This window comes from Chelon labrosus, assembly GCF_963514085.1.
Source record: "Chelon labrosus genome assembly, chromosome: 20".
Classification (NCBI taxonomy): Eukaryota; Metazoa; Chordata; class Actinopteri; order Mugiliformes; family Mugilidae; genus Chelon; species Chelon labrosus.
In genome coordinates, this window is record NC_140353.1 from 7,982,990 (window position 1) to 8,045,044 (window position 62,055).

The 62,055-nt window shown below is 44.4% G+C and overlaps 3 protein-coding genes across 3 annotated transcripts in view; 2 read left to right on the plus strand and 1 right to left on the minus strand.

The window, feature by feature from the left end:
• Positions 1-6,403, minus strand: part of LOC311505926 (SLIT and NTRK-like protein 3) — a 12,587-nt gene extending 6,184 nt beyond the window's left edge. The window contains exons 1-5 of the mRNA XM_084569753.1: positions 6,170-6,403; positions 5,723-5,974; positions 5,341-5,456; positions 4,120-5,049; positions 2,551-2,770 (exon numbers count right to left, since the gene is read on the minus strand). Of these exons, the coding sequence (XP_084425879.1) occupies positions 2,551-2,770; positions 4,120-5,049; positions 5,341-5,456; positions 5,723-5,974; positions 6,170-6,385 (1,734 nt within the window). The 5' untranslated portion in view covers positions 6,386-6,403. The remainder of the gene's footprint in view (positions 1-2,550; positions 2,771-4,119; positions 5,050-5,340; positions 5,457-5,722; positions 5,975-6,169) is intronic.
• An 8,576-nt stretch (positions 6,404-14,979) lies between these two features.
• Positions 14,980-40,853, plus strand: nrd1a (nardilysin a (N-arginine dibasic convertase)). The gene is made up of 31 exons (XM_084568395.1): positions 14,980-15,743; positions 16,155-16,392; positions 17,701-17,782; positions 18,776-18,929; positions 20,306-20,379; positions 20,550-20,645; positions 20,840-20,962; positions 22,322-22,379; positions 24,673-24,746; positions 24,992-25,061; positions 25,352-25,429; positions 26,556-26,676; positions 29,951-30,009; positions 30,242-30,296; positions 30,408-30,512; positions 30,926-31,049; positions 31,352-31,438; positions 33,768-33,887; positions 34,016-34,067; positions 34,391-34,541; positions 34,620-34,747; positions 34,900-35,062; positions 35,222-35,253; positions 35,477-35,615; positions 35,722-35,769; positions 35,844-35,896; positions 36,654-36,737; positions 36,963-37,053; positions 37,214-37,330; positions 39,269-39,358; positions 39,495-40,853. The coding sequence occupies exons 1-31, from the start codon at positions 15,535-15,537 to the stop codon at positions 39,720-39,722; spliced, it is 3,303 nt and encodes a 1,100-aa protein (XP_084424521.1). The 5' UTR covers positions 14,980-15,534; the 3' UTR covers positions 39,723-40,853.
• Positions 40,854-56,628: 15,775 nt separating this feature from the next.
• On the plus strand, positions 56,629-59,587 carry LOC311505915 (protein FAM163A-like). The gene is made up of 2 exons (XM_084569741.1): positions 56,629-57,417; positions 59,147-59,587. The coding sequence occupies exons 1-2, from the start codon at positions 57,325-57,327 to the stop codon at positions 59,522-59,524; spliced, it is 471 nt and encodes a 156-aa protein (XP_084425867.1). The 5' UTR covers positions 56,629-57,324; the 3' UTR covers positions 59,525-59,587.
• The last annotated feature ends 2,468 nt before the right edge of the window (positions 59,588-62,055 follow it).

A 62,055-nucleotide genomic window follows, 5' to 3' on the forward strand; every position in this document is an offset into this window, starting at 1 on the left:
ACAAGAAAGTGTCGCTCAAATACATGGGATTTACTGAAAGACGTATGTTTTCCTGAACTGTACGGCTTTCTGGCATTCACACTGATCTGAGCTGATTCACACAACTTGATTTAATTACTATTTTTTTTTCATCGGTTTAAGACGCTGTTGCTCTTCTGCTTCAATAAATGTGTCTAGTTAAGAAACCACGCACAAAATATTCGTCTCTTTAATGTCAAACTAGTGTTTTTTTCCAAGGTATTTTTTCACATCAGTGTATGCAAGTGGGTGTAACAGCATAATCCTGTTCTTGATAGTGACAATGACTCTAAGCTTTACATGCTGCTGCTTTTCTGATTATCAAAAATGGACTGCTTTTTTTTTTTTTTTCCTCTCCCCAGCATCTGTGAGCAAAAGCCTACTGCCATTTGCATTACCCTTTGATTTTACTGTGCAAACCCTGGCTCAAAAAACACACACCAGCGCCCAGAAATCCCACTTCCCGAGCTTCAAACAGGCCAGCAATAAGTCAACAGGTGATATCATTGTCACATTATTTCCTGCAGACCATGGGCGCCGCTAATGTGGCTTTGTCAGAGTAATAACAACCCCTGGTAAATGAATGAATTCAATTACAGTGGCACAGATTTTGAGTGCTACAATAGTGATACCGCTGGGCTTTATGAATATGGCCCACTGTGTACTTCAATTTGGTGAATGCTTTAATGCTCTCGGACATCAGAGGTGTATAACAGCACAAAGAGCTAATACACTTCCACACGCTTCCTCCAGCTCCGTAAACCACTGTCGCGCTTCCACTGAGCAAACATTTTCGAAACAGGCTCTGAACCGCCAGCCTCACCCACACTACTAAGGATCAGGAATTGTGCATGGAGCAAAGTAAAATGGAAATTCACAATGACATTCGGGCTAATCTACACCCACCTCACCTCATTCTACTCCGGCTGTCTAAGAAAAGCCCTTTTACACTAAATTTGCCGAAGTGAGAGGAGGCAGGATGAAAAAATATATATAAATTAATTGTAATACCTCAGGCTCTGTACTTATCGCTGCATTGTGTAGCCTACAGCAACCAGGCGCATAAAGGTGCAGTCAAATGTGCGAGGGCAAGTTTCAAAAAAAAAAAAAAAGAAAAAAAAAAAGAAAATGAACAATAGTTTATACAGTCTGTTTACTGAAAGGTGCATTAATTACAACCGTGCTTAAAAACTTGAGCGGTTCAGCTTTCACTAGTTCGCCTCCTGATTTATTAAGACCACTTATGCAAATCAAGTCAATTGCAATTTTCCAATTAGAATACCTGAGGCGCAACAATGGTCCCACATGCCACAGCACAGAGCTCTCAGAACAACAGACGATGCAGATGACTGAGGAAACTGCAGCTGTGCCAGAGGCCAGGAAATCGGGGGGGAAAGAGAGAGAGAGGGGGCTGCTGCCAGAAGTTTTAAATGCGGGTATGGCTCAAACCAAGATTTTCAACTGGTTCTGTTTATTCCATCAAGCTGTGATAATGTAATGTGTCTTGGCAATCTTATTAGTTCTTTTAATCTCCTCATCTGACATTTGAAATAAATGTACTCTGTATAATTATGCACATTTTTTGTTTAGTAAATTGGCAGGGGGGGGATTCAACTCAATAATTTTCTCCACCCTGCCACTGTCACTCTACAGAATGCATTCTATCTGGCATAAATCTGCCAAAGGGGCTCATGCCAGGTATCGGACTCATTTACACAGGTCAAGGATCCACCTGCATCAAAACCACAGCGATCGGCTAAGTAATTAACTTTGTGCAAATTAAAAGGGGTACATATTTTATAAAACTCACATTTTCCGTGTCACAGATGAGATCCACTAAATACAAGAGTGTTGAAGAGAGTGTGTATGAAGAGGCCATGGCGAACACCGCTTGGTTAAACGTGCACGGTTGTTTTTGCTACTGGTTCTGTTTCATTTCTGCAAACTGGAAAGGCAGAAAGGGGCGGGGCAGCAGCAACCCATTAGCATTTAAAGCTACGGACGCGGAAACAGCCTGTCGAGAGCAGGGCTGAAGAATATTTGTATATCGTCGCGGTGGATTGAGCGATCCGTGAGGTATTTTGAGCTGAAACTTGAAAGACGTGCTCTGGGGACGTGTAAGACTTAAATTAACTTGTTAAAAAGGGGTGTGACATGGGACCTTTAATAATCTGTTAAATCGTGAGATGTAGAGGCATTACTTAGTGGATGTGTCCCCTGTTTCCGTGTAAAATTAAGCTAACCGGCTGTCGATGCTAACTTCACATTTAGCGAACAGATATTGGATCTTATTACATGGCTCGAGGGAACGAAGTGTACTTCTCTTTAAAGATGGTGTTGTTTTTATTTAGTATATCAACAGGGAGATAATTCCTTCACCACTGCAACAGATTTTTTTTAGTCTGAATTTTGTAAAAACGGCTCATTTACACAGGTTAGCAGATCTGAATTTTTTTTTTTTCAAGCATCCACCTGCATCAAAACCTCTACAATCATTCAGTTAGTCGCGCAGTAATACAGATTCACACCAACCTGCACCAGGCCGGTGAGGTGTTCCAGTACGCCCTCCATGGGAAGCTGCAGAAGGTGATTATTCCTTAGATTGAGGCGAGCCAGATTAACTCCGGAGAACACGCCGAGGGGGAGACTCCTCAGCAGGTTGGCGTTGAGGAACAACAACTGGAGGGATGGCATGGAGTCAAAAGTGCCCGGATCTACTTCATGGATCTCGTTGTACTCAAAATATAGGTACCTAAAAAAACAGGACAGGAGGGGAGAGGTCACGGAGTTTCTATGCAGAGACTGAAACATGGACAATGGGAAATGGAAAAGCAAATGAGCCATTGTTAAAGTTAAATCTCTCGCTGCATCTCAGCCCATGGTGATATAACAACCATAAAAATACATCAAATATAATAACCTCACAAAGGCCACTAAGGACACCTCTTTGTCTCTTATTTAGAGCACAGTGTGCATTTTCACACATTTATAATGAAAAAGGTATTTATTTTGCAGTATTCTGCAGGTAAAATACCTCCACTGCAACCCAGCATGACAATTACGTCAATGAATATTCATGTTGCACGGTCACCAGCAGAAACCTGATTGAATCTTATCATTCCCTGAACATAAATTCTGAACTGATCAGTATCAAATTAGGTTGCATAATGTTACACTGAAGACTTCTGGCCTTGCCATGCCTGATTATCACGTTACATTTTTTTTCTTTTTTAATAATAGAAAGTATAACTGGAGGCTTTTCCTGCATGCTAGTCACCCAATCTACTTACACTGATAGAAGAAGCAATAGATCTGGTTTAAATTACTTACACCGCTCAAACATTAAGTCGCTAACAAAGGCTAACGAGAGGTTAAGAGGTAGACATTTTGCATGTCCAGAGAGGATCTTTAGTATTGATTAATAGTCATATTAATAGGTCTGCAGACTGTCTGAATCCCATCTTGAAATACCGAGCTGAAAACTAAAGCTAAATGGCATTTTGAAAATGAAGGTATTATGACACAGACCCTTCTGTAGATAGTGCAGCGTGAACGCCGACGTGTTGTCTTTCTCAATGTTTAATTTGCTGAATAAATACAATTACAGACTGTAGATATGTCTTATTTGACGATGAATTATCCTTGCAAGCTTAATCTGACAATGATGCACGTATGCATCACTCGCGTTCTGATTGTGAGCCCGCTTCCAAAAACATTCCTGGCATCACCCAGACGTCTCACCGTCTTATCAACACCTCTGTATGCAAATACGAAAAAAAAACATTAATTTTCACGTTGTCACTCATACCAGGCTCACACCTCGACTGGAGCATGCCATCAGCCAGCGTGACTAACAAATGACACTCCTGGAAGAGAATGGGCACCTTTCATTTCAATCAAACTCCAGCATAATGGTAATCATAATGTTCTGCGCCGTTCAATGCCGGTGTTACAGTGAGATTAATTTCCATATACTTATAAATGATTCTATAAATACATGAGCCGACACGTGGCTTTGGGTTATGAATTTTAGTCTGAAGTGCAGCGAAGGGGACGTGCTGTTGAAACGCTGCGAGGGATCCAACATGAAAAGCGTCCTACCTCAGATTCTGCAGCCCCAGAAACATGTGAGGGCTAAGCCTCTCCAGGTTGTTTCCATTCAGATACAGGCTCCTCAGGCTAGTCAGGCTGGAAAAGGCGCCCTCCTGGAGGTACGAGATGCGGTTGTTCCCCAGGTGAAGCAAGTCAAGGCTGGAGAAATTCCAGAAGTCCGTGCGGTAGATCCTCTGGATTAGGTTTCCGCTCAGGTAGAGCTTGCGGCCGTTGAGAGGCCGAGGCGTGAGCTGAGACACGTTGAGGAAGCCGTTCTCTTTGCAGTTGACGGTGAGGCCCAGGTCCGTGATGTGCAGGTTGCAAGTGCAGCCCAGGGGACAGATGATGGGGATGGGGGGTCGTGTTTGGTAACCAGCCACGGGGGGATTCTGGTTGGGCATCAGACTGCGAGGCGTTGGGGATATCCTGGAGGGGCGTGGCCTTTTGGTTGGCCTTGGGTGCCGGTCCCTGTCTTTGCGCTCGGCTGAGGAAGAGGACGACGAAGTGGAGGAAGTATGAGTGTTCTGGCGGGAGCCGTGCACCATAGAGGAGGGTTTAGTCGGCCTGACTCGCCCAGGATGCGAGTTGGGTTTAGAGTTAGGAGGCAAATGCTGCGGCTGGGATCCTGCTGATGGACCGCCCCCCTCTCCTTGTAGATCTTTATCCGGAAGGTCAGCACACAGCTCTTTGCGAGGGATTTCCCTCAGGTCCTTGCCGTGAAGGTGGAAGGGATATTCACAGGTAACATCCCCGACTACAGCCGTGTAGGGAATCTGACCCAGCCACTGCTGAAGCTGCACTGCCTCGCAGCCACAGTTCCAGGGATTCTCCTCCAGCTGTAGCTCCATCAGGGAGCGGCCGACGTACTCCAGGGTCCCAGCATATGCCAGGCTCTTCAGACGGTTTCCCCGCAGGTCCAGATGAGTCAGAGACACAGATCTGGTGGAGGAGGTGGAGGAAGAGAAGGGGGGGGGGGGGGGGGGGGGGGAAGTTAGCTAGGTTAGATGAAAGGGGAATCTGATAGCGAGAGAAAATAAAGCTACAAACATTCCACTGCAAAGATTTGCTTTTCGCTTTGTATCTGATGATCAGATTATTTATTTTTTTTTGCTATGTGAAATAGCACGCCACCAACTCAAAAGTGCAGTGATACGCGTGTCTGTATTTCTACAGATCGAGCTTGGCATAATTCAAAAGCTTAGCAAAAAAAAAAGATAATCAGATTCTAACCTGAACAGATGAGCAGGCAAGACGGGGATCAGGTTGTCATTCAGGATGAGAACCCGGAGCTTGTAGAGGAACCTCAGAGCACCGCTGTCAATTCGTTTGATCACGTTGTAGTCAGCCTGCAGGTAGGAGAGAGAAAATGTGATGAACGTGTAATTGCTGAAATTGGAAAATAGACAGATCTGAAAGCTCAGGCAGTCTCCCAGTGAAAGAAGAAAATGCACCGAGGGTTCAGGAGACTCTTTCAGCCAGACCACCTGCTAGCTATCAGCTATTTCTGTCACCGCTTCCTATTGTAATCTCCAAATTCTAAGCCAAATTCGTCAATAATTGCGTCAATCATGGATAATCAACAGGGATTATTCTCTCTCCCCCCCTGGACTACCTGGAGGTATTCCAGAGCCTCTAAGCCGGCGAAGGTGTCGTTTCTGAAGACCTCCAGCTTGTTCTCGTGGAGGTACAGACGTCTCAGTTTGGCCAGCCCGTTGAAGGCTCCCACTCGGATGTCCTGGAGTGCATTGTTGCCAAGGTTTACAGACACTGCGTTGCCAAGGTGCTGAAACCCGTTGCTATAGAGACGCCTCAGAGAGTTCCTCTGGAGGTTGAGTTTGAAAGGGCGGACCCATGACTGTGACACCTGAATGATTAATTAGAGGTCTGATTAGTTATCTTATTAATTACATGAATTTAACAGTTAGAAACACCCGTAAGCTACATAACAGACAAGGTATTAGAGCACGGCATTATAATAAGATAAAAAAAAGGCGCCGCAGTAAAGTGCAGCGTGCAATTCCACGTGCACAGCCAGACGCACGAAGAAGAAGAGTGATACCTGGCTGACATTGGTGAAGCCCCGCCCGTCGCAGTGCACGTGCAGCACGCCTTCTTTGACCTCGCACGTGCACGGCTCGAAGCACGGCTCGTCCACTTCCTCCTCGGAGTTGTCCACCAGAGGGGTGTGCGTGGAGGTGGGGGTGGGGGTGGGGGTGTGCGACGCCTGGGACAGACGCACGCACCCCAGGGCCACTGCCAGGGTGACCCACTGCATCCTCCTGCTTCTCCCTCTCAGCTCAACAGCCTGGGGCTACGGCCCGGCATCGGCCCTTCAACCGCACTGCACGACAGGGCGCAAACATGCACACAGTCAGACGGGAACGCGCACACGCACACACACATAAAAGAGGGCAAACAGCCAGGGAGGCAGCGGTAAAAGTCAGTCCGGGGATGAATCAGATTGATGAGACATCGCAGGCATGCTAAAGCAGTCGGAAAACAAACATTAAATCGCACAGACTGTGGGGTCGCGAGGAAAGAACTACATTACATTAGAATAATGATGTATAGGCCAACTGGAGGATACAGTGTGGTACGATATGAGCTGAACCGTGGTGGTAAACATGTGTAAGCTGTAATGTAGTCGACCCGGGAAAAACAAGGCTTTATATAGAGAGGGTTTACACAGGGACAGACTGCTTTGAAAAACAACAAGCTCGACAATCTCTCAGCTGCTGCAATGCCCGAATTAAAAATTTAAATAGTGACATTGAAAATGCAAAACAAAGGCGCGCACGTGGGCTAGGTTCACCTGTGAATTTCATTTTATCATTTTCAGAGTGGCTTTTTGGACACGTGGGGAGGAGGGAGGGGGTTTGAGGGGTTGAGAAAAAGAAAATGAATATATTCATCTGTGTTCTCGAACGGCCCGGCGAAGCCGAAATGCCACGCGCGTGTTGTCGTAATGTATGCGATATGAATATGGGCAATATGCAAATCAGATTCATAATGCTTCTGTCTAATGAACTGCTCCATTTAATAAGATGAATGGCAATCAGGGGAACAGAAGGATGAGGCGCGCGCAAAACACCCCGTATTATCAATCAGCAAAATACGCTAGGTTATCAGCAGCCGTCGAGCCCTGTCACAGTCGTCATTGTGTTTAATGACAGCGGAGTGAAACGCGCCGCTGCAAATCAGAACTCTTCAGCGTGCTCGAAGGGGAGCTGACGGGAAGGCAGAGCGAACATGAGACGATGGGGATGGGTGATAGCGGCGGCGGCAGTGGTGGTGGTGGTGGTGGTGATGATGATGAGAGTGGCACTGTAATAACAAACCAAATGGGCGCACAATAAAAAAAAAAAAAAAAAAGGAAAAAAGACCATAAAGAAAAAGAAAAAACAGCCGAGATTGTGAGTCTTGCATGGGGATATTTCCTCTCGAGTTTTAATGAGATCTAAATTGGATAAGGCATCTCGATCTGCTCGCGCAGTGTTGAGCACTGCCACGCGAAATGCAATAATGATCATGATGGTATGGTAGCTGTAATCACACAGCAATAATCCAGCATCAGCGAGTTAGACAAGGAGGCAGCGGTGAAAACATCACGGCCCGGGAGAGGAAGAGCAATCACAGAGATGATTATGACAGGGAGGGTGGAGGGGGGGGGGGGGAGAGGTGGAAACGAGAAGAGGAGGAGGAGGAGGAGGAGGAGGAAAAATGGGAACAAGGTGAAGGAACGGGGTAAAGTAAAGACAGACCATTAAAGGAAGAGTAATGGGCAGGGAGTAGGCACAAAGGACGAGGAAATGGGCGAGGAGTGGGGTTGCATAAGCAGTAAGAAGTCAGTCAAGGCTGCCACTCAGGATGAGAGCTCACAGTGAAACAGCTGAAATCTGATATTGATTACATCAAAGGCCTCCTCTCGCCCTGCACACAATGTACGCCCGCCTCCCAGAGAAGAAGAAGCAGCAGCAGCAGCAGCGGCGCCGGAGCCAAGTTTCATTTCATGCCTGTGTGTGTGTGTGTGTGTTGAGAAAAAAAAACCAAAAAACAATGTGGGGAAAGGTCACAACGCATCCAAAAAGTACGCTTTTAAAGCCTGCCAAGTACGGAAACAGGTAGCTGGGCGCGTGGAGGTGAGCGCGAGGTTTCATAACAAACCCGTCGTAATGCTGCAATACTTGTTGGACGATGTGAGAGCACGCGATCACGTCTCTAGGACGGACGAGAGGGAGGGGGCGGGAAAAAAGAAAAGATGTGTGAAAGTGTTCGGAGCGGCCGCGGATCACGGGGCGATCTGGGCCGACACGGTGTCTGGAAAATGGCTAAACAATACCAAATGAGATCCATTCAGAGTCCCGGTGGGTTTTCAGCCAAGAAACGCATTGTTTATCGCTGGGCCCGAAGCCCCTCTCTCTCTCTCTCTCAAGGAGATCAATACTAAGTCCAGATAGACCACTGGGAGCCCTCCTGTTTGATTCTGCTTTGGTGGATGGCCATCTAATGAGAAGAAACACAGTCAACACTCAAGCCTCTTTCCCCAATCAGCCGAGTGGACTAGTCAGCAGTCGGCATAGCTCTGCATCATTACGGTGACAGGAAGCGAAAGGGCTTAATGACCGATGACAGCACAGCAGAAAACTCTCACTGTCCATCTGTCTCGGTCTTCACGTCCGGGCCCGACACAGGTGTGGCTTCCCTCCCTGTCTTTCTTGAGTCTCTCTGACTTTTCTCTTTTTTTTTTTTCCTCTCTCTCCCTCTCTCTCCCCCTCTCCCCCCCACACCTCCCCTCTTTTCTCCCTCCTCTCTCCTCTCTCCTCTAGACCTGCACACTGACGCAAGCGAACCAGAGATGACGGTCACCGCTTATTCCTCGCCGTATTATTCATGTCACATAATTCCAGTGTCTCCGTCCTCCCCGTCCGTCAGAGACAAACACTCTCTCTCTCTGCCGAGCTTTCGGGGGGCTTTTTTTTTTTTTTGCACGGGCCCCTGATCCCGGCACAGACCCGCACTGTCAGGCGAGGAGGAGCAGCAGCAGCGGCAGCAGCAGAGGCAGCAGAAGCAGAAGCAGAAGCAGCATCACTGATCAAATGTATGGGGGGGCTATCAGCCTGGATAGCTCGCAGCCCTCCAAGAAAATCAATTACCCCCCCTCTTCCTCAACATCACAGCACACCACTGTAATAGTTAGCAGAATTAAAGCATGAGCAATTAAACAGCCTAGTCATTAACAGGACCTATTAAGACATTTACCAGGCTATGTATGAAAATCCTTGGCAGAGTAACGAAATCCAATTGCATTCCTCATTGTCTGTGTCTCCCCACCAGCCTCTCTGATCCACACAGCGACGTTTAGCAGAGCAGGGATGCGGGTAATACTCACTCAGTCCGCCGCCAAAGAATTAGGGAACGACCGAGAAAACACTTTAGAGGCTGACTGTCGACATGTCGTTCACATTCAGCCGCACTCTTCTCCCCTCTCTCTCTCTCTCTCTCTCTCCTGTAGCGGCTGAGGCGGATGGGGAGGGAGGGGGGGACCAGAGCAAAGGGGGGGACGTGATAAGACTGCAATGAGGTGGAGGATAAAAACCGAGAGAGAGAGAGAGAGAGAGAGAGAGGGAGGGAAAAAAAAAAAAAAAACGATTGGCTTTAGGATGCAGGTCCGCTTCTCCACTGTGCAGCCCGTGGGAGCTGCGGCACCGGACCGCTGAGCAGGCGGGCAACGCGCGGAGTTGGCTCCTGCGTGATCGTGGAGAATCCCATCCGCACCTCAAACACAACTGCACAGGAGGAGGAGGAGGAGGAGGAGGAGGAGGAGGAGGAGAAAGAGGAGGAGAAAGAGGAGCGGGGACGCGGGCGCCGGAATTAACCGCGCATTAAAAAAAAAAGAAAAAAGAAAAAAAAGAAAAAGAAAAAGGTGGCGCGCAACTGCTAGTTTGTAGGCTATACGTGAAGAAGCGCGCAGGGTGGGTTCCTCCTCGCCGGTGGAGCCGGTTCACTTTCCCCATCATTAAGAGATTACCGAAGCCACAGCGGAGTCGCAGACAAAACGGGGGCCCCCATAAACTTTCTCCTCACGTTGCCCGCGTGTGCAGCCTGAAAGAATAAATAAATAAATAAAAAAAACTAAAATACCCCGACTGTTCAGCTATACCGACAATAATTTATAATCTCATTAGTTTATTCATCTCTCCTTTTGCCCTCAAGCGGCGACGGATTTCGTGAAACCGGTGTGTGTTACCATGGAGACTCGTGCCAGCTGGCTTTCGTTGCGCACACACACGCACGCACGCACGCACCGCGGCCGAGCACGCACGCACGCACGCACGCAAGCAGCGCCAGTAGGGAAAACTGTGGCGACTTTTATTAGGCGGGGTAGGTGGGGGGGGCGGCGAAGATTACAGGGAGACCTGGGAGTCTGCGCCGCCCGCATCCAAACACCTGTCCTGCCAAACGGAGGGAGTTGGCGCAACAGATGCCGCCGAGATTGAGAGCAACGAAGCCCACCCCCCCCCCCACCACCACCACCACCACCTCTTAACTTTGAATTTAGCTTCCTGCACGGGCCTGTTAGTGAGGTGGCTCCTGTTGATTGCGCCCCTAAACGGGAGCTGTGGAGCTCCTTGTGCGGCCCGCGGGTTCCCCAGTTGACCGATGGCCGTGTCTCCATCAAGGACAACACGCCGTGCCATGGTGTTGAAAACATTCAGAGGCGTTCAAATATCAGTCGGACGGTTCCATGGCTATAGGAAAAGATTTAATAACAACATGTCTCCAGCATTACTGAGCTGAAAGTTCAATTTTCAGTTCAATTTCACATTGATTTCAGCGTGCATTAAGGTGAATCACCTTGAGGAAATGGAGAGAGGTGCATCTCGCCCTCATGCACACATGCTCTCTCTCTCTCTCTCTCTCTCTCTCTCTCTCTCTCTCTCTACATACCTCTCCCTACAGCAGAGGAGGGGGGGGAGAAAGCTCTCCCAGGAGATTCCTATCTGAAACAGTAACAGAGACGGTTCCAGTAATATCAGGGAGATGTAGATGATGGTTATAGATTTCAGGGCTCTCAGGTGCATTAGTCTGTATTACAGCCTCCCCACAAGGCTACTTAACGCTTGCAATGGAAACAGGCTGGCAGATGTGGGGCACGTATGCACGGCCAGGCCACATGAGCACATGTGCATTTGTGGAGACTGCTTACAGCCGTGCGCTTCCTATTCCCCTTGCAGGGTGCAGGGGGGATGTAAGCGAGCGGCGGTGCAAAGAATTTATGCCGTCCATTTCTCTGACTGGTGATCTGTGCCAGGGGTGACGTGATCCCAGAGGTTACGCCGCCTGCCTCGGGGCGCGAGAATGACCGGCCGCGGAGGAGAATCTGGGAGAAAAACGCTCGCTTTTCTCTCTCTGCGCGGCGTTGTCGCTGAAGCGCGGAGGCTCCCTAAATTAAGAAAACAAACGGAGGGGAACTGAGAGGAGATGGTTATCAGGCGCCATCAGATACCTGCATGTCTGTTCTCTGGGGGCGACGGCCGCTCTGAGCACATAAAGTACTTTTTTTGGAGTGTTGACTGGGCCTCTAAAGTAGGGGATCTATTTATACTGGCCTAGTGCTGTCTGTGGAGCTGTCCAGCGCTGAAATGGATGGGAATTTATGCCGTTTCATTTCAGCCACTTCTCCTTTCTTCCTCCTCCGCTTTCTCCTTCTCCAAAGCCTTCTTTCTTTCTCCCGTCTGAATTATTTCTGTCAGATCATACTTAGGTTCCTTATATTTCATTCGCACTTCTTCCTTCATTTTCCTCTCTGCCCCCTTTGTTCTCCCTCCTTTACTTTGATTCTCCAGCGGGCTCCTGTCAATTCACATTGGTTCACCATTCTTTCTTTTACTCCCTCCCCTTTGCTTTCCTCTCCCTCCTCTCTCCATCTTCTCTTCCACACAGGACACTGGCCATCACAGTTTTGCGGGTCCGATTATGCAAGCTATCCACCGGGACTGTCTGATTGAATGCGTGAACGTACACACACACTCCCCTGCCAATCCACGGGTCAGGAAACCTCCTCAAAGCTGCATATTGTTCGCCTTACTGTTGCACCATCCTCGAACACATGTTTTGGTTTCTTCTGGGGCCCGCATTGCCCCCAGTCTCTAGTTACTCAGTGGGCTGAGGCAATCAAGAGAGGCAGGCAAGGGCACCCTGCACTCTGTGGGAAGGAGTAGAAAGCAAGTGGACAGAAGAAGCAAAGAGGAGGAGGGGGGGGGGAAACTGCTACGGGGAGGAGTGAAAGAGAAGTAATAAGCACTGGGCATTTGGGGGTTGTAAGGGCTGGCATGGTGAAGGGGGAGACAACAGATAGAGGGGATAGATATGAGGGAGGAAGAGGGAGGATGGCCAGGAGGGCAGGTGCTTCTGTCATTAGCTCCAGATTAAAGCAGAGGGCAACTCCAGAGGACTCACCTCTGATTCACACAGTAATACTGCAGGCAAGGACAAGCCTCCTGGGAGACATGAAAACACACACACATATACGCGCACGAGCACGCACGCCGAAGACACAGTGGTGAATCACAGGATTACCCACAGGCTCACGGACACACACATCAACATGCATATATAGCCATACATAACACCCACTCCTCATTTAGCATAGCTGCACATGAAATGCACGAGAACATGCCAAACTCCCACACGCATGCCACGTACCGACGGCCATGCAACACACATACACGTCGCTGAACTAATTAATCAAATCTCCTGTTTTAATTAGGATTCAGATCAGTTGCTATGGGAACCTTGCCCCCATGGAATCTTAAGGTAAATGCTCTTGCGGCGGCTGCTGCTGCTGCCGCTGCTGCCGCTGCTGCTACCTCCAATGACTCTACAAGCAGCTGTCTGAGGGGGACAAATTCAGAATGCCTACAATGATTCAGCTGGCTGCGTTCTGCACTGCATTTCCACACAGACACATTTTTCTGGGCAGGCCTGAGGCGCCTGACCTAAACTTCAATTTGGCCTCAGTCACAAGAGTGGAGTGGAAAAAAAAAAAAAAGTGTGGAATTAGGAAGGGCTCGCGCCATCGCAATATGCTTCGCCGTGAAAAGGCCATATGTGTTGGCATTTAAGCGGAGGCTCACGGGTTCGTGGCGGCCTGTCCAATCGATCCCCGGCACAAGGCTGCCATTTCTGCTCCGAAAGTTTTCTCATGGCGGCGCGCATGAAAGCGCTTTCACACACTTGTAATAGGCTGCTTATCCTCGCTATTACCACGGGCTTGCAATTGCAGCAGAGCAACGCTTTGTGCTCGCACGCCCTGTCCCAGAACTTTGAAAAAAAAAAAAGCCATTCATGGCGTTTTCACAGGGGCTCCATTAGCGATCAATAGGATATGTTTTTTTTAAAGGCCCATGCTTCCAGTTCTGTCTGTCAAAAGAATCAATATTCTAACATTTGGGTTAATATTAATCAGGCTGAGGAAATATTTATCCAGTGACTAAGCCCTTAGCCGCGTTTTAGACGCAGTGGAGACTCTAGAGTTAACGCCGCTTCCTCTCACACGCTGATAGATGCACCATCAGCTCCTCTTAAAAGACTAGATGAGAAAGCTCAAAGTGTAGCAGAACCGTGCCGCCTCCATCCGTCCCGAGAGCCTCGATATGAGCCCAGGTGATGGCTGGACTTGATGAATTAAAGGAGGAGAGGATGCCAAGTAAAGCCATTAGGATACAGGAACTCAGGCGTGTGTCTGGCTCGCCGGTTGTCATGGTTGCGGTGTTTATCACCTCTTTCTGCCGACAGAAGCCCAGGGGCAAATCAGATTGGCTTCAGACAGGGAAGGCAGGGAGGGAGAGAGAGAGAGAGAGAGAGAGTAGTTGGTGAGTGAGGGGGAGGACATATTGGCACAGCGGAGGGGTGAAATGCCAACACGCTGCAGAGCGCACGCCGAGGATGAGCATTGGACAAATGTCAGCGTGGCTTATTTATGATAAGACTTTGTTTTTGTCCATTTGACTGCTTGACTTTTAATAAATGAATGGTCTTGCTATTTAAATAAAAACAATTCTCCTGTGCTGCTGCTGCTGCTTTGTATTTCTATTAAACATATCCTGCAGATCTGTTTAAGGCATCCATGCATTTGTTTGAAAGAATTTGAAATTCAATGAAAAATAATACAAACTGACAGGCTTTTAAATGGCGGACTTAAAAAGGCATAGATCAATCCGGAAAATCAGGAGTCAAATTTTTCCCGTCCCCGGTGGCCTATGCCTGCCACCTAGCGGCCCCTGAACCATCATCCCTGTCTGGAGCCTGGTCCAGGAGCGTTACGAGATGTGTAGGTGTGCACAAATTTCCATGGAGCGCATGCGGCTAGCTGACAAAACAACTCACATCAAATTCAACTCTATGTGCTAATGATATACATAAAAAAAAAAAAGACAACGACCATTGTGACATTTACCAGTTCTGACAAGTGGCCGGCTGGACATTCTCAATCTAGCAGACATAATCACAGACAGATGGCTAGCAGATGCCGGCATCCAGGTGGCTACTACTACTTGTCCGTCCGACGCGGCTCGTTACAATGAAACCTGACCGAGACTAGGCGGACACGTGTTAGAGGATAAGCCACGCCCGCTCGCACCGCCGGAGCCAATCGGAGGACGCTATGGTGCGGCGGGCGAATCGTTCCAGCGAATCAGGGCGCTGCTTGTTGGGAAGACGCTCGCCTTTCGCATTTACCGAGGCCCAACTGTCAGCAGGGAGGAAGGTATGGATGCGTTGTTATTTCGCCGGCTTTATGAAGTAAAGTAAAAGCTTCGGTTTGGGTTTTCGCTTCATTTATACCTTTAACTTAACCCGCGTTTAGCACTAAACCGCTAGCCTGTAATATATATATATATATATATATATATGTATTTCCGTGTACGTAAAGGATACTTATCTTTATGTGTTAGCTGCTTTTAAAGACTTCTTGGTGTGTGTTGCTGTACTTGTGCAGAAGAGAGACATAAAAGAGACGTAAGAGGGGCAGGTTTTCGGTTGGGGTGGTCATGCCAGGGTCGCATTTTAGCTGACATCCAGTTGAATAGGGCGAAACCTCCAGACAGGTCGTCAATAGCTGTATTGTGGGCGCTGGCTGGTATGTGTGAGTGTATTGACAGCTCAGGTTCAAACATATAGGCCATAGATAGAGGGGGAGAGAGAGAGAGAGGGAGAGAGAAAGGGGGAGAGTCTTTGGTTTTCATATCGCCACTGTCTGTCTGTCTGTCAGAGAAGGTCTCCGCCATAGCTCTGTTCAGGCTGACACGGTGCGTCCCCGTGCTGCTGAGGAGTAAATTGCCGGTGGCGGCGAGCTGTCCCGTTGTTTACGGTCGCGCCTTGCTGTCAGCCCGCAGTGCGGAAGTCTCATCGTCTCTCACGAGGATGCCGCAAACGAACAAGTCGAGAAACGCCGCGGCGTCCGACACCAAGGGCTCGGTCCAGCAGCCGGGAGAGGACACGGAGCCGGCGGCGCCCAGGAAGGAGGAGAGCCGGGCTGCTGGGGACGCTGGGGGAGGAGGGGGGGACGGAGGAGAGGGCAACGCTGGAGACGGCCAGATCGTCAAGTCACCAAGTGACCCCAAACAGTACAGGTAAACTCTCATAAAAGTCTCCTTTCTCCTGATTCATCCCATCTCACTGTTGTTAATGTGATCTCAGTGAAATGTGGATGTAATTTTATACATTTGTAAATGTGCAGACTCAGAAAAATGACCCAGATCCACTAACCCAGATCTGAAAATGAAACTCCCCTCCCGCTGTTTCAGTTAATATTACTTTATGGTGTGATTTCATGCTTTAAGCGCACGCACACACACACACACACCACCGCCTCAGGCCTCTGTGGGGCATACACAGAAAACTTGCTGTGAAAAAGCATTGAACAAGACAGGGCTCTACGGGTGCAAGCTGCAGCCTCTAACGAACTGCTCGGAATAAGAAATAAAAAAAAGGGGGAGCGGGAGCTGTAAAACTGTTTCGCCTTTGACTCGACTTTACTCTAGGTACATCGTGTTAGACAACGGCCTGCGAGCTCTTCTCATCTCGGACTACAGCGGAGCGGCGGCGTCGGAGGAGGAGGAAGAGGAGGAGGGAGAAGAGGAAGGCGAAGAAGAAGAAGAGGAGGAGGAGGACGATGAATCTGGAGACGAAATGGAGGAAGAGTCTGAGGAGGACGACGAGGGCAGCGAGGATGAAGAGGGCGAGGAGGGGAAGAAGAAGAAAGGAAATGCAGAGAAACAGGTAGGTACTTCAAGTAGCTTTAATGTGGATCCCCATTTATGTTTTAGCAAACTTAAATATCTCTCAGGTAGAGAAAGGACCTAAGATACACCAATCAGGCATAACATTATGACCTAATATTGTGTTGGTCCCTCTTTTGCTGCTGAAACCTCCCTGATAGGTTGAGGCATGGTCTCCCACTAGAGCCATGAAGATGTGCTGTGGTATCTGGCACCAAGATGTTAGCGGCAGATCCTGTGAGTCCTGTAAAGTTGCGAGGTGGGGCCTCCATCGATCGGATTTGTTTGTTTTGATGCTCCATTGGACTGAGATCTGGGGATCTGGCCACAGCCATCAGAAAATACAGTTTCCAAGGGTCTACATGCTTCAGTAGGTGGCACGTGTCATGGATGGCAGGACCCAACGGTTCCCACCAGAGCGTTGCCCAAAGCATCGCACTGTCTCCACCGACTTGCCTTCTTCCCATAGTGCACCCTGGTGCCATAAGTTAACCAGGTAACAAGACATCCTAAAAGTATAAACATGAGTCATTTGACCTGTCCACCTTCTTCCATTGCTCCGTGGTCCAGTTCTGATGCTCACATGCCCATTGTTGGCACTTTTGGTGGTGGACAGGGGTCAGCATGGCCAGTCCGACAGGTGCAGCCCCATATGCAATAAACTGTGTGCGCTGACACCTTTCTGTTAGAACCATCATTGACTTTTTTAACAATCTGAGCTACAGCAGTCGTCTGTTTGATCGGCCAAGTCGCTGGTTCTCCACTGTTCCTTCCTCGGACCACTTTTGACAGATACTGACCACTGTAGACCGGTAACACCCGACAACAGCTGCAGTTTTAGAAATGCTCTGACCCAGTCATCCAGCCACCACAATTCTTCCCTTGTCAAACTCGCTCACATCCCTATGCTTGCCCATTCTTCCTACTTCCAACACATCAACCATGAGGACAAAATGTTCACTTACTCATATTGTTTTGCCTGATTGGTGTACATCACGAATGACGCGCAAACTTTTAAAAACATATTTTCTTGACACTTCTTGGTCCATTTGTTCCTACAGAGTATGATTTTTAGAAATTGTTCATTATTTGTAGCTTCATTGTTGTAGTTTTTTGCATATTTTACTCAAAAAGGAGTAAATGTTTCCATGGATTTGATACTAAAGTAAGTATTTACAACCGGAGATGAAATGAGAAATCGCTCCAAACTATATTGTCCATGTTCTAACATAATGCTTTTAAAGGAATGAATGCGTTTTTGGTCAGAATGTCTTTGTGCGCATCCTTAAAACTCAAACTTGTGTTGCAGTCTGCTGCGGCGCTGTGTGTCGGCGTGGGCAGCTTCAGTGACCCCGGCGATCTCCCCGGCCTCGCTCACTTTCTAGAACACAGTGAGTAATTAACCAGAAAGTATTCATCTTTTTTTTTTTTTTTTCCACCCTTCAGTTCAGCAGTTTAATAATCTTCCAGTGCTTCCTATCACAAGTCCCTACTTTGAATGCATCCCACTTGTAGTTTGTTTCTTAATTTGTTTATTCTGTCGCCTTAGGCTGTTTAGTCTGGTCCAGTGTCTGGTAACAATATGTGACGTTTCCCAGAATATCCCTCTCCTAGGGTTAGATCAACCCGCTGTGGCCACAGGGCAAACAACGAGCCTTTGGAATCCTTTTGACCCACTTTTCCTCCTGCTTTGTCCGCAGTGTGACGCTAACTCATCACCTGCAAATACCCATTCAGTTCACATTCAGACAACAGGTGATGGTTAATCTCTAAATACTGTAAATCTGTAATTTTGTGCAGTAGATTTTGCGTCAGCATTCTTAAAGATATGACAAAATGATTCAACACTTTGGAGAACAAGTGGAAATAATGGGACTTGGAGGCCGGTGTTGATTTTGCCTGTTTAGTGGAAAGTGACTGAATTCACTGAGTGCGAGACGCCCTACAATCAAAAGAAAATAGCCTCGCGCAAAAGTGCCACATATCTTCTGAACTGCAGTCCGCTCCGTCGATGCTCCCATCAGCTGAGAAATTGTTGTGTCTGTGTAAATGGTTCGACATTGTTTCCTAAACGATCTGCCTGAAAGGAAATGCTTGCTCATTCTCATAGTCGCAATCAGAGCTGTCAGCGAATGCTATTTAGAGGGTCATGTACAACTAAATCTGAGACAAAGCTATCAAATTCTTCTACTGCTGAGCGAGAAATATGACGCCGCGCTGTCTCCGTTTGTCTTGTTTTCTGCGTAAATGATAAAACCCCAAATACAACGCTCATCATCGTGCAAGCCGCTTCAGCTGTTTATTTCATTTGCAGTCTCTTCTCTTCTAATCGCTTCTTCTGGTGTATTTTTTTTTTTTTTTGTATTTTTTCCATTGTGACTCAGTGGTGTTCATGGGGAGTGAGAAGTACCCCTCAGAAAACGGCTTTGATGCTTTCCTCAAGAAGCACGGCGGAAGCGACAACGCCTCAACCGACTGCGAGCGGACCGTCTTCCAGTTTGACGTCCAGAGGAAAAGCTTCAAAGAGGCGCTTGACAGGTGAGGAAGCATCGTGGTGTTTTCAGAAGATGGTTTACAGATAAGCACGAAACAAAAAAAATATATAAAAAAAAAGGAGAAAACCAAGTTCAAAAGAACACTTGAGGTGTGTTGAAGCAGTTGCAACGGCCTTTTGCAAGGATGCCACTCACAAGCTGTAACATAACTTAACATGCAATGCAGTTCGAGAGCGGAACATGGTGCTAATTTATAGTTTTCTGTGTTTTATGTACAGGATAATTGATCATTTAGCCTAATGCTATTTGCATATTGTTTTGTAAATTAAGGGAGTTCGATATCTGCTATAAAATTTTACCTTTCAGACTTGTCGCATTATTCAAAATTACTAGCCAGCTACTGTTTTACAGTTCATGACTTTCTAGCTAAACACGTTTTTTAGCTTAAAAACCAATAGCACGGCTAATCCAATGCCATGTTCTATAGCTATAGACATGTAGAGAAGATAAACGTAGCCAAAGTTGATGCAGCTTAAAGTGCAATTCAACTGATGGTCGCTAGGCACTGGCTTCGACAGTGGCGGGCCGCGCATTTTGCGCCTTGGCGTTCAGTGACCTCCAACCTAAGTCAAAACACCTCTTAATAGATCGTTATGACGCCACTGCTGTAGAAACCATCAGGAACATACGGATACGCAATAAAACAGGACATTGCAGCCCCGCACCAGCTCCACATACATCAAATCCAGCAGAAGCATCGATGTCGACTCAATAAAGCGGCAAAAATATACATTAAAGATGTAAATATAATTCATTTTACTCACCAGAACTTAGGAAACCATTTGGAGTACTCCTCAGAGCCTGCCAGCCAAAGGTAGCGCTCATAGTCGCTGTCCTGAAAGTTTCCCTGGCTGGGTCAGGCTGGCTAGCTCCAGGATTGGGCAGCCTTTCCTCACAGTATCCGGCTTTTCCTTCCAAGTCCGCCGTGAAAATGTCTTTCTAAGAAGATCTGTAACCAAATCTCCTCCTTTTGCCATCGTGAGTTCCTAAATGAAAAGTGTGTGTGTCTGTGTCAGGCTGCATCCTGCTGGGGATGGCTGCTGCCATCAAGGAGTGTCATTGCTATGGCGTGGGGGTGCCTGGTCTGGTCTAGGTGGATGATACATGTCTAAGTAACATCCACACCAATGAATGCCAGGTCCAAAAGTTTCCCAGCAGAAGATTGAATCATCACTTCTCCTGTCAGTGGTCGTAATGTTGTGGCTGATCCTTGTATAGCACGTGATATGATGTGTTCTGCTGATGTCTGTGATGTGTATCAGTCCACATCTGATTGCTTTTGTCTGACCTTTGTTTCCCCATCGCCGTGGTTGACATGTTGCCTCTGATTATGGCCTTTCTGTCCTGTCATCCTCACAGGTGGGCTCAGTTCTTCATCTGCCCCCTGATGATCCGAGACGCCATCGATAGGGAGGTGGAGGCCGTTGACAGCGGTGGGTCTCGGTGCCTGCGCGCATCACTCCTCCGTCCTCCAGAAACAAAATTTCAGCTGTTGTTTTTGGAGGCTACCGTGCCTTCCTCTCACAGCTCTCATAAACACCATCGATCGACATCCTTTTTTCTGCCTTCTTACCTTTTTCTTGCCTCTCCTCGTGTCTGTCAGAGTACCAGCTGGCTAAGCCATCTGACTCCCACAGGAAGGAGATGCTGTTTGGGAGTCTGGCCAAACCTGGACACCCTATGGGCAAATTCTGCTGGGGTGAGTTGGTAAACACAGCCGCTGGGACACATAATACACGCAGGGCCTCCTAGGGGCATGTTCGGCAAAAACAAACAAGAATTCTGAAAGCGACGCCAGGTTACCTTCTTGCTTACGTCCCTTCATTTGTAAACCGTTTTCTGCAAGTTGTTTTATAATCGTGCTATATTGATCGTTCGCTTGTGATAACAAAGGTAACGCGCAGACACTGAAGCAGGAGCCAAAGACGAAGAAGATCAATGTCTACAAGCGGCTGCGTGCCTTCTGGAAGAAGCACTACTCAGCCCACTACATGACTCTGGCTGTGCAGTCAAAAGGTCAGGAATGTTTATCCCATCTATTATACATCAAGTATGAACTGATTACGAGGTTGACAGAAATGTAATTGATTTCAATAATTACATACGCCACAAATTAACTGATTCGTTGAGGGAAAAAAAAAAAGGCAATCTGTAGATTAATCAAAAATTAAAACTATCATTAGCTCTAACAAGGATCCACTTCATCCGTGTTCAGCCAACTGTAGATAATCACTCCCAAATCAACTCCCAATTGCTCTATTGCAAGTCAGATACAGAATATCTAACACATTTTCAGGGTTTCACAGAAAATATCACACGGCTAATTAACCGCAGCCAACAAGTAAAATGAGGACAAGTGTTGACATTTTGCGCGGGGGAAATATCATCTTCAGGAAAGAGCTGCGTTACTGGCTGAGTCTGGTTCTTGTTTTTTTTTTTTTGTTCCAGCTCCTGTCACTTGGTGAAAATGATCCTCTGTAAAATGATGCAAAGGTGTCACAGTGATCATTAAATATGTGTATATATATGTAACCAGCATTTATGTGGAATAATTATAAAGCGTTATAACACCAAAGAATAGGGAGAATGGTCATTTAAATAAAATTGTATTATTTTCATGATAAAATACAACGGTTGACACCTCTGTAACCAAGTTACGGTTACAAAAGAGCTCTTCTGACCACACCCATCAGCGATTGGGTTGAGGTGAAACCACTGACGGCATACACTGATCAGCCACAACATTAATACCACTGACAGGAGAAGTGAAGTAAATAACATTGACCATCTTGTGGCAATCCAGTGTTCTGCTGGGAAACCATTGGACCTTGCATTCATTCGTGTGGATGTTACTTAGACATGTAGCACCCACGTAGACCAGACCAGGCACCCCCACCCCATAGCAATGACACTCTTTGATGGCAGCAGCCATCCCCAGCAGGATGCAGTACGACACAGGAACACAAACAACTCAAAAAAACATGAAGAACAGCTCAAGGTGTTGACCTGGCCTCCAAATTCACTAGATCCCAAACTGATCAAGTATCTGTGGGATGATCCACAGAGGCCCCTCCCTTCAAACCATAATACCCAAATAGGACTTAACATGGTTATTGCAGAATAAATGCCAAATATAATAGTATGTTTGCATTAGCAATGTCAAAAACTGTAAAAAATGGTACATATTGTACTAACATTTAAGTTAAAAAACCCAGACCCTTATGCATTGTCTTTAAGGGCAACATGCGGCCATCACTATAGTTACATACTGCTTTGAATTCTCCACTGAACCCCCGAATTATGACTTCCCGGCCAGAATTATTGAGCTGCACTCAGAGTCTAATTTATCCTCCTTCGCTCTTGTCTGTCCTTTAGAGAAGCTGGACACTCTGGAGGAGTGGGTGAGAGAGATCTTCAGCAAGGTGCCTAACAAGTGAGTACCGGCGAAGAGGCTCTCAGTCTCTCCGATGAGCCGCTGCTGTTTTATAGATTGAGTCTCAATATCCTTCGCTCAAATGTAAATGTCAAGCCTTCCTCCGTCTCTTATTCGGCTCTCTTCTTTCGTTTTTTCTTCTTTTTTTTTTTCCTCAACATAATACACCTTAAAAAGGGAGAACTGAATTTGTGTTTTCTTACGGAGCTCCACTTCTGTCTCCCTTATCTGGCATTGCAGTGGTTTTTACAGGCAGCATACATGTCACTGTAATACAAAAAACATTTTTAAGGCATTTCAGTCAAAGCTGATTCCAACTCTTCTAGATCAAGCTAATTAATTGTAATGTAGCTTAGAATAAATGATGCCTGTTATACTGATGATAATCCCCCTCAGTGTATCTTTGATGTGGGACAATGCGCACAATGCAAAATAGTGCTTCAGTCTAAACCCATTAAATCGCGGAACGCTGTTTATTAGATTTGTAATTATTGCCTGGGAAATGATTGGGATCAGAGACAATCTTGTTGGCCAGCAAATCAGTTGACTTACAAACCTTGAGCAGATTTTTATTCGGTGGAAGCGTTTTGAATTCTAAGTAGTGGACAAACACTTGGGCCGTGCGTGTTGTAATAGCATAACTATTTATATGCTAATGAGAGTGAGACGGTGAGCCGGATACGATCCTTTCTGTTTTCTTCGTGTTAATCTCGTGAACAGTGTTATCACTCCACTTGACCACTTTGTCCAGGCCATGGTGGTGCAGCTCAAGGCTTCACGGGTACTATAATGGATTGATCTGGTATATCCTGTATGTGCGGAGATCGACGGTATAGAGACACATCGTAGTGAGAATCACTGCAAGAAGGAACAAATGAAAACAAAGAAGCAGGAATAAAATGTGCTTCTTCTGTAAAATACACTGCCTGGAAAAAAAAAAAGTAGCCGTCTGGATTTAACTAAGCAAATAGGTAGGAGCCTCCTGTTGGATAATTACTGCATGGGTGATTATCTTTCAGCTGGCAACAAGTTATTTAACCCCAACTGATGCAATGAGTAGCTTTTCATTTCTTAAACAACGATGTAGAAAGACACATCCCGTGGTTGTGGAAAATATGTTAGTCTGTTTGAGAAGGGTCAAATCATTGGCATGCATCAAGCAGAGAAAACATCTAAGGAGATTGAAGAAACTACTAAAACTGGGTTAAGAACTGTCCAACACATTATTAAAAACTGGAAGGATAGTGGGGAACCATCGTCTCTGAGGAAGAAATGCGGTTGGATAAAAATCCCGACTCATCGTGATCTGCGATCACTTAAACGTTTGGTGAAATCAAATGGAAGAGATACAACAGTAGAACTCAGGGCTATGTTTTTAGTGAAAGTAAGAGCATTTCCACACGTACAATGTGAAGGGAACTCAAGGGATTGGGACTGAACAGCTGTGTAGCCTTAAGAAAACCACTAATCAGTGAAGCTAACCGGGAAAAAAGGCTTCAGTTTGCTAGGGAGAATAAAGATTGGACTCTGGAGCAATGGAAGAAGGTCATGTGGTCTGATGAGTCCAGATTTACCCTGTTCCAGAGTGATGGGGGCATCAGGATAAGAAGAGAGGCAGATGAGGTGATGCACCCATCATGCCTAGTGTCTACTGTACAAGCCTGTGGGGGCAGTGCTATGATCTGGGGTTGCTGCAGTTGCTCAGGTCTAGGTTCAGCAACATTATGTTGTCCAAAGAATGAGGTCAGCTGACTACCTGAATATACTGAATGACCAGGTTATTCCATCAATGGATTTTTTTTCTCCCTGATGTTCACGGGCATATTCCAAGATGACAATGCCAGGATTCATGGGGCTCAGATTGTGAAAGAGTGGTTCAGGGAGCATGAGATGGATTGGCCACCACAGAGTCCAGACCTTAACCCCATTGAGAATCTTTGGGATGTGCTGGAGAAGGCTTTGTGCAGTGGTCAGACTCTCCCATCATCAATACAAGATCTTGGTGAAAAGTTAATGCAACACTGGATGGAAATAAATCTGGTGACATTGCAGAAGCTTATTGAAACAATGCCACAGAGAATGAGTGCTGTAAACAAAGCTAAAGGTGGTCCAATGAAGTATTGTTTTTGGCCAGGCGGTGTATAAGCAACTGAAGACAGCCATGTTTAGACTACATCTTCACACCTTTTCCACAAATTCTTCTTAATCCAGTTTTCTCAGCAAAATTATTCCGATTAGTTTAAATTTCAGTGACATGATTTTTACTCTCATAATTACGTGTCTGTGTCTGCAGCGGTCTGCCGCAACCGGATTTCTCTGATATGCCGGATCCCTTCGACACGCCCGCCTTCAGCAAGCTCTACAGAGGTACTGATCCACCTTACTGCACACATCTGGTATACGGCAATTACCGCCCAACCTGTGTCTGAGGGATCAATATTTGCTTATTTTCTTGTCAATTACTGGATACCCCCATGTCTATAGGCCCTCCGAAAAGCAATCATGTAGAACAATCAGAGGTGGAAAATGTGTTTTTTTGTTTGAACTGTGTGAACAAACCGGGTGAGATGTTGCAGCGACAGGTCTTTCAATCCCGGTGTGCGTTTTTGCAGTTGTTCCCGTGAGGAAGGTTCACGCCTTGAATATCACCTGGGCTCTTCCCCCTCAAGAGAAACACTACAGGTGAGATACACAGATGTACAGTACAGCACAGGCACATAAATAAAAGTTTAGACAATTCATAAGAGACCATGCTTTCTCCTCACTCGGGAGAAATTGCATCAAATGTGTTTGTGTCTGTTTTTTTTTTTTCCTCCACGGCTGTCTATATCCTGCCGAGTGAACCCTCTTCATGTAAACATGGAAGCAGACCAGCCAAAGGAGACCATGCCCTGATTGTAGATGGATTTCGTCAGCGTGTTTTGTTTCTCCTTTTCATCTTCCTCTTTCCTCCCCCCCCTCTCTCTTTTCAGAGTGAAGCCTCTCCACTACATCTCTTGGCTGATTGGCCACGAAGGCACCGGAAGCATCCTCTCGGTGCTTAGGAAGAAGTGAGTGTCTGTTTGTTTTTCTGATTTGAGGGCACTCCAAAACCCAATTAAAAGCTCTTCAATTTGCCGGGTATACATGTGATTTTTCTAGCTCCGAGCCAGCCCTGAGTGTTTGAGGCCAATCTTCAAACTATACACTTTGCCATCCCACTTGACAGCGTGATTCATACGTTCTCGTCCCTGCGCGCGGCTGTACAAGAGCACATCGGCCTCTCGCCGCTAAGTGGCAAAGTGATTTTCCAAACCTTGTGTAGTCTCACAATACCGAGAGCTCATCCAGTAGTCCCGTTACCATCAGCAACCACTTCTGTTAGAATATTGCTACTTACTGTGTGCTGCTTTCAAATGTTGATAAATGGCAGAAGGGAAGTTTGAGTGTACTCGGTCACAATTCCCAGACGAAACAAACTGCAGAGGCAGTAGAGTGGTTATTTTATATTGAGTTCAGACAACACGGACACAAAGGGCCAAGAGGCTGGTTTTGGAAATAGTGCAGTTGTTGTCCCTCTCTGTGAAATTGAGGAATGGTCTCCCTGTCTGTCACGCACGCCCTTTAGGACGCCCAGCCCCGATTCAGTGCCTCAAATGATCACACCAGTGTGTTTGCAGATTTTTTTTTCCCCCCCCACGCTGTCAGATCCATAAAAATGTGCTCCACTGAAGCCAATTTAAACTTTTTTTGCTCACTGTCATGTGTAATTTTCTGCTACTGGTTTCAGTTCTTTTCGGCGCGGCGCGAAAACTCTCAGCCCTCGCGTGCCGCGTTCCGTTGCTCTGATCATTTCTAATGCGGCTCAGACTCTTTTAAGTACGTCTTCGCGCGACCAGAATATGTCTTTGGACTAATAAACGCAGACGTTTTAGCTTTGAAGTGTTACCAGACTCTGCTAAGTTTCAAGTTGTTACATTAAATGAATAATAAAAAAAAAAGCTGCCAACAAGGAAGGACGAGTGTAATATCTTAATTTAAGGATTTTTATTCGCAAACAGAAACGCAGAAAGCAGTTAAGATGAAATTAATCCTGCACAGATCTTAATGTGTTTCCACTTCATGGTGAGTGAGTGAATCTTTGTGAATCTGTGTGTTGTTATCAGTGTTGATTAACTAGTGTGTGTCTGTGTGTAGGTGCTGGGCCCTGGCTCTGTTCGGAGGAAACAGTGAAACTGGCTTTGACCAGAACACCACCTACTCCATCTTCTCCATCTCCATCACACTCACTGACGAGGGTTTCCAGAACTTCTACCAGGTAACCAGCTCCTCCTCCTTCATTAGCATCTTTTTATTTTCCTCTTCTTCTTCTTTATTATCATATACATATGTTCTTCATCTTCTTCTTCCTGTTCCTCTTCCTCTTCTTCATTTTCTCCATCATCTACTGCTTTTCCATCTTCTTCATCTTCATCTACTTCCTCTTCTTCATCTACCGCTTTTTCATCTTATTCCTCTTCATCATCTTCCCTTTCTGCCGCATCTTCATCACCTACATCTTCTTCTTTATCTACTTCCTCATCTTCTCCGTCACCTACTCCATCATCTACTTCTTCCTCTTCATCATCTTCATCATCTACCACTTTTTCAACGTCTACATCTTCATCTACTTCTGTCTTCTTCAGCATCTTCTTCATCATCAACTACTTCTTCTTCATCTTCCTCTCCATCATCTTCCTCTTTTTCATCTTCTTCATCAACTACTTCTTCTTCAGCATCTTCTTAATGTTCTTCATGTTCTTCCTGTTCTTCATCTTCCTTTGTATGAGCTGCTTTATCATCTTCTTCATAATTTCTTTTCTCAATGCCGTCTTCTTTATCTACTTCTCAGCTACTTCTTCACATTTCTGTCCTTCATCTTCGCTTTCTTCTCCAGCTTCCTGTTCATCATCTTCCTCTTTTTCATCTTCTTCATCAGCTGCTACTTCTTCTTCATCTTCTTCACCTTCTGGTTTATCATCTTCTTAATCTTCTTCATGTTCTTCGTGTTCTTCATCTTGGTTTGTATGAGCTTCTTCTTCTTTTTCATCTTCTTCATCATTTCTTTTCTCCATGTCGTCTTCTTCATCTACTTTTCAGTTACTTCTTTATATTTCTGTCCTTCATCTTCCCGTTCTTCTTCATCTTCATCATCTACATCTTCTTCATCTACTTATCCTTCTATTTCTCCTTCTTCATCTACCACTTTTTCATCTTCTTCATCATCAATTACTTCTTCTTCATCTTCCTCTTCATGAACTACTTCTCCTTCTACTTCTCCTTCTTCTTCATCACCTTCGTCTTTTTGTCATCTTCTTCATCTACTTTTCAGCTGCTTCTTCATATTTCTGTCCTTCATCTTCCCTTTCTTCTGCATCTTCATCACCTACATCTTTATCTACTTCTTCATCTTCTACGTCACCTACTTCCTCGTCTACTTCTTCTTCTTCTTCTTCTTCTTCTTCTTCTTCTTCTTCTTCTTCCTCCGTACGCCATAGGCTTCTTCATCATTATTCTGGATGAATAGAAACACTGAGACGCAAGCAAATAAACTAATCAGCGATTCATCACCAGTTGATAGTTGATCATTTGTTGTCGGATCATAAAGATTTTTCATCGTTTGTTGTTTGTTTGTACGAGGCACACACTGAAAATGCTTGATAATACTCTCCAGTGATAAAAAATTAATAACAGATGTATGACAGAGACTGGAAGCAGGACCCAGCTGGCCCGTTTGTCTTGTTTTCACTAATATGGCAGTTAATTCCAAGAAAGCAATCTGTGTTATCAGTTGCCACGACAACGCTTGTGTTAAGTGCAAAAAGAAAAGTCCTGTTGAATAATCGCGCTCTACGCTTAAGTACTTAATGGAAAAATGTTTCCCTCAACGAACTTGTATTGATAGCTGCTGTGTAAACGCTGGAACGTCTTGGAGAACGTTGTTTACTTTGAGAGCTCTTCATTGTTCCACCCATTCAGGAGAGGAACATGGAGTCGTTTGGATCAGAGGAAAACCAGTTTTCTAAAGTGTAAAATGTAGTGTATTTCTGCAGTAAAGTTGAGCATTTTAACAGTGTAAATCCATGATGATTCACTCACTTTTGAAGCCAGCCTCGAGTAGCCATTTGGGGAACTGCAGCTTTTGGCACGTCCACGTTGGCTTAATTTTCCTCTTGCCGCTTGGTCCTTGTCTGTGTTGTTGCCTTGACAATTGACGTCCATGAATTTGGATTGACGAGCCTCTGAAGGAGCACTAAAAGGAGGTGTGTGTGCGCGTTTGCTTGCTTCCCCCACCTTTAAGGGCCATCAAAGTTAATCATAGTGGTTTCAGTTAAGTGTTGATTATTTGAGTCTAACATTTGTTTTTTTTTTCCATAAATGTGCCGTTTCAATAAATTGGCTTGAGTGGAGGGAACAGGAGGCGCATGATGGACGTGAAGTAAACACCTTCGATCTTGACACCAAAATTACAGCGTGCCACTGGATTATCAGTCACATGCATCAACCTGCACTTTTCTTCCTGTTGGACAGACAGCAAGTCAACCAAACGTGAACTTAGAAGACCTCACAGAATAAAATGCTTCTTTGCAGGTGCAGGTTTTGCACTAAGCGCCAGCTTTGGACAGACGGTACAATATCTTAACGGGGAACGTGCACAAATTATGGCTAACTTAGCTTAGCATAAAGCAGGACACCGACTGGGTTCTGTCTGAAGTTGAGAAAATCCATCTAACTTCATCTCAAGTGGTCACTAATTAACATGACCAAAGGTCCAAGGTCAAGTCCGAGCTATTTTCATCCAGACGCTATATGAAGCAGGAGCAGACTTTGACACAAGGCTGAGTCCAGTAACCTTTCTGTGTTCTTCACCAGTTGCCTGGCAACTGGTTTTGGCCAGGATATATTCTGGTACATTTCCCAGCTGTAAACAAGACGCTGCAATAATGTGTTAATTAGTGAGACTGAAGCGCTTTCCCGCCTTTGTGCTAACTAAGCTAATCGGCCGCTGGCAGCAGATTCGTACCCGGTGCGACTGACACCTGAGTGGTATCGGTCTCTCATCTAACTCTCTGCGGGGAGGAAAACGCATTCCCCCAAAATGTCAAAGCCACCCCTTTTTAAAATGCCAGAGGTTCACAGCCGAATAACCTGGAGAGAAAACGCACCTTAAAGTCAACCTTTCGAGAGACAGGAAATAGACTTCTTGTTTGAAATTGCTCGGCTCTGTATTCTCCTCTTTCAAACGGATCACAGCCGAGGATCCTTTTATCCACAGTCAGTTACTCTTTATTCACCAAGACGGGCGGGCCAGTTTCATGTTTGAATCTCTAAAAGGGGAATTGAGACGCATGTTACTGTCTGTTTAGTATTAAATTGAATTAAACGATAACACCTTTTCAAACGATTCCTAGGATTAGAACCAAATTGTCACAGTCATCAGTGTAGTTCTTATATATTGCTAAATTGTGCAGAAAAATCTGTCAAAAAATGTGATTTTCATTTATTAATGCTAAAGTTTAATGTCTAATTTGCCTCTCTGTGTTTTTTTTCAGGTGACTCAACTTGTGTTCCAGTACCTGAAGATGTTGCAGACACTCGGACCACAGCAAAGGCACTGACACTAACGCATAATCTCAAAAACCAACACTATAAGGCTTTAGATTTAGCTCCAAAGAGACTAAATAAAACTCAACTTATATGTTTAGTCTGTTTTTTGTGGAGTAGAAAATAGAGAATATCAAATTATCTAGGATATTGACTAGCTGAACTGTTTGTAGTTTTTCTTTGTTTGTGATTTCTTTTGTCTGGCTTATGTAATCCTCTCTGTGCATTGATGCATTCAGAATATACGAAGAGATTCAGAGGATCGAAGCCAATGAGTTTCACTATCAGGAGCAGGTAAGAATAAAAATAAAAAAAAACACCCGTGAGCCGCTGCGTCGGGTTGCGTTTTGGCCAAATGTGACAAACACGGAGACGGTTTGTTTGATTGTCTTTCCTCTCTGTCAGATCGACCCGATAGAATACGTAGAGGACATTTGCGAAAACATGCAGCTGTTCCCCAAAGAAGACTTCCTGACAGGAGATCAGCTGATGTTCGAGTACAATCCAGAAGTAAGTAGTTCTGGGAGTGACACATTTTCGGGGAAAACAGCTTATTTCCGAGAGAAGGTGTTAATGAAACGGGTCGCTAAAAAGTGTAAAAAAATATAGATTTTTTTATTTTTTTGTTTGATATGTTAATAATTTTGTAATCCTCTCATCTTCTGGTGGATGTTATTCAAGCATCGGTGCTACAGTCTAATTATGGCTTTGCATATTTTCTGTGATGACAATAACTTCTGTTGAGTTTTTCTGCCTCTTATTGTGATTGACAGCTGAAATTGTTCTCGCGTAAACAAGCCATTTAGAAACTGAGAGGAGGGGGGAAAAAGAAAAAGAAAACACCTTCTCTCTCTCTCTCTGTTTCTTTGCTGCAAACTTGACTTGTTTTGTCCGTGTCTTTTTCTTTCCGTGTTTATGCGCAGGTGATCAGTGCGGCTCTGTCCCTGCTCACCCCCGAGAAAGCCAACTTGATGCTGTTGTCACCAGAACATGAGGGCCGGTGTCCCCTCAGGGAGAAGTGGTTTGGCACACAATACAGCGTGGAGGGTGTGTGTGTATTTGTTTACTGTCAGTGTAACATTTCTTTCCTACAATATGGGACGCTGTCTTTTTTTTTTTTTTTCTCCCTCGTGTGGTGATATTCAGTTTGATATAATGCAGAGGCAGCAGTAGAAATGCCAGCATTTATCTCTGTTGTTTAGACGGCAAACAATAGTGTTGGAACAGCAAATGTATAAATCCGATGCTTTTAGTTTTGTCGGTGCAAAAGGCGCTCGGTTCACAATAAAAACAGCAAGTGTGTCTTGTGTGTGTGTGCATGTGCTAATAGATATTTAACCTTCACACAGACATCGAGCAGGAGTGGATGGAGCGGTGGACAGGGAGCCTGGAGCTGAACAGTGAGCTCCACCTTCCTGCAGAGAACAAGTTCATCGGTGGGTGAATAAACTTCATTTTGCACTACAGGCAAAAAAAAAAAAGAAAAAAAAGTGGAGCTGTTGTAGTCCACAAGCTGCTGCAACTATCCGAAAAGTGTCCAAGAAGAAAATAACAAGACTTGGTCCAGCAGCTGTTACTTCTTAATTCATCCGTGCAGTGAGTAGAGTAATCAGATGTATTGAACAGACTTGAAGGAGCGGTGCATTTGCTCAGTGTATTTTGTCATCTATAACATTGCCTTGTTAGTCACCGATCTAACAGAAGCGTTAACTCAAGCGCTAATTCGTGAGTCGGGACCGAATTTATTTCTCTGTGGGAGGCTGAGTGATATTAAACCCATTAAGAATGCATACAGTATGTTTTTTGACCCCCGCCGTGGCAGTAACGCTTCCATGCTGTTTTTCGGCAATTATTCTCTGGTTATCCCATAATTTAAGTCCAGTGGAGGGAAAACTTGGGTTTAAAAAAAGTGTACTTTAACTTTATTTTATTGGGTTTGATTAGCATATCATTTATTTAGCAAAAGACGCCAAAAAAGAAAGGAAAAGCTAACCCAATAGATGTTTGAATGGACTGGTACCATTTTATAACCAAACTGATTTGATGCTTCATCAGTCACACATTAAACATTGTTTGACTGACATTTGGCAAGACTTGAAACAGTCTCTGTTAATGATTAAAATGCTAAATTAGATAAATAATTACATTTAAATGATACTAGTGTTAGTACTCAGCACTGTGTTCCTGTAATATATGGTATCAACTGTACTATTGGACTCTCAGTGGAGTTTAAAGAACACTATCAAAACTCATATATTCCACTTTCATGTCAAAATCTGGTGCCTAAATTACCCACAATCCCACTGAGTCCCCAACAGCTTGTTCGGAGATTCAGGTGTGTTATGCTAATGTGGCCATATGTGGCGTGTAGCCTTAAAGGGGAATTACAGTTTTTTACAACCTGGACCTTATTTCTGGCATAAAATGCCACTGTTTACTCACCCATATAACTTTGGTGTCATTTGGAGTCGTTCAGAAGATATTTAGATCCAGCGGAGGGCCGCGTATATCCATATAGTGGGAGTGACTGGGGCACCGAAACGCAGCCTCTAAATAACACATTATCTTCCGCGAAACTCGTTCTTTTCACCAATATTTTGTTATGATACGCTAGTGCTATTCCCCATTGAGTCCGGAGTTGCCTGTTATCATCATCCGGGGTCTGTAGATTGACCTACTAACCGCTGACCTGGATGATGTCATCTCGCACCCGTGACGGTCGGCTTGTTTACCTGTAATTTGCTACTGCTAGTTTTTTGCAACATGGCTGAATATTTTTCCGATTGTGAGGTTGTGGACGACGACTTTGTTTATGATGGATGTCCTTACCGTTTTGAGCCAGAGTATACGGATGAGAAGCTCTTTGAAAGGTGGATGCGGAGGCAGAGAGAGGAACAGCTGGCCAAAGAACAACAAACCGCTGCACATCCGCGAATACATAACGGGTAACTCCGGACTCAACGGGGAATAGCACTAGCGTATTATAACAAAATATTGGTGAAATGAACGAGTTTCGCGGCAGATAATGCGTTATTTAGAGGCTGCGTTTCGGTGCCCCAGTCACTCCCACTATATGGATATACGCGGCGCTCCACTGGATCTAAATATCTTCCAAACGACTCCAAATGACACCAAAGTTATATGGGTGAGTAAACAATCATATTTTATGCCAGAAATAAGGTCCAGGTTGTAAAAAAACGGTAATTCCCCTTTAAGCTCTAACTGGCTCAGTCTCAAAGGACGTCACTTAAGGTCTTATTTTATTTTATTTTTGCATGTACTGTAGTACTCCTCCAAGATGTGGCATGTAAGATTCGAGAAGCTGATGATTAAGCTTGATGCGTAACGTCACAGAATCCACCCTTTAATATACCAGCGGCTAAAACGCTGTTTACCATAAACAAAAGTTGTTCCAAAAGTTCAGTCATTTTTGCTGATTCCATTGATGGAGCGTACTGTATTAATTAAAGGTCAAGACTTTTACTTGGACTTGGAAAACTTCTGGTCCGGTTCCTTCCAAACTTTAGGGTCTGATCTATTATAAGCTCTGGAAACCCACATGGCCAGCTTTGCTAAGAGTTCACTTATTAGCCCTAGGGTTCCTGAATCATTTATTGGCAGGCACTATGTATCTATGTATCTCACTCTGAACTGATAAAGATTTTGCATGTTTATCCCCAAACTGGATATTTTGAATTATTAAAACTCAGCATTATTTACGAAAATTGTACAAAGTGGAATCATTCATGAGTTGTTTTTGTTCAGCCACTGACTTCACCCTGAAGCCCTCTGACTGCCCGGACACCGAGCTGCCAGCCCGGATAGCCGACAGCGACAGGGGCTGCCTGTGGTACAAGAAGGACAACAAATTCAAAATCCCAAAAGGTACAGTGTGTGTGTATGTGTGCGTGCGTGAATGCTTGGATTGTTTAGCATGCGGGACGTGTCCCGTAAAGACATTTAATATCATCAGGGAGACGTTGACAACCACTTTGTCCTCTCTCCTTTTGCAGCCTACATCAGATTCCACATAATCTCTCCAGTAATCCAACAATCTGCTAAGAAGTAAGTTCAGGCCCAGGTGGGACCTTGTGAAAGTAGCATTTGTTAATACTTCTCTGCTAGCCCTCACTCTTTTTAATCCAGTCTTTACCCACGTCCAATTATATCACTTTGCCCTTTTCATTGCTTCAACCCTCCTTGTTACCTCACTTGCTTTTATCTTTTCTCTTATCTGCCTCAATTCCTGCTCTTACTCTTATTTAATTTAATTTTTCTTTTTTGCAGTCTTGTTCCCTGCACCTCCTTTTCTACTAGCTCTCCCTCTTTCACTTAATTTCCTTATTTTTAAATTAGTTTTCCCCTTTCTACTTCCTCTTGCCCTCCAGCATCGTCTTGTTCGACCTGCTGGTCAACATCTTGGGCCACAACCTGGCAGAGCCCGCCTATGAAGCTGAAGTGGCCCAGCTGGAGTATAAACTGGTGGCCGGTGAGCACGGCCTGGTCATCAAGGTCAAAGGGTTCAACCACAAACTGCCTGTAAGGAAGAAAACCACACATTTACTTTACGTGCACCCCCACGCGGCGATAAACTGACAGCCGCGTTCCTCTCTGCAGTTGCTGTTCCACCTGATCGTCGACCACCTGGCTGACTTCTCAACCTCCCCGGACGTCTTCACCATGTTTGCAGAGCAGCTCAAAAAAACCTACTTCAACATCCTCATCAAACCTGAGAAACTCGGCAAGTACGTGATTTCACTGCGTCGGCCACTTCTGAGTCTATGTTGCCTTCTAGTGGTGAAACGTGTGACCACCCTTAATGGACAAACCTCCTGCTCTTTCTGTCCCCTTTATCTTGTCCCTCGCTCCAACCCTCCTCCCTCTCTCTTCTTCTTAGGGATGTGCGTTTGCTGATCTTGGAGCACTCTCGCTGGTCCATGGTGGAGAAGTACCAGGCCCTGACAGCCGGTCTCACCCTCGAGGAGCTGATGGAGTTCAGCCGGAGCTTCAGGGCCGAGCTGTACGCCGAGGGACTGGTGCAGGGGAACTTCAGCAGTGCGGTGAGTGGACAGCAGTCAGACAAGTCGATGGATTGACAATAATATTGGCTGATTAGAATGAATCGGTTAATGCTCACGTCGGCACCGATGCGCCGATCGCTCTCTTTGTCTCTCTCGTCTCTTATCTGTTCATTACCCATTATTGTATTTCCTCCACAGGACTCGGTGCAGTTCCTGCAGTACGTCACAGAGTAAGTCAGCTATTACACTGTGAATGCTCCTTCTAATGAGAACACCAATACTATGCAATCAAATAGATTTGTTTGCCACCATAAACAATATTTCAAATCAGCTCCAGTTGTTCAAGTTGTTCCCTCCTTTCACACGTCTTCCTTTCTTTCCTCCTTCTCTAATTCACTGTCTTGCTTTCATTCTTCCTCGTCGTCCTTCCCTCCTTTGTTTCTCCTCCATCAGTAAGCTGCAGTTCTCCAAGCTGCCAGCAGAGGTGCCGGTAATGTTCAGAGTGGTGGAGCTTCCTCTGCAGCACCGCATCTGTAAAGTCAAATCACTGAATAAAGGAGATGCCAACTCTGAGGTCACTGTTTACTATCAGGTAAACACACACATACACGTCTTCAGTATATATTATTTTTATTTATGTCACCGGTTGTAATGCATCGATTATATATATTAAAAAAATATTCTTTACTTTTGTGTAGTCGGGTCCTAAAGCTTTAAAGGAGCACACGCTGATGGAGCTGTTGGTGGTGAGTGTTTAAATATCGGTCCTATCGGTCCACGTGCTCATCCCTCCATCCTTTAACATCTTGCTGTTTCTCAGATGCACATGGAGGAACCCTGCTTTGACTTCCTCAGGACCAAAGAGACTCTGGGGTGAGTCATGTTCCCTGTAACTTTACATTTGAACACTTGCAAACATAAAATTAGGGGTGGGACTCGATTAAAAAGGTTAATCTAATTAATTAGAGGTTTTGTGATTAATTAATCTTGATTAATCGCATAACAGTATTTGCCCCCAAAAGCAAATTTTTTTAATTTAAATGGATTTTAGTGAATCAAATAATAATAATGATATATTTTTTTTAATTAATTAATTGCAATTAACGTGTTAAAGTGCCACCCCTACATAAAACTGATCTTTTTGTACATGCTCCTGGCTAGAAAATACAATATTAATTAGCATGCACTTACTATTGATTTGTTTTTTATTGTTTGTTCTTTTAGAAAATAAGTAAAACATGGTAATTATCATTATAATTAACAGGATTTAGACAAATATAATAGGGTAAAGTTACTCAGGCACACCACACCGCCTCGTTGTTGTTTTTAAATCAAAGTTATGCAAGGTAAACTACTTATCATTTACTACTTGTCTTATTTTTTTTCTTTTTTCTTATTTTTTTCATTCCTAAAGAAAAAACCTGTGCTGATCTTGTCTGAAACGTGCAACCTAGTAACGTTAAAACCCGTGCACAGCTATTCTAGTCACACTGAAACCAGGCTTTTTACATCAAAATTAAAATCATACACTTTCCCGACAGGCTTTATTATGCAAAGCGAACGTAATGCAGATTTTATTTGAGGCGCTTATCCTGGCCGCCTTCTTCTTCTTCCTCGTCTCCCTCTGCAGATACCACGTCTACCCCACCTGCCGAAACACCTCAGGCGTTCTGGGCTTCTCCATCACCGTGGAAACACAGGCCACCAAGTTCAAGTGAGTCTGCAACACAATCGTAACCTTTAATTCGCCCGAGGCAAGGCGCGATTTATCTTTCCCCGCTTCCCCAAAACCAAGGCATAATCTGTCTCACTGTTCACCCAAACCCACAATTTATCTGCGCGGCCCCGGAAAGAGAAGCGAGTGGAACTGATAAACGACGAAGGGGATCAAACACGCCCCGTAGCCCATAATATATCTCTTACCTCTCATCTCTCTCAGTACCGAGCTGGTGGAGTTAAAGATTGAGGAGTTCTTGGCTTCATTCGGGGAGAAGCTCGGCGCCCTGACTGAGGAGGCCTTTAAAACTCAGGTGTGTGTGTTTGAGTTGCTTCGTGTGTTTCCTGTTGTTGTGAAGAACTTGCAAGAAATAATACATATATAAAAAGTTTTGTGCAAGTTTACGTAGCACATTAATAATCGGGTAAGATTTCTGCTGCGTGTTTTAACCCCACTGTATGTGTTTTATACAGGTCACTGCTTTGGTGAAGCTGAAGGAGTGTGAGGACACGCACCTCGGCGAGGAGGTGGACAGGAACTGGGCCGAGGTGGTTACGCAGCAGTATGTGTTTGACCGGCTCAACAGGGAGGTGAGGACAACACCACCGACAGCCATTATAATGAATCTTCCCCAACTTGGTCATCTACACTTATTGAACATTGTGTGTCTTTATCGTTTATTATTGCTTCGGTTCAGTCTTCATTAAGGTGCCATATGGACAATTTGGCTGCAACGTTAACAGCCAGACAGACAAACGCGTAAGAAACGGTGACACAAAGCGCAATACAATTTGTGAGTCGATAAAAGAGTAAATACACGCGGCACATAAATCAAACTCAGTCCTTACAGGAGATGAATCTTTACTTTAAAATGCCTTAACATGACTGATTATTGTCTGATTGCTCTGGGAATTAATTAGTATTTGTAACGATAATTAATTCCCAGTGCAGTCAGATTGTTAAACAGTATGTTTAATTACTTGTAACGACTGCTCGTAAATCTCGGTGGTCTACAGCGTGAGTCTGATGGAGGAACTGAACTCTGGGTGCGGAGGCTCGTCACTGTCTGAGAGCGCAGTTTGATAATTATATAGAAGACGTTTTTATGTGTTTAATGGGATCCTCTCACTGGTTAGACGATATTTCACCAACCCAACTGAAGTCATTCTGATTTGAGAGTCAAATAGTTTTAAGCATTGACCTAAAACATACACTGATCAGGCGTAACATTATGACCACCTTCCTGATTTTGTGTAGGTCTCCCTTGTGCCTCCAAAACAATTGTGACTCATCAGAGAATGGACATGGGCCTTCTGAGGGTGTCCTGTGGTGTCTGGCAACAGGATGTTGTTGGTGGGGGTCCTTGGGGTCCTGTGAGTTGAGGGGAGGGACCTCTGTGGATCATTCCACAGATACTTGATCAGTTTGAGATCTAGTGAATTCGAAGGCCACGTCAGCACCTTATGTTGTTCTTCATGTTTTTGTTGAGTTGTTCCTAAACCGTTTTTGTGTGTGTGCCGGTGTCAGGCTGCATCCTGCTGGGGATGTCATTGCTATGGGGTGGGGGTGCCTGGTCTGGTCTAGGTGGGTGGTACATGTCTAAGTAACATACACATGAATGCCAGGTCCAAACGTTGCCCAGCAGAACATTGAATTGTCACAAGATGGTCAATGTTATTTATTTAATCTGTCAGTGGTCATAATGTTATGCCTGATCGGTGTGTTTTTGACAATAAATTAATTCAGTAACGAAAGAAGAACCAGATGGATCCACATTTTCAACAACCCACTCTCCACACCTCTTCCGTCTTCGTTCATCTTTTCAAACCACTCAAAGTTTTGCTTCCTCCGTGTTTTCTGTTCATCCTGGAAACTCATCACGTAACCTGATGTTTACCCCACAACGTGGAGAGGGGCACACAGTGTGGGACAAACACGCACAGAAAGATTCCACCGTATAAAGTGTTTTCATGGTTATTAGGTGCTAATATTTCCCTGACGAATGGATTTACGTCACCCCTCTCACTCAGGAACTTCCCTCCGATCAGACCAGTCTCTTCTGAAGTAGTAATGACACGAGGCTGTGTGGCATGTGGTTTCAGCTGCTGCGCCGCTAATCTGTCCACAGTCTGTCCAGTCTTAATATTAAAAGACCAGACCTTAAATATCGCAATAAGGAATTTTTAGTTTTCATTTGTTCCTTCTGTTGTGTAAAGCCTAGAAATGACGCAGTCGTTTGAAGGTGCAATATTATTCAGATACCTATAACTTAATTGCACATGTTTCCTTGGTTTCAAACCACTTTAAATTGCTTCTATAAACTAATACACTTTATGAGTTTACAGAAGTTCGATATAAAAAAAAAATCCCGAAAATTATTGTCCAGAAATGTGATTTCCACACGTTGTTCATCCTTGTTTTGTCTTTTTCGACCTTTTACAACATTGTGAGTTTTGTTGTATATTAAACCTCATTATGTCACATTTCCAGTGGATGCCACCCGTTCATTTGTATCCCTGTGTGTTTAGATTGAGGCTCTGAAGCAGATGACCAGAGCTGAGCTCGTCTCCTGGTTCCGGGAACATCGCGAACAAAACAGCCGCAAACTCAGCGTGCACGTAAGCAATGTCTTTAATGTTGGGGATCTTGTTTAGCGGAGAAAGATTGAGGGCGTTTTGCTTTTTCCTTCACTTCTTGTCTGTACTTTTTAGTCAATGTATATAAAGACACAAAATTCCTCCCTGTCTCCTCAAGGTGGTGGGATTTGGTGCTGAAGAGAATGATGAGGAGGGTGCTGGTAAAAAACAAGAAGGAGGAGAAGAAGGCAAAGAGGAGGATTTAAGTGGTTCTACCTACGGTGAAGTGTCTAAACTCACTTTCCTTCCCGCCTCACCCAAGATGGCGGACGCCGTCGCCATCATGGATATTCCTGCTTTCATCCAAGGCCTGCCCCTCTTCCCCTACCACAAGATACTCGAATAAACTTGCGCTCAGACTGTGAGACAGACAGATGGCTGAGCTTTGCCTCTTACCGAGCCACGTTCAGGGACTGTGCCTCATTAGAGATGCAGGCACTTAATATGTGAAGGAAGGTTGAAAACAGCTTTGGCTCCTCTCTGGACCTGGACTCTTTCTCTGAGGCCCAGCTGTAGGTTTTACCCACACTGTGTGCATAAGCAAAAAGCCCGGGCGTGATGATAGAGTTTTCCTTTAGCTAACTGATAATCTCTTCCGCTTTCTCACACTCAATTATTTTATATCCTCAGACCCCGGGAGAGTGGTAGCGCTCTATCTTTTTCTCCACCACATATTGACGGAAAAAAATCTGCGAATCAAACTCTCATTTGTTTCGTTCTCTGAGCTCTGCTGATATGACAAGACTGAACCCCGGGTCTTTTCCGCTGTTTGCGCTGGAGCCCGGATTCATTTTAATGCCATTTAAAGAAACAAATTAGCTGTGAAACCCTTTTACCGCCAGTTGTGTGAATTTGAGCGATAGTGTGTTGGATTTCAAGCGCTGGTGTGTGCTGCCACTTTTTTTGGGGCAACCTGGATCATGCTATGGTGTGAAACTTTGCAAATGAATAAATCAATGAGTGACGAGCGATCGAATCAATGACGTATCTCCACAGTAAAGGTACACCGATATAAATTGAAAATTCGAGTTATTTCGATTTCTTTTTACTGCATTTTCTCTACCAGCCCATTCTAAATGTGGAAGTTATTTACACTGTTCTGACATTTTGCATATTTTCTTCCGTGTAAACGCTAACTGTGCTGACAGACCTGCAATTTTCTTGGCATACGGTCACATTAACCAACACAAACAGCGCAGACAAACCGAGCGTAGCTTATATCCGCCGTATGACAAACAGAGAGGTCATTTAAAAGTCAGAATTGTTTGCGTACTGGTGACTCAGTATGTTTGTGGTAATTTATACAGCTTTAAATTATGTGAAAATGATACACTACTCACAGCCTCTCTGGCTTATCCCTGAAGAGAAGGTTGTTGCAGGGGATATTGGGCTTGTGGTTGGTGACACCTTGCACTATTGAATGTAATTAAAAACTAATCTGGAGCCCGGCCCAGCAGAGCGTGTTAACGCAATTGACTAATACACCCACAGGGACATCTCATACTGTAGCAAAGTCTTCACCTGCGGTAGCCTCGAATATAATTATAACTGTGTTACCTGGACAATGGATAACGGAAAAGGCTTGTTCAAATAAAAACGATAAGCTTCTACGTGGGCCTATCTGCGTACAGCAGATGTACGACATGGGCTAAAAGTATCCGTGGACATGAAACCATTTCAGCCCGAGTACATGATTGCGGAAATTATCATTTCCAAACCATGAACATTAATTTGCTGCTGTACCAGACTCATGCTCTGGCTTCAAATCTGATTTTACTGCCTGCTTGCAAGAGCATTAGTGAGACTGGTCACTGATGTTGGGCGTTAGAGGACTGGTTTCACAGCACTGATCCAGTTCATCCAAAGGTTTGACTGGTTTGACGTCAAAAACTGCGTGGATTGCAGTGTTAAACCTGCAGTTAGGTTACTTGGGAGCTATGGTAATACGCTGCAGCCTAAACACAGACGCTGAAATCGGAGTGTCCATCGTTTCACACTCAAGTTTTTGATAGTCATGAGTACACTCTCCTGGTAGTCATAGTGCACTGCATGTTGCCACACTTGGCGAGTGTAAGAATGGGTAAACACGATTTTATACACCGCTTTTATTGTGAATACTTATGAACGTAGTATGACCCCTTCCTGTTAATGTTCCTTTTCTCATGCTGTGTGTTGGACTCAAGGGGCTAATGAGTACAGGCAACTAAAGGTGAGATTGTAGACTATGACCTACTCAGTACCCCTTACATCTGATATTCATTCGTGTGGATGTTACTTAGACATGTAGCACCCACTTAGACCAGACCAGACACCTCCACCCCATAGCAATGACACTCCTTGATGGCAGCAGCCATCCTCAGCAGGATGCAGCGATACACAGACACACACACAAAAAGAAGAAGAAGAACACCACACCAAGATGTTGACCTGGCCTCTAAATTCCTGATCAAGTATCTGTGGGATGCTCCACAGAGGCCCCTCCCCTCAACCCACAGGACCCAAAGGCCCCCACCAACAACATCCTGTTGCCAGGCACCACAGGACACCCTCAGAAGGCCCACGTCCATTCTCTGATGAGTCCCAACTGTTTTGGAGGCACAAGGGAGACCTACACAATATTAGGCAGGTGGTCGTAATGTTCCGCCTGATCGCCTGATGATACTATGTGGAATTGATTTGACAAGTTCTGCGTGTAAGGCAGCAACATGAAGTACTGTATGGCTCCACAGAGCATCTTTGGTGATGACATACACGTCTAATTAGCTTTCAGTTTATTGTGATTGGAGCTGTTCCTCCCTGGAAGATCAGCTGCACTTACCTCCTCTTTGGAGAATACAGGATATTAAGCATTGGGCAATTGTCCTATAATAACACAAAACCAGAGCGAATACAGCCGTTATGGGCAAAATGGAAGCAGGATGAAATTGAACTAATGCAGAAGAAAAAATGAGGACCTTGAGGAAAGCTTCCGTCCTCCTTATACTGCTACTATTTGCTCTCCTGCTATCCTTAAGGTCGAAGGACTTGAAAATCTATTTTCACACTCCGCTTACTCGCCCTCCAGGATTTCACATAAAGGTTTAGTGATGTTTCAATCAGGTGAGCTCAGAGGCCATTCGAGCCACTTGACTTTATTGTGGCATCTATAAAAACGCTTGGCCTTTGGCAGAGTGGTGATTGTTAGCACTCATTGAAACTTGGTGCAAGGTGGCCTGGCTGTTATCTTAACATATTCACATTGGTTTTACTCTGATCTTTTCCCTCATTCATATATCCGTTAGTTTTGCTCTCTGCTGTAACGGTACCATACATAAAAGCGGGTGTACTGAGCAATTAATCAGTCTGTGGTTTTAACAAGATTTACGGCTAAGTTCCCCTCATTGCCATACATCACTGCATGGCAGCAGACCCTTTCTCCTGTCACTGCCAATGAAGGATTTCATAGTTTATCTTGTGCTTGCAGTGGCTATGTTCTTTGTTTAGACAACGTTAGGTTTCAGATTTCTAATGAAGATGTCGCTACGGTAAACATTAGCCAGAGAAATTTGAGATACACAATAGTGTTTTCAGCTAACATAAGTGCTAGTATCGGCATGCTAACTAATAAGTTTAGCTTATTATGTGGCCTGTGACTTCATGAGTATTGATGTGTTAGCATGCTAGCATTTGCTATGTAGCGCTAAAGACAAAATGCAGCTGAGGCCTAAATTGGTAGCCTTGCAAATAGTCGTACTAAGTGGATTTCAAATGTTGTGTTTAGCATGTTCATAACTAAACTCCATATGAACGGCGTCCTCTTGTATTCACAACCTCTTAGCTGGAAATATTTGGAGATCAGAGTTCATGAGTGGTGACAATATGTTTTAACTGACCATCTAATAATTACCATTTTCTCGCTGAGTCAAATGTTTGTATTTCCCATAGCGTCATCCTTTTATCATGCCTTTACAATTCCTCCATTAGCTTAGACCGCTCATTAGCTTGCTAAACTGTTCACTTCGGTGGCTTCTGTACGCAGACATTAGGATCTGTTTAGGATCAGATTTCGTTTGGATCTGTGACTCTGACTCTGGACCAGTCTGGTTAAAACTACAGTTAAAGGGGAATTACCGTTTTTTACAACCTGGACCTTATTTCTTCATAAAATACGATCATTTACTCACCCATATAACTTTGGTGTCATTTGGAGTCGTTCGGATGATATTTAGATCCAGTGGAGCGCTGCGTATATCCGTAGTGGGAGTGACTGGGGCACCGAAACGCAGCCTCTCTCTATAATCTGCCGCAAAACGTGTTCATTTCACCAATATTTTGTTATCATACGCTAGTGCTATGGTGACTCTGGTGACTCCAAATGACAACAAAGTTATATGGGTGAGTAAACGATCGTATTTTATGCCAGAAATAAAGTCCAGGTTGTAAAAAACACAGTAATTCCCCTTTAACATTTCTTTATATCAAAATGCTACGTAAATGATCAACAAGGCACAAAACTGGGGGGAAAGCGTGACTGAATGAATATATTTATCAGCTCATCCATGCATTCTCTGTTGTTATCTGAGCATTTGAGGAAAATGAGAATTTGCTTTTCCCTGTTGTTTGCCCGTGGAACAAAAAGCAGCAGTGCCTCGGCGCGTCTTTGGATCACAGAGTCATAATTCAGCCTTTGGGGTATGCAAGTGTGTCACAAGTAGTATTGCCAGTAAATGAACTCCGCCTGCGCTGTCAACAGTAACTGGTGGCCCCCGCTAAGAAAGGCTTTGTGACTTTGTTCCAGAGAGTTGTGCTCATGCTGTGTCCTACTGTCAGAAGCCATTCTGTCTCGTTCGCTCTCTGTCTCCATCTCTTAGACGGAGCACATACGCAAAGAGGAAGTGCGTTGCAAATGCATGCAGACAAGCTTGCCTATGAATCAGAGGAGATTAGATTAGATTTGTTCAGTGTGCGCACTCAAACACACACTCGTGCTCTCCACTTCACCCTATGTAAACTTCCCACCGCTACACTCTGTGTCATTCCTGTTGTCATTCTAATTTCATCTGAGGAACCCTGCCAAGGCAGTAATGAACTCAAGTCATGAGGCAGAGGCCATGGTGAGTGATTGTGTGTGAGTGTGTGTGAGTGTGTGTGTAGCAGACGGAAAATGAGAGTGGAGGTAAATGGAGGTAAAGATGGTGTTAAAGAGAAGGGCTGGCCGGGTTAACGGCTACTGTCTGTGTGTTTCTCCGTGCCGTGTATAACATTGGGCTGGTTTTAAATTAATCAGTGCAGTGGGGTGTATCATCTAAGCTGCTGTAATGTGTCGACTCCTTTATTCAATTTGAGCAGTAATCTTGGAGCTCCCCGCTGGCCTGCCTTCATCAGCCCCCCGCTACAAAGCTAGCTTAACGTAGCCGCGGAGACACACACACAGGCAGAGAAATGCTAAAGAGATGAGCCGTTCTCTGGATAAAGCCTGAACTTAAGTAAGTGTAGACCGGGGCTAAATCTCCTCATTATGAGGGTATTATGGTCAAGATGGACCTTGTTTGCAGGAGCCGCTTCAGATGGTCGGCTCCAGCTGCTGCGGGGAATTAAAAAAAAAAGATGAAGGCTGTGTAATAGAGATTTGTGGAATAATCCTGTAGTTACATTTAGAAGAGGTAAGGAAGTGATTGCGCTTTTGCAAATTAAACCTCAGCGCCCAGGACGGCAGCATTTATTACCCCTGACCTGTCTGACCTCCTCTCTAATTTCTAAGAAGCTCCATGTAATGTTCCTAACCTCGTAAGTGCATAGATCAGCCGTCATGTTCTTATTTTTCCATCAGCAATTAGTTTTCTTGTCAGTTGTGAATGTTCATGCAGATGCCTGGGTCAGATGTATTAGTCCTCCTGTCCTGAAAAGACAAAGTGTCCTGTTGACGAAGGATAAACATCAGCAAGACAGATTTCACAAACTATCAGATCCTGGATTTCTCTTAGTTAAAGCCCCTTTATAAAGGTTGAAAAAAATCTCTATACATCTACTTCTTCTGGAAGATGGGAGTATATTTTGTACATCTACACTTGGTGCATTTTGTGGTCAGTAACTTGAGAGGAAAGTTAGTACCCCTGAGGTTCCCTTGAGCCAGACCCCTATATCTGCTGGCAGCAACCCAGCAACAGTTGGTTTTATTTGGCAGCGTAGAATAAGAATCTTTGAGTTCAAATTAGGACTGTTCAATTTTGAAGCTGTAGCTTATTTTAAATTGAAATCAGATAAATAGATAATTGGTGGGCAGGTTATGAAAGGTTGGGTTTCTGCCATCATGCTTTCAGCTATAAAACCGACCACACATACTATATCGGTGGATATTAGCATTGGCCAGTTGTTCTGAATGTGATATCTCAGGATTGCCTTGAGGGTCTTTCTTCAAATTTGCCCCAGATGTTCACTTGGACGTAGTTGTCGCACTTTGCTGGTATGAACACTATATTTCAAAAACGCTTTTACTCAAATTTGGCACAAACGTTCACTTTGTCTCAAGGATGAACAAAGGTCACTATTTCCTCTCTAAACATGTTTTTGGCCGCAGCTCAGCTCATAAATCTTAACAACACTTTTAAAAATTGGCATAAACCTTCACTTGGACTTACAAAGAATTGTTAACATTTGGCAGTCAAAGCTTAATGTGTACCGAGTGGCACACACACACACACACACACACACACATACAGTGTATATATATCTATATCAGGAAGGTATTGAGAGAATTTCAACAAGTGATCTCTTGGACTCAAGGGACAATTAATTACATTTTGGTAGACAAAGGTTGCCGTTACCTAATGTACGGCCCAGTTATACTAACTAGATACATCAGGAAAGCCTTGAGGTAATTTCTTCACACGCGGTGCAAACGTTTTCTTGGATTCAGTTATAGGTCAACGTGGCGTCACCATACATTTTTTTGGGCATAGCTCAGTAACATTTTGAAGGACTTTATTCAAATTTGGTCTCAAGGATGAACAAAACACTTTTCCCCCCCCCAAGAATTTGGCTTAAAACCTTTATTTGGACTTTAAAACAGTTGTTTACATTTTGGTGGTCAATGCTAACTGAATGGCCCATTCGTGCCAACACAATATATCAGAAAGACTTTGGGGTAATTTCTTAAAATTTGGCGCAAACATCCGTTTAGTAGTCAAAGGTCACTGTAACTTAATTTAAACATATTTTTGGATGCAACCTAACTCATGCTGATGTTTCTTTAAATTTGACTCATATGTTTATCTGGACTAGAGAGGGAACTGATTAGTCAGTCAAAGATCGCTGTTGCCTAACCTTTGGCCCATGTATACCAACACAATATATCAGCAACGCCTTGAGGGAGTTTCTTCACAATTGGCACTAATGTTTTCTCGGGCTCAAGGAGGAATTGATTACATTTTAGTGGTCAGAGATTGCTGGTACCTCATAAGCGGTCCATTTACACCAGCACAACACATGAGGAATCCCTTGAGGGAATTTCTTCACAATTGGCACATATGTTTTCTTAGACTTGGTGATAACACTTTGAGGGAATTCCTTCAAATTTGGCACAAATATCCACGAATACTTAGTTCTCAAAGATCATTGAAACCTCCCTAAATGTGCTTGTGGTCATTAATCATATTCTAAATGTGATATCTCAGGGAATTTCCTCAAATATGGTGCAACCGCCTACTTGGAACCAATGTTACATTGAGTTATGTCTAATACCGTTCCTCGAAAAGAAAAAAAAAAGTCACATAGTGTGCATAAAATGGATTTCAAATGCACCATAAGCGTTTTTTTTTAGCACAGTTGGTTCCTCATAGGGGGGTGTTGTAGAGTCACATGGCCTGAAGGACAAACGACCTCCTCAACCTGTCCATGGAGCAGGACAGAGACAGCAGCCTGTCACTGAACGAGCTTCTTTGCTTGACTATGGTGTTGTGTAGAGGGTGGTGGACATTTTTCACGATGGACCTGTGCCCTTCTTCTTGGTGCTGCCTCCCCAGCACATCACGGCTTAGAAGAGGGCACTGGCGACGATAGTCTGGTAGAACATCTTCTGGCAGATATTAAACTACCTTATCCTCCTGAAGAAATAGAGACGGCTCTGACCTTTTGTGTATACTGAATCTATTGTAGTCCAATGTGTGATCCAGCTGTAGATCCAGGTACTTATACGTCTGAATCACCTCTACACACTCCCAGTTGATGGTTACAGGCTGCAGGTGGGGCCTGGACCTCCAGAAATCCACTACTATCTCCTTGGTTTTAGCTGTATTGATGTGAAGGTGGTTCACGCAGCATTTTTGCCAATAAATCAAGAATACATTCACTAAATATGATAGAATTTCATACATAGGATTAAAACATTTTATATCTAAAAGGTCAAAGGTCAAATCCACTGTCACATCCCAATGTTCTGCAAAAACACTCAAGTCCTCATTGGGTATATTATAAACTCTACATCTGGACAGACATAGATGTGAACTGCAACTGGTCGGTGAAGTCACACAACACCTACAACAGAGAGAGTTGTGAACCTCTCCTACTACAGCTCCAACTCTGAGCAGCCTATCATCACACACCGTTTTACGCTTTCATCTGAGCCCGGTGACGACCCTCTGCCCACTACCACCTCCGCCACCTCCACTACCGGCAGCATCGCCTCCTCCACCCACCCACTAAAGCGATATCGCACGGCGCGCAGCTGCCACTGTCGTTCCCCTCGCTGCTCTTCCCACCCCGCCCCACCGGGACCGGCGGCAGCGGGTGCCAAACCGCCCCCCGAGAGCCTCGCCGAGGACGCAGCCATGCCGAGCGGTGACACTCAGCAGCCGGACCGCCGACTCGCCTCGACCGTCTCCAGCGCTTCACAGAGGAAGAGGAGGATGCCATGAGATTTCCCACGGGCGCACCTGTGAGTGAACCGGGGGGCAAGAAGAGATAACCGACGGCGGATAATGACGTGATGGTTCCGGTTGTAGATCGAGCACAGAGGGGCTCCTGGCGCTTTTAATGACCAGTGTAGGAGAGGAAATCGCCGGACTTTATTGTGTGTGTGGAGAAAAGGTACTGGATCGACTTCAGTTATAAAGAAAACAACAACAACAAAAGACTCTCAAACAGGTTGCTGAGACATTCTTCAGCCGGAAAGGTAAGCCATCGTGGATTTACAATCATCCGTGCGCCACTCACTCACTCACTCACCGGCTGTGCGCACCGATTCACCCGCTTAATTGAGTAAAATGAGGCTAATCAGGGATGTGATAGCTGCTAAATTGACCTCTACCCGCAAATTCAGTTCAAACACGAGCTGTGTTTGAAGCAGAAAAGTAAGAATTGACCATTTTATGCTGCAGAAATTTAGACATTAGTTGTAATGATGCGGATGGCGCACGGTAATAAGAGTGAAATCGATTTTAGATGGGTCTAACCTCCATCCTATTCCGCCTTCTACTAACTACTAATATCAAAGGCAGTTTGCAATGCGGGAAGGAGAAGAATCATTCATTTAATTTGCAGACTTTGAGCCATGCGTGATCATAAGGAATGCCTTTGATCCAGGGTGATCATATCCACTTTCACATTTCTTATGGGACAATATGAACACCGACAGACTAAATGCATGTAGTGAGTGATGAATGGCACGGGCATGATGAATGTATGCATTTATAATCTGAAGGAAGACATCCGACTCCCATCTTGAGATAACCAGGCTCATTGACCGGCTGACCACATCACTGCTGGGGCCCCCAGGCGCCCTCCTGAAATCATGGTTATAACCGCTGTCACATCATTTTCTTCCTGCTTTCCCAGGGGGCTTTGCAGCACAGTTGAAGATGCTATCACCCAGATGGTGATTTCTTCAGGTAAAGGGTGAGTTTGTGCATGTTTATGGGCTTTGTCTCTGCACACACACACACACACGTGTCAGTAGGAAGGCAGCAGTAGGAAGGCAGCTCTAAACCTTACTGAGGACGATCGTGTGGCGCCTCTGCTCTCTGCATCTCTGGGATCAAAACTGTAAAAGAGAACACCTCCACTTTTGTTTTCAGCTCTCGCATCTCATCTGGATTTCACTGGTTTCCACTATTTTTGGCGCAGACTCCAACCCCTGCTCACTTCACCGACCGAGCTCTCGAGCATCCAACCGTAGACGATCCAAAATAAATCACACTGAGGTAATTAGGACGCCAAACGCACACACACACACAAAAAAAAACACGAGACCAGATCGGGTGTACGCACTGTCAGTCACGTGGAAATAACAGACGACTGAATTCCGTTTAGAGTATTTGAAAATGAAATCATCCACTTTTCCTCCCCCCCTTCTTTTCTTTCTTTCCCCCCGCTCCCCTTCTCTTGCCTTCGTCCGTTGCCTCTTTCCCCGCTCTGGTAGTGGGTGTCTCTGTCCTAGATGTGGATGTGTTCCTCTCCTCACACGCCGAGATGAGTGCTTTCAGAGGCGGACGAGGCAGAAAAGTCCCGATTTTACTACCTGGCTAAATTGCCCCGTGATGGAAAAATATTGTCAAGGGAATGATACTTGAATAATTGAAGCCCCGGGGCTTTAAAATTGCAGGGACTCGCTGTGATTTCCAGCGCAAAGTTGGAGGCCACCTCAACAAAATATTCATATCATTATTTAAGAATGGATATATCAGGGAGCCACTCAGGTGCTGTCATCCTCTCCTGTTCTCTTATACTCTCCCTGTATGATCTCAGTATCCCATCTAACTCCGGTTGTAAAATCTCCTCTCTAAAAGAACTCTTATCGATAGCTTTATCTCATGTCTCGGTGAACGGGAGCTTTAAATGAAACAGTCTTAGCTTTCAAGATGATATTTTAAACCCATATCACCGCCCCTGACGCGGTTATATGTTCTTTATTTGCAATGAAATGTTAATGAAACGATACATTTTCTGGACAGATTGTAAAGAACACAGTAGGAATACTATAGTTGCAGCAATACAATTGGATTAACAGAGGGTAATTTGATTCATTTTCCAAATCATTCATGAAGCAAAGATGGTTAAATTAAGGTTTAATCAGTTTCTAAGTAAATTCAGATTATCCTGGGTTTAGGGGAGGTTTTGTTTCTGGACTATTTCCTCACCAGGCATAGTGACTTCCCAGAAACTCTGCAGCTCTGAAACTATGACTGACTGAATATTTCATCAGCCCGATGAAATGAAATCATTCTTATCAGAGATTCCAACTCCAGTGATCAGAAAAGACATGTGCATTCACATCTTGGCGTGCACACAGTGGTTCTGTCCGCTGTGGAGGTCGAATCTGACGGAGATAAAACAATAGAAGAAGGTTTATTGAAAAACCTAGTAGTTTAGTCAGTAGAAAAAGATGACTAGATCAGACCGAGGCAAACCCGCTCACATTGATTCCAGGGGCGCACTGTCAGGACTGTCTTATGTACGTCTTTGCTTGGGTCCCTCCAGAACCAAGGGATGCTGCCGGTCTTTTCAAACACTTGTTTGAACAACTCTTTGTAGCAACCTCCATGTTTCTGTTCCTCCTGAAAACCCATCATGTCACATGGCGTTTATCCCACGTACACAGAAATAATGGATTCATTCCACTCAGTGGGTTATGACCAAGGATGGTGGTGTACATGGTTATTAGGCCATAATATTATATTATAATATTATACCAGGTTACACCATCCTCTCAATCTAATTGTAAATCCAATTTCCATCAGGCTAGTCTGTTCAGATGGAGGTGGTTACATGAGTGATTTTTGTTCTGATCGGTCTATTACTGGAATATTATTGCCAGTGATGATAATACACTAAGAAGTCTCCAGTCTGCCAGACAAGAAACAGCGAGGCACAAAACCCAATGAAGATGTAACTAGTCATATGAGCCTTTTTTGTTTTGTACGGGCACATCAAATCTGATAATAGGTCTCAGACGGGGAGTTTTAGAGGAGGTGAACGTTGGATTATCATATTCAAACAGACCCAAGTGAGATGTTTCTACATTTCCAGTATTTTGCTTAAAGGCTGATCTAATAATGCCAGTGTTAGCTTCAGACTGAAAAAAAAAACCCGGTATCACTTCCCATCTACCTCTTAACAAGAGATCAAATAAGGGTATTTTCCAAAATGTCAGGTTTTCTGTTACCTTGTAGTTTTGCTTTTCTAATTAAATTTTTCTTTCAGAGCCTCTCTTTAATTTCCGTAGCTCGCACAGGCATCACACAGGGGAAGAAGCGCCTGATTTGAAACCATCATCACCATCACCACGTCGTCCCACATGAAACTTCTGAGGGATGCAGTGCTTTTTACCTCCACACTGTTCCACCGGGGATACGTTGGCTGGTGGATGTGTGAGTGCGTGCGCTCGCGCGCATTTAGCTGACTGCTCGGGATCGTTTCGTTTCCCACAGAGAAAACGAATTAAAATATGACACCTCTCTCTTCTGCCTCTCATCTCCTGCTTTTCTCCGAGTCAAGAGATGACAAAACGGCTAAATATAGTTCCGCGAGTGGAGTGTGAAACCTCTCCACCTCTCTCAGCGTTTCTAACACAGTGGCGGTCGAAGTGAGAGGATTTTGCGGTAGCCTGAACAAAACTTTAATCAGCTCATCAATCAACCCTTAAAATGCATTTTGTATATGAAAGGGAGAGATCAAAACTTCACATGGTTGCACAGCATGGAAAACATAGCAAATATAGTGCAGTGCAATATAATGTCCTTGGTTTTACTCAGCAGAGAGACGCTTATTCGTGAAGCACGGTCTCATGTCAGCGCCATCGTACTAATACGTTACTTCAGATCCACAAAAACTTAATTATAAAAAATGAAAAGCCCTATTTTTGGTGGATGGCTCTCGTGTCAGCTCCAAATGCCAATCCCGTGGAGATCATCCAACAAGTTGCAAACATATGCCTTATCTTAAACTCACTGAAAAACAGATTTAATGTTTCTACACTGAATACTTCCAGGCGGTCATAGCTGCCCTTTTGTGGACGGACTTTACCTTTTTAGAAAGAGACAGGTTCAACCATTAAGCTATGTTTTCTTATCAATTGGCATATGTTAGTGGGACCTAAAACAGGGCATTCAGATTGCTTATGCTGTTTTATGACAAAAGGAAGCACATCGTCACATTTGAAAAGCTCGATATAGGCATTATTTGTAGCCTAGAAGCCAGCCTAAACTTCCCTTAGGCACAAAATGTTTTTAACTGAAAGTTGGTCTGGAGTCGCTCTATTGGGAACTGATCGTGCCCCGGCAAAGATCTGCACCGTCAATCAAATGTCTGGGTGTGCTTTGTGCAAAACGGCTCTGATTGGTTGTAGGTGTATTTAAACTCTGTCTGGCTACACAAAGTTACAACATTTGGCCTTTTGGCTTGAAATTGTCTTACTTTACACCTTACTATATAGTTGTGTTTAAGATCCATAAACAATAATTGCGAATTTAGCGCTAGTCAATTGATAGGACTAGGTGTTAACAACCACTGAGTTGGCCGGAGAAGTCCTCTACTGTGATTTAGCACAGAAATGCCCAAATCCTCTGGTTTCAGCTCATTAGATGGGCACGTGTATTGGTTTTATTTGGTGAACATTTTGGTTTTGGACTGGTGGTTGGACAGAGCTAGACATTTGAACATGTCATTGAGGCCGTTTGCGTTATTGTGTTACACTTCATTGATCATTTAATGAAGAAAATAATTGACAAATGGATTAAGATTTGAAAAACATTACTAGTTACAGCCCTGCAAAATGCTCTGCGTTCAAGTGCTAGCATAAGCCGTGAGCGGTAGCTAGCTGCTAGCAACTGTTGGCGTCTAGAACTCACCACGGCTAACATTTTAGCAAGCTAACGACTGGTGTAACTATAGATAAGGCCAAAGGTGTAAAGAAAGGATGGACTTTTCAATTTGAAGGTAGCATCACAGTGTTGCTGACAGCCAATGGTCTCTTTCATTGTGACACACATTACTTCATATCGTCCTTTAGCGACCCTCTGAATCCCAGTAATCCCTGTAAATCTCAGGGATACACATTGCCTTCAGCCCCTCTTTTCTGCTGTGAGGAAGTGGATCCTTTCCCTTACTGTGACTGAAGCTCACTTGGCAGATTCACTTTGTATAACTCGAGTCTACCGGTCACCTGGGACTGGTACACATGATGATTTAAGGGAATAGTCTCGTGTTGTGGAAATCGGATGCCTGTTAGCTCGTCTGAGACCTTATCATCCCCCTTCATCTCTGTCACTCGTCCAGGTCGACAATTTACGGGATTTCTTGCAGATCCCCGAGTTCCATTCAGGCCCCTGTTGAGTCCAAGGGTGTGCGTTTCTCGGGTGAATCAGGCAACTGTGTACCCACTGGGAGTCATCCATGAACTGCGCTGGATAAGATACTCTGACAGAGTTAGAGTTGAGTCCTCCAACCTCTGTCACTTGCCGTCATTGTCTCTCCAGTCTGTTGGAAACTCTCTAATCTGAGGCTTTACCTCAATGCTCCCTTTCTAGCATAATTTGGTCGCATGTTAGTCAAAATCACTTATTTTTGTTTTTGGGAAGACTCCGTTGCGTTGTCTGCATCGATATACGTCAGGGGAGGTCGTCATTTTTGCATAAGTGCGCCACAGCGGCGGTGCACCGGTCTCAGATTTCAATTGATATTCCAGCAGGGGGAACGATGTGCAAGGTGGTGAAAGAGGAGGATGTGGTTGGAAGAGTGAACGAGAGACGAGGAGAGTAAAGAATAGACGAGGAGGAGGAGGAGGAGGAGGAGTGAGGAGGCATAAGCTGGTGAGGGAAGAGATGGAGAAATGGGGAGCAAGAGAGACTTCACATCGCTTTTAACGACATTATCGCGGCCCGTGGTGTATATAATTTAGTACGATGACGCAATGGGAGATACTGCAGAGAGTTAGCTGTCTGCGAGGGGAGGCTCTCATGCTCATTTCAGCGCACACATACACACTCTAACAATGCGTTTTCCCTCTGCAACTGTGGTACCAATTTAAATCTGGTAAACGATAAGACTTACAGCCCTCTTCCTATCATATTCCCATTTTAAATCTCCCTCTCTAACCTTGCATTTCTGTTTGCATTCAGGCAGCTGAGAAGCAAACGAAAACATTTTTGCAGGATTTAAATGCAGGCAAACACCCCAACCCTAAACCAGCATTCGCTTTAGCCCTCTGGATGAAATTTCATGTCAACACACAAAGCTATTTCATGAGGCAAGGAGAAGACTTAAATTCACTACCAACTGCTGCTCTGGGAGGCTAGTGGAGTTTAGAAAATCGCATTAATACTCCGGCAATGAGCAAGAAACTAGATTTCTTTTCCTATCAGTTTAATTGGCATAATTAAATGTTGTTCCTCTACTGAGAAATATCCGGATGTTTGAGTTAATCAACTTGAACAGAGGATAAACAGTGTCGTCTGGTGTTGTAATTACTATAATAGCAGTGCTTAAAATGAATAATGGTGCCTGAAGTCAGCTGTATAAATTAGGCTAAATTAATGTCAAAACCGAGCGTTTTACTTACTGATCTAATCGGTCATCCTCTCTGGGCGCTCTCATTTGGGTTGTGATTGCGTGCTTATTTGGTGTTTGCGATGCAGCTGATAGTGGAAAGAAATGAAGGCACCCCACGCACACACACATACAGTGCTCTACGTCTGCTGGAGCACGTTTATTGCTTTCTGGCGGTGTTGACAATAAGGTCTATTTGAGGCCAAGACGAGCGCGTTCGCTGTGTGCATTGGAGATAATTATGTGTGTGGAGGTTTTTGATTTATTTTCACTTGCGCCGTTTTTTTCCGCCTTTGTGAGCCACTTGTTTAAAATTATTTACCTGCAAAGCAGAGAAACCTCTGGAGGAATTTTAGAAAGCCCAGCACGGATTTTGCAGTGAGTGCATGCGTGTTAATTTATTATTTCCTGTAACTTTACTCCAGCTTATATTCTCACTAGCTCTCGGCAGCACATTACATTACATTATATGTATCTTTTTGAATTTTGCGAGGAGGAGACTTCGATCATCCACGCGTCTCCAATAGCTGCATTCGAGTCAGTCACAGTAAACCCAAATGTCACGTAGATGCACGCACTTATCAGATTTAGTATGCTGGAACAGTGCTGCACATATGCACACCACATAGCACCCATATGGCTAGTGTGCGTTTGATTCGTGCCGCTGCAGCCAGCATGCTAATCCATTCACATCCTGAGTGTTTGTTTCTAATCCTAAGCATTGGTATTCAGCACACCTCATAATTGTTGCTTTCAAAAGGTTCTGAAGTGAGTGCAATTATGCGGATGCCTCTACTCACGGGTTCAGTTGCAAGATTCAGCGTCATATGAGAAAGCAGATGTGTGTTTCTACTTTCAAATATGAAGCTTTACAACTCATCTTAATATCATAAATAAAATTAAACCAAATATTCGTAGGTTTGTGGACTGCTGAGTGAGTGTTTCCCTCATGCCCCTCATGTAATTAGTACCTACATTTTGCGTGCTATTTAATTGCTTGATCAAATCAAATAAAAAAAAGACTAATTACCTGTGAAACTAATGATTAACTGCAGCGCTGTGCAATATGCTTTCCTCTTGACAGAAGCCTATTTCTCTCTCCTGCAGGAGTTCCAGCGAGCAGTGTTTTTGAGATTAGCACTCCACAGGCCTGCCATGGTTTCCTAGCTTCTCGCATTCTTCCATCTCCGTGTCTCCCGCCGTCTTCTGATGTAAGCGTCCATCTCTTTCATTTATATTCGGCTGCGAGCTTACTGTGCCTTCGGCGGATGGAATTATATTTCCTCTAAGCCCTTAACCTCTGAAAAGAACTCAACATCAGCCCCGGGGCTATGAAAGCGGCGGATAAATTTGAGAAATAGTTCAATATTTTAAGGAATGATTCAGTCTTTTCAGGAAGTGGATGAGAGGATCAGCCCTCAATCTCACGGTGGAGTTTATTTAAAGTGTTGAGCTAAAGCCGAGAGGTAATTAACTTAGCTTAGCATAGAGGTTGGAAACAGGGGAAAGCACAGTATAAGCATTTCTGTCCATACAGGAGTATAAACAGAAATTCAAATTATAAAATTATATGTGTGGAGTTACTGTATATCTTTTAGCAGTGTCAGTATGATAAACAGTGAGCTTTAGAGGAGGTAGTAGATATATTTCTCAGCTGTCGAGGGCCTAGTCGTTTAACCAGCGCTTAAGCTAAGCTAGGCTAATTGCCTCCCATCTCCAGCTCAGGATCAATTCAGAGAGAACAATAACTCAAAGTTTGAATTTAAACTTAGACACACTATGTACAGCTGATCATAAATGGGCCAATTTCACATTAAAGACGTTGTTGGTTTTTATTTACTTGACGATTAATTCAAATATAAACAGTTTGCGATTGTCTTGAATGGTTACTTTTCACCCACAGTTAGCGGTTGGGTTTCACCGCATTCAAAGTCAAGTTCCTCAACAGAAGCTGTGGGTGGCACTAGTTCTGTCCTCAAAATCACTAAGAGAGGATCAGTCCAATCTCGCCTCTAGTTGGGAAATTTTTAAGCAGCGTGTCTCCACCACATCATCCAAACAGTAAATGAGGTCATGTGTTAAGAATGACTCCAACAATCAGCTGAGCATTAAAGGTATTTTTGGGTCGGTTGGTGGTGGCCCGATGCCTTACTGAGAGACTTTACATTACCACGCGCCTGTCTGATAACAACGGCATCATAACCAGCTTGTTACAGCGCGTTTCATCAGTTTCAGTTACATCACTATTGTACATGAATATACTAATTCAGCCTACATTTCTCATCTTTTCAGGCATTATAGAAACCTCTGCTGGACGTAAGTACAAAATCCAGACGCCATTCATAGTCTCTGTTTCCTCCCTCTTCTCTGTGTTCACACTTTCCTTTGTTCCTCATGTCTCTCCCTGAAGGGTTTGATGGAGAGCTGGTCGAATGTCAGCGGGAACTATTGTTATAACCGGAGGAATTCTCGCCGGAGTGATACTGCTGTGCATCGTAGCAGTTCTCTGTTACTGTAGACTCCAGGTATCATTACGTGTGTGCGTATGTTCGTTTTTTTTGTCAGTCACTGGATGGAAGGAGATTCTTTTGAAAAGTATACCAAAACCTTTCAAACTTTCGTCAAGTGGAGCCAGAGCAGGGATTCCCTGCACAGTGTCCGCTTTTTGTGAAGAAAAGAAATACTCTGAAAGGTCCAGGAATCTGTAGTTTTCCTTAGATGTGTTTCTGTTGATGTTTATGTATATTTAATTTAATTCCTGTACTTTTGATATTAGTAGTTTAGCATCTATATCTGTGTGCGTTAGTGCATGCACTTAAACACTTAATTATTGTATGAATTAAGTAAAAATCTGCCATTATTTTACTCAAGTTAATTCTTTTTATCACATACGAGTACAAAAACATCACAATCTACTTAATTTTGACGTTGAGAAAATGAAATCGTTTTACTAGATAGAAAGAAAACACTTACCTACGGGTCCTCTCCATGTAAAGACAGAACCAGGAAGAGATTAGCCTAGCTTAGCATAAAGCAGGGGAAACAGAAAAACCTGTCTCTCTTCAAAGTTTCAATTTAAAACAGTTTTGTTCTATTACTTTAAATAACACACTAAAACAAATGTGAGACAGTTTGTGGTTTTAGGGAACAGTTATTCTGTCCGTCTGTGGCGCTTCCTAGATGGTTGCCCGGCAACCTCACTGTGACAGTAAGACTCCGGAATGTCATTGGACAGTTAACAGGACTACAGTAGCTATGTGGCGACAAAAGAACATGTAATATTAATGAGATTCAGCGAGTTGTAGCGACGATAGATAGGTTGACCTAATCTCAAGTTGTAGGCAACAAGATTGGTGTGACCAGTTTGGACCAGCTGGCACAGTTGATTTACATAGGATGCTAACAAGAGAGCTCCCCAAATGTTTATCAGAAGGGAACACCGTCCATGACTTTGGTTTCTTACCATCAAATTCACCGAGCCCAGAGTAACGGGTGAACCCACGTGGAGTTGCGGAAAGTAGTGATGATATTTTCGTTTTTCAAACAGAGAGCAGTGACAACAAGAAGAGCTAGCTCCATCCATACGCTAGCAATATTTTAACATTGTTATTCTTTGAAACATTTGGGAACGGAAATAAATTTATATGAGAAGGTTATCAAGACGACCAGAGCCTGAAACGTCCACTAGCTGTCAGGGACAAAGCGATGGGTGATATACGGATAGCTGTATATGTGACTGATGTCTTTTTTTCCTTTAAACATAACTGTTGCACATTGACTAAACAAACTAACTAATAATATTAATTTGGGGGTTTTAGTAATACTTTGACTTTCCCTCCTAGTTCCCTCCTAGCCCAGGTTTTGTATGCTGAGCTAGGCTAATCTCTTTCTGGTATCAGGAATTTAACCAAATCGAATAATCTGGTTTGCCCTGCTAACTAGTTGTGATCACTTGTTTGTATTTTTTTGCTACTATATCAGCTGTGTACTGTGGCAAGCTTCTTGACAGTTTAGTAGTATGGTAAATGTTATGTCGGGGGTGGTAAAAGATTCTACAGACACACTTATTCTTTATTCGTATGTTAGACAGGCATGCGTATCAATTTTCTCTTCCACCTTGTCTAGACAAGAGAATAAGTAAGCTCAATTTTCAGTGTCCAACTCTTCCATCAATATATTTTCAATTTTCATAATGCAGCGCATCACAAGTATCAAACTCTCTCTCCTGGTGTCTTCCTTGTCATCCTCCTCCAGTATTACTGCTGTAAGAAAAATGACTCTGAGGTGGACGTGGGCTCCGTGGTGGGAGCCGACCCCCTCTCCCACTTTCCGTGCAACGCCTGCAACGCCCTCGCCATGGACGGCGCTGCCATCACGCCCGTCTCTCTGGACCAGCTGGACACGGGCTCCCACCACAACCACTGCCCCACCTGTTCGCCGTACCCCGTACGCGCCGGACTCACAGACGACATGCGGAACGGCGGGGAGCGGCTGGGCTTCCACACCTACTACGAGAACCCGTCCGTGTCCCTCCCCCTGTCTGCCAACCCGCAGGGCTCCTCGCCTCTGAGCTACTACAACCCCACGGACATGTTTCCTCCCCCGCCTCGCCCCTACAGCACCCAGGTCTGACCTTTGCTGTACCGTAAAGACGCACACACATATATTTAAACACGATTTACACACATATAACATGTACACATCCAGCACATGCCCTTTTGTTTGGGACTAAATTCAGGTAAAGGATTAGGATACAGCACAGTTACACATTAGCTCACTTCAGTCGCAAACTCAATCATTCCAGGGAGGTGACTCATAAACTGAGCCCACTGATGGAGCTCGTGTGTGGGCCACAAATCCATGCAGCGGCCCCTGGGAGCTGCAACATGAACAGAATTAGATTAGCAGGGAAATGATGCGTAACTCTGGTACAACCTCAGTTTGAGTCACACATGCTGATACAAGCCAGTGACTGTGCATGGAGTATAGCGTCAGACGCACAAAAAAGCAGTTGTGTAGGTGGTAGGAAATATCATAAACAATATGACTGATCATTAACCATAAAAAGAATATGATGTGCACCACAATCCCATGATATATTGAATCACTTTCAAATCATTTTCTGGTAACTTTTGTGGCTTTATTTTTTTGTAATTTGGGAGTAAGTGGAATTTCCCTAATTGAACTCAGTCCCTACATCCCTAAGAGGCCGCAAATGACAAAGACCCTTTTTGGAAACTTAGAGGCAAAAAAATAGGAAATGAATTGTAAATTACGGACAATTTTCTGCCCTTGTCCCACTTCCCTTTATTCACATGTGACTTAACAAAATTCAAGTGTTAAAAGGGGAACTACTGTTTTTTACAACCTGGACCTTATTTCTGGCATAAAATATGATCGTTTACTCACCCATATAACTTTGGTGTCATTTGGAGTCATTCATCAGATATTTAGATCCGCGTATATCCATATAGTGGGAGTGACTGGGGCACCGAAACGCAGCCTCTAAATAATGCATTATCTGCCGCGAAACTCGTTCATTTCACCAATATTTTGTTATGATACGCTAGTGCTATTCCCTGTTGAGTCCGGAGTTACCTGTTATCATCATCTGGGGTCTGTAGATTGACCTACTAACCTCTGACCTGGATGATGTCATCTCTGAGCGCCGTGCACACCCCACGCGGCTTGTTTACCTGTAATTTGCTACTGCTAGTTTTTTGCAACATGGCTGAATATTTTTCCGATTCTGAGGCTCTGGACGACGACTTTGTTTATGATGGACGTTCTTACCATTTTGAACCAGAGTATACAGATGAGGAGCTCGTTGAAAGAAGGATGCGGAGGCAGAGAGAGGAACAGCTGGCCAAAGAACAACAAACCGCTGCACGTCTGCGAATAGATAACAGGTAACTCCGGACTCAACAGGGAATAGCACTAGCGTATCATAACAAAATATTGGTGAAACGAACGAGTTTCGCAGCAGATAATGCGTTATTTAGAGGCTGCGTCTCGGTGCCCCAATCACTCCCACTATATGGATATACGCGGATCTAAATATCTGACGAACGACTCCAAATAACACCAAAGTTATATGGGTGAGTAAACTATCGTATTTTATGCCAGAGATAAGGTCCAGGTTGTAAAAAACAGTAGTTCCCCTTTAAAACGCTGCGCAAGGCTGCAGTTTAAAACAAGTCAAACGTGTAAGTGAAATAAAAATATGCTGTCTTCTACTCCTGGCAGCAGTCTAACGTTTTGATCATGAATTAGTTTTAGGATAATATACTTCCAAAAAAAAGAGGTTGTTGACGTGTTTGTCTGTAACCTTAAGTATGAGTAGCCACTCTTTCCATCGGCTCTAAGGCACGGGCTTTGTTAATCAATGGAAGTTTTCTAGTCGTATAATCACACCTGAACTGGGAGGTTAAATCGAGAAGATAGCCGAGACTCAAGGTGAAGACAGGCAGCTTTTAGCTTGATCTTCAGGTTGTACATATCAGGTTTCAACCAAGTAAATTTGAAAAGGACCCCTCCTCCCCTCAAGAGTGAGCACCATTTCTTTTGTCATTCTTCCATGCACTGATCTTCCCTCTCCCCCCTTTTCTCGTCGTGTTAACCGAAAGTGTCACACCCCATCCCCCACCCCCCAGCTTACAGTACACGAGGGCTAACAGTTTTTCTATCAGGAGCAGTCGTTTGCCAACTATACTAGAAACCACAAACGGAGCTTTTTTTTTCCCGTCCGGAGCGAAGACGCAAAGATTGAAGGGAGAAACTACAAGTTTTTAAGACATTTTCTGGCATCTTGTAGCCAAGTCTAGTCTCATCCCTCTACGAGAGTGTCAGTTTTGTTCACTTTGTGCTCTCACTTCTGGTTAACCGCAATGAAACTAGACTGCTGAAGGGAATCGGCGGCGTCTTCCACATACTGTACATCAACTGTTCCATGTTTACAGATCGAGACGGAGGAAGAGGAAGAAAGCCTCCTCAGATTTTTGTGAAGAATCATGTACCGCATTTTACCGATCTCGAAACTTATGTTTTGTATCTACAAGCCATTGTGTCCGCTACACAGCATACGCCTGAATCTATATATATTTTTAAGGAGTATTGTAGTTTTTGTGAGGGATGTCAGGGTTTAGGTGTATTTTAGTGTCTTC

Excerpts from the sequence above, each read along its gene's own strand:
- LOC311505915 (XM_084569741.1), top strand. The coding sequence starts at position 57,325 with ATGTCAGCGGGAACTATTGTTATAACCGGAGGAATTCTCGCCGGAGTG. Across the intron at positions 57,418-59,146 it reads TCTGTTACTGTAGACTCCAG|TATTACTGCTGTAAGAAAAA; the intron begins GTATCATTACGT and ends ATCCTCCTCCAG.
- nrd1a (XM_084568395.1), top strand. The coding sequence starts at position 15,535 with ATGCCGCAAACGAACAAGTCGAGAAACGCCGCGGCGTCCGACACCAAG. Across the intron at positions 37,054-37,213 it reads AGGAGGCCTTTAAAACTCAG|GTCACTGCTTTGGTGAAGCT; the intron begins GTGTGTGTGTTT and ends TGTTTTATACAG. Across the intron at positions 37,331-39,268 it reads TTGACCGGCTCAACAGGGAG|ATTGAGGCTCTGAAGCAGAT; the intron begins GTGAGGACAACA and ends CTGTGTGTTTAG.